Source organism: Phasianus colchicus, chromosome 4 (genome assembly GCF_987193195.1).
Source record: "Phasianus colchicus chromosome 4, bPhaCol1.hap1.1, whole genome shotgun sequence".
NCBI lineage: Eukaryota > Metazoa > Chordata > Aves > Galliformes > Phasianidae > Phasianus > Phasianus colchicus.
The window spans coordinates 14,547,422-14,619,510 of NC_143439.1; the positions used below are offsets into that span (position 1 = coordinate 14,547,422).

Below are 72,089 nucleotides of genomic sequence, written 5' to 3' on the forward strand. Positions count from 1 at the left end.
CACCAGAATGATGACATGCCATAACACTCAACTGAGAACCTCTGGTAATTTGAACTATTTCAGTAACAAGATAATTAGGAATCAGGCTCCATCAAATAGTAAGGTCAAGTTTTGTTACAAGTTGAATTCAGGTTTTGTCATAGGATGAATGCATTCTTCAAATCATATTTTAATTTTAATGTACATTGAACGGTGTATATTTTTTTCAGTCATCAGACATCAGACAGATACAAAGAGATAAGCAAACAGGTTAGGCAACACTGGATTATGTTATGTAAATAATTAATTACTAAAATTGGTAGTTGATCAACTCAAAAGCTTCATTTAATCTTCTCAGGGAACTGAACAACAGTAAAGTAATTTCAACATTAAGTTGTCTTAAATATTGTTGCAATGTTCTCTACCACTTGAAATATTTCAGAATATTTGAACCTTCAGGAGAGAAAAACACACAGAATTTTCATATGAACCTGAAAATCAAACACCCTTTTAACTCAAAAATTTTATTTTCTTGAATTATTCACAAAACTAAGTTTTGGAAATGTAAAAAAATCAGCAGCAGGCTACAAATTCATAAGTTTAAACATAAGAGCTAAGAGAACATGGGATATGAAGAATTCCAAAATCAAACTGCTGCTTAGGTCAGAAGATATTTCTACAACACCAATTATCTTTTTCAACTGCTTTATTTATGGATTTAATTCATACTAACACTGCAAATCAAATATGAAAAGTTCATTCAAAACGTCTTTGCAAAGAGCAAGTTATGTTTGGACACCATACAAACTACTATTATCTATTTATATAACCATATTCAAAATATTACATCCCTTATGATAGCAATACTTAAAAAAAAGTTCTGAAGCTCATTAATTCACATGAATGTTTTCCAAGTTCACTTACTGAATCTTCTCACCTTGAAAGCATATAATAATAAACTATAAATAACTTGCTTTAAGTACTGTGTTTCATAGTACACGGGGTAAAGCAGATGTTCTAAATCGAGCACATTTTAATACAGTTAACTTCATAGATTTAGAGAAAAAAAAAAGACTACAGCCTATACTTTAAAAAATGCTCATATAAAAGCAAAGAAGTAGAAAGGTAGTTATATCTCTAAATGCACTATCACTGTAATAAATACTGTAATACTAGATCCCCTTCTGATGTTCACTGTTTCAAAAGAAAGTTGTAAAATTGAAGGTGTATTTAAAACAAATAAAACACACACACACACAAAGAAAACAAAAAACAAAAAACAAACAACAACAACAACAACAACAAAAAACACCAAGAATAAAGAAGCCTCAAAAATTGCTCAGTGATTGGACAGAACATCTTGCAGTAAGAAACTGAAATAGCTTAATCTCCTCAAAAAGAAAACTGAGCAGTAACTCTATTCCAGTGTGCAAGCACATCCACAAGTGCTCTTCAAATCTGGAAGAGAAAAGCAAAACATTAAGAAAGGGCTTGACATTAAATGCAGACAAATTCAAATTAAGTACAAGTCATAAATATTTAACAGTGATGGTGATTAACCACTGGCAGTACTGAAACCATTGTTCTTCTCTAAGTAATTTAAAGTTAAATCTGAGGGCCTTTTTGAAAATATGCTTTAAAGAGACAAGTCACTGGTCTCTAAGTGAGGCTACATGGAGTGAAATTTTACAGACTATGGAATAATGGGGACAAACTAGATGTCCCTGCCTTGTGTTCTATAAAACAGGCTAGCCTTGATCCTACCCTAAGAGCTCACTATAGGTGTTAACTTAGTGGACTCAGTAGTTGCTTTTGTGGATGCATAATGAAGTAAGATGTTTTCCTCCAATGGAACATGCTCTGTTCTCAAAAAAAAAAAGAAAAAAAAATTGATTTCCTGTTTCTGCCACAAGACTATGCACACTTTCAAACAAAACATAAAATACACATTACCCTTATAAAAAGCCAGGTTGAACGATCAACATTAGGACAGTCATCTGAATTAACACAGGGTTAAATAAGAAAGGGAAAAAAACAAAATGAGGAGAATTTATTCCCTGAACCATCTTAGAAAAATACATTTCCGCATTTTTTAACTAACAACTCACTTCTGATGTATCTTCAAATAGACATCAGTGACATCAAGAACCAGAACATTAAACGCAAAGCAAACTTTTACCAGTGCCAGTCTTTTTTTTTTTTTTTTTAACTTTAATAGGAATTCGTAGCAGCAAAGCAGATTCTTCTATTATTATTTCATTTATTTCCATTCCATGTGACCTCTCAAAAAGAAACATTAGCAGTTAAAAAAAAAAATCACTTGTGAGTGCTTGGTCACTCTCATTGCATAAGAAAAGAGAAATCTCTTGTGAAAGATTTACAAGATTGCCAGTAAAGGATAGCAAATAAAAGATAGAGTAGCAATATATTACAGCCAAAATCTATGAAAATTGAACTTCCACAAGAGTTTCAACCATCACTAGATTTAACAGTATAAATATGAACACACAGTAACAAAATGAGTGACCCAGATGACAATACCAGATGACACTTAGGTAAATCTGCAAAATCTGAATTGCCAAGATTACCATTTCTACTTTAAATGAAAAGAATATATCATGAGAACTTCTCATTTCCAATCATTTACTTTTTTTGTTGGATGAGAAGTTGAGAAAGCAGGACAGAAAACAACTTGTATTTCCTGATATCCTCCAAAATAAAGACAGGCACACTTAAGGCTTGGGCTCGACATCATTAGGAAAACTAGCACTGGAAGTGTGCCTGAAATCTCTCCCTTTGTACCTGCTTATTTTGATTATGATAGTTCACCATTTATGACAAATTTGCTTACGTACATTATCTGCTAGTGCCTTGGGACAAGAAATGACAGGAAAGCTTGTAAATCTCACACCTGTCATTTACTGTCATCTGTGCTAGCTACTTGGAACTTCACAGCTATCTTCACACCGAGCAGCAGGTTCATGCTTCTGTGCTTCTCAGTCATGGATCAATTATTGTCCAGATTAGATAACTTCCTGTAGAATTCCTTAACTCCCTTCTTACCCGCATACCTAAGGTTGTTTTTTCATGAAGGACTAAGCTTACAGGTCTTGTCCTAATACTGCAATCAGGCAGCAGCTGGAGTCTGACTCACTTGTCCAAAATATATCTAAGACTAGCATTCCAATTTCAGTTTTATAAAATAATCACATTTTATGGGTTGACTGCAGGCAGCAGCTAAGCACTGCACATATGCTCACTTGCTCGCTCTCTCCCACCCCCCAGCAGGACAGAGAAAAAAATAAATAGGAAGAGCAAAACCAAGAAAATGCATGGGTTGCGATAAACGTAGTTTAATAAGCAAAGAAGAAGAAAAAAGTGATGTAAAGGCAATCATTCACAGCTTTCTATCATATTCCAATGGCTTGTGACAGTTTCTGAGCAACGGTCAGCTTCCTAAAAAAACCCTGCCTCCATTTTTATTGTCGACCATGATGTTATATGGCATAGAGCATCCATTAAGTCAGACTGGGTCAGCTGCCCATGGTTATGGCCCCTCTTAGCTTCTTGCCCATCCCCATTTTACGTGCTGAAAGAGGTGGGCAGAACAAAAAAACTAATTAGGAAGCCTTGATGCTGAGGACTACTTCTCAGCAGCAGCCAAAACACTGGTGTGTTATCAACACGTTTGGACACAAAGATTAAATTTAGCAAAATAGATGTTGCTATGAAATAAAGAATTCCATTTCAGTTAGACTCAGTACACAAGTACATATAGACTTAAGCAGTTAGGAGCTGGAATGACTACATCAGCTCTTCAAGTCTCACCAAGAGATTCAGTTGAACTTAAGTGAAAACAAGAAATAGGCCATAATAATAATAATAAGAGTTAAGAAACAAAATAGCAGGAATTATTTATATATATAAGAGAAAATATTTTTCTTGACCTTCCCAGTAATAAATCATTCACCACTCTTGTTCTATAATAGCTTTGAGATGAAAGAAGGTACAGAAAGGAAGAAGAAAGTAACAGAAATTCCACATGTTTTTCATCTCTGCCACCTCTACAAGCAGCCACTCTATCAGCAACTCCTTGTTTTTGCCCATACAAACAGACTGCACAGTTCTACTTTACTTCAAACTCCTGCATGGCTTCACACAGCAGGTTATGACACAAAGACACATGGTCAAAATGAAGTCTTCATCAGATCTGATACCATTAACATTATTCTATCATGAATAACAATAAAGAGACTCTAGAAAGGACAGGATCACCCTTCTTACCTTCTATTGCAGATGGAAGAAGGACTTCACTTCCACTGGCTGTCAATCTAGTTCCTTTCAGAAACATTAAAATTCACTTTAAAGTCTGAATAATAAGAATTGCTGACCCTTCTGCACTGATAAAAAATAAATAAATGCCAGTCAGGCACCGGCTTATTCACAAAGGTACAAGTAAACTCTTTTTCTAACCACACTGCACAGATTTATTCTTTAAGCTAATCAGAATTCAAACAGAACGCAAATCAAATGTCACCCTGCTACACTAACATCCGTCAACCACAATGATTACATCTACATCAATCATTTGATATAATAGGCATAAAGTCATTATAATAGAACGTTGTCAAAAGATCTGAAACTGTCTTCTATTTAGTATTCCATCACATAGTACCAACAAGATTATTTCAAAGGCAGCAGTGCCTCCTTTGAAACTAAGAGAGCTTGCTTCAGCATTTTCCTGGCAGGAGATTCAATGACAGCATTCTCTATGAAGAAGTCACATCACCAATCTGAGTTTTATAAAACGGGGTGTTACATTTTTTGTTCCATCAGTTTTAAAACTAGAATTGAAAAATTTAACTATTACATCATTTTGGATATACGTTCTGCAACAAATCTGAAAAGAGCCTTATCTTTCAGCAGAAACATTGGTTCTATGACATATGCAGAGAGAATTCAGTAAACTCCTTCCAGTGCCTCCTTCATATTGGATGTCCCAATGAGTTTGTTTCCTCCTGCATCTAATTCTGTGTGAAACATCTCACCACTTCATTTTCAAGTACCAGTTCCCTGAAAAGTAGAGCTATCAGAGGGTTATGCACATGAAAAAAGAGTGCATGTGTCAAAATGTGAAGTTCACCTGTTGAGTCAGAACATGACTTCTTACAAACCAGGCCAGAAGTTATCTGTTCCACTAAAAGACATCTAAAAATTCTGCATACAGACTCTGTATGTTGCACTCAGTGCTGTGGATTACCAGCCTGAAGCAAAAAGAAGAGAGAGCACAAGCGGTGCAGAAAACATTCCCTTTCTGGACAAAGCGGATAGTGTCAAACAGGCAGTACGTTTCTGTCACTTTAATCAAAACAGATGATTTAACTCAGAGTGACCTTTCTGTGCTTTAGTCAGCTTAGTGAGCGTGAAGATCTTTAACCACAGCTAAGGATCTAAAATTATGCTTGCTTTCCACAGCAAGTATCATGCAAAGAAAAAATGAAGACAATTAGTAAAATAAACCAAATGGTAAAAAATTAAGTTTTAAATCCACCACTACGAGGAGGAAAATCCTGGATATTTTATACTGTTTGGCTTAGAAAGCAGCCATATAAAGAAAACTTTTTAATGTTAAAACAAAACTAACACTTCAGTTAAGCCTTTACCAGTTTAATGGATTTTTATTTTCTTAAAATACTACAGGTAGTAGTAATTACTATCCTCAGATACAGCAGTTCTTAGAATCAATACATATACTCATCAGAGTTTAATGGAGCATAAGCCATGACCCATCTTCCTCATCAACAATTCGTACCTTTACCGTTACTGTCCACTGCCCATTTATTTATGACAAAAGTCATTCATAATTGACTCCCAAAACAACTGATATAACATAATCTTATACCATCAATATGTAAATGCCAGGAGTTTCAAACCAGTCTTCATTAATAGATCAAATCTGTTAGTATCTTCACAAAGATGGGTTGGAGGAATATAATCTTCACTTATATCATTTGCTGTTTTTACTGCCAGATAGAGATCCCTGTCCTGTCAACTGCTCAACCTGGATCTCAGTGAACTCTTAGCTCCATTTCATTTAGTAACTAACCAGAATACAGCAATAAACTTGCCTGAAACCCTTTTTCCTAACAAATAATTACTTTGATCAAGCTCATAGATCACACTCTTATGAATACATACATTTTAATAAAAGCTTTCTTTCAGGCACAATACTTTAAAAGCACATAAATCATGTTTACCAAGTCCATGTTTAGATTTAAGCTGGCTTACAAATCAATGACCATTTTTTTATTTGTATAAGTTCATTTTTGCAGGAAGTACATAACAAACATTACTCTCTTGGGAATAAGAATTTATCACAGCAAAATTCTCACTATCTTTGAATTCAAATTAAATATTTTTAACCAAAGGCCGTGATAATATTAAATAATGGAATGTAATAGTAAAATTATCAAATCATATTTTCATAGCTATGTTGCCATCAGTGAACAATCTACATCTTTGAAAATTCTTTTTACATCTTTATCAAGACAGTAACATTTTACTTGTAAATAGCAACAGCAGCACTGTACATATATCCACACAATGATCAAGATGTAAATGGTGAACACTGTATATTTACTTTGCATTACAGTGAACATTAAGGTTTATAGTTCTCTGAGGTAAATATTGACTTTGACTTTACTTCAGTCAATATTTATTTCTCCTTTCAATAAACATTGATGTTTGCCTCAAGTGAAGTCAATATCCTGTTAATGTACATTACTTGAATAACATTTGGGAATTCCTAAACAAATGAGTCAAATTCAGTGAATCAAAGGTAGTGGGACCAAGAGACCTTATAGGTCATTTTTAAAACTTTCATTACTAGCAGAACTACCAAAACACGGCATGGAACACTCCTAAACAATCCCCTCATTAGTCTTCAGCATGCTGGTACTGCAGCCAATTCTTTATGTGCTACAATTCACTTCCAAAATGTTTATGCACAAGGACTTTATACTATGCCCTTGTTAAATGTTTCTCAAGCTACTAAAGTTCCTAAAGGAACTATGCTTACAGTACTCAGATTTTTTACTCTAACTCCAAGCTACAGGACTTTCTCACCATATGATGGTATTTTAATGGCATTGAAGTTTAAGCTGATTCATTTCTGGAGATCTGATTGAGAAATAAATAGCACAGGCTTTAGCGACTATATTATAGTTGCAGATAGCATGAATATAAGCCACAAGAAGTACTACTGAAAGGTCATATTATTAAGATATATATCATATATTAGTGTTGTAAGATTTATTTATTCATTTATTGTGAAAAGGAACACTCTATAGGAAACATACTTGTGAATAAGAGGTACAGACTTGATCAATTACCTTCCAGTTTTTTGTGTCTCTTTTTTTTTTGTTTGTTTTTTTGCTTCCTCAGGTATTCTCAAGCAATTCACATAAATCATATAAAGAGGTGATGGGCTGGATACCTAACATTTCAATTGCAATGTGTCTGTTCTTACTATTTTTGAATGAACTTTACTGAAGGTTGAACTGGGATGCTTCCCATCACATCTCTAGCAAGTTTTGCCACTTCAGAGAAGAATAACCAGTTTAGTAAAGATTTAATGCTTCCAGCCCTCACCTCACCAGATGTCTCAGAAAAAGTACTGGCTGAATTATGATGCCTCACATGGCCTCTCATGCCAATTTTCAGAAGGTTGAGATTTAGAACAGAATCATTACTATCATTGCAATCAGCTTACTTGTGAATAAATTTAGCAAAAAAAGTCAGGATTTGAAGGCATGCACCTTAGAGATACACACGAATTCTAGATAAAAGCATCGTGGGCAATGTAAGAAGATGGCAGAGGAACTGTCTCTGCTTTTTGGTTCTTTCTCTAATGATCGTCAGACTCCCAAAGCTGTCAATCCAGAAGTGCTAAACCTTTCACAAGTCAACCTTAAATCTAATCTTTCACCTACCAACCTTTCTCAAATACTAAATTCATATTAGGTACATTAAGAATGAAAATAACCTTCTACTCTAATAACCAGAATCTGCCAATTAAATACATGATGTATGGACATTTTCCCCTTCCCTGCCCTTTTTATGCAAAATAAGATTGTGGGAGGTTGCATGCAATACCAACATGTTGATCATTTTTATTATTTCTGAGTATTTGTTCAGTCTGTAGTAGATTAATCCATTCTGAAAACTGTTTTTTTTCACTCGCTTATAAATTGCATCCTAATGCATTCACAATGTTAGCATACATAAACAAAAAATCTAAATTAGAGTTCTTCTGCAGTAAAATTGATGTAGCTTATGTTCAGAAATTGTGAAGAAACAGTTAAATGCATTTAAAAATAATTATTCCATATTTCCATGTGTACATTCTGTGAGATTTTTGAATGTGAGTAAAAACTGTCTCAAATCTACAGCAATAGATATTCTTCCCTTCTCTAAATACCTGCAGTCCTATGACAGTATTTCACTGTTTGCACTAAGTTGATCTTTATAACATGCTTGTGATAAGGACAACATCATTCTAAGGTGAAGGTTTGTGGTTTATTTCTAACAACCTACAGGAGTCCTGGAATTCTGGTCTGTCTCTCTGGTGGCAATATATAAAATATAAATGCAATACTAAGCATATTTTATAAGAAAAATCCTAATGATTTAACTATAAGCAAATTTATAAAGTATTTAAGACTAATTTTATCTGAATTTCTACATATTCTGCCCACCTGTAAAATGTATACCTACAGAAAAAAAAAAAAAAAAACATTGCATTTATCTCACATTCAAGAAACTGGAAAAAAAAAAGGTAAATTTTGGGAAAACAACAACAACAACAATCCCAAACTAACAAAAAAAACCAAACAAACAAGCAATAAAAACCAAACAGTGAGACATCCACTGGTAAGAATCAACCTGACACCTTTGGAAGCGCTTATGATCTGTGTTTTGGCTCTTGCACCAATTAAGCACTAATGCTGCTGAATATAATCACAGTTTACAGAAAGAGGGGAAAAAAGCAAACAACACCCCTACCTTCTCAACCAAAGACATTTTAACAGAAGCTTTTTTAACATTTTAAACAGAAGCTACATCAGAAATAAAAACATATTTCTAGGTCCATGATATCATAGAATCATAGAATTGCTCAGATTGGAAAAGACTTTAAAGGTCATCAAGTCCAACCACAACCTAACCATACTACTCTAATTCTCACAACCCACTGCTAAATCATGTTCCTGAGCACCACATCCAAATGGTTTTTAAACATATTCAGGGATGGTGACTCAACTACCCCCATGGGGATCCTATTCTGGAGCTTAACCACTCTTTCTGTAAAGAGATTTTTCTGATATCCAACCTAAACTTACCCTGGCATATATATTATGATTGAAACCATGTGTTGCCTTACTTTGCTATTAATGAACTAATAAGCAGAGGATTCAGGTAAAAATTATTAACAGCCAGTATAGAGAAAAATGCTGAAAAATTAAACACTGAACTTCCACACTACAGTTTTACTTGTACGAAGGAGATATTTGAGTTCCAATCACAGTGTGAATTACATAGGAGAGTGTGGCTACAAAGACCACAAAAAATAGTAAATATATCAAAACCTAGAGCCTATTTCTAAAGGGAAAGTGAATTAATCTGTTTACTCAAAAAAGTGCATCTCTACATGACACAGCTCTCTTTTCTTTTTATCTTTTACAATAATGCTAAACACTGTACAACTAAATTCAAATGAATTGCAACATGTTACTCCCTTACAAGTGACTGCTAAAGTAAGAACAGTGGTATTTCTGCCTTGTCAATTCAGTGTTCCATTCATTCTAATAAAGTTTACATGTTTTGAAGGTTCTACATTTAGAAGGTGCTATCACTAATTATAGTAGAAGTTTATTAGCTGCTCAAACAGCAAAGCAAAGAAATTTGAAAAAAAGCAAGGTATTTCTGCTAAATCACAACTTTGTATAAGATACCCTTATAGATTTGTATTGTGTATGTTCATCACCACCATGTTTCTTTCAATATCTGATAATTCCTATTCAAGACAAGACCAGCTTCTCCAAATGCCAGACAACACCAGACTTGTTCAGCAAGATTCAGTCACATTGAATACAATCACTACAGTAAAACTCCTGCTTGTGTCCTACTGCGTAGATAACCTTTTGAAAGAAAATATCTGACCTTCAAGTAAGTCAGTCAAAAGCCAAAGTCAGCTGTAGCAATTCCTCTACTGGTGGTTCCAAGAATGGATGACAGTGAGGTGATACAAATCTGTTTACTGTTAGCAAACACTTACTAAATGAATCATTTCTCCTAGTTGAGCACTGTTTAATTCAAGTGAGGATTTAAAGGAGACCAGTATCATAACCACTAGAATTAGAGCTGGACTTTATTTTACTTCTTTTGTATCTGCTAAATATCTATTCTTTTGCCTTTTCCTCGTTTCCACAGAATAGCATTGACACGAAAGATGCAATAAAGTCTAAGTCCAGAGAAATATTTGTAGTAGTTTAACTTTGCTGTATTACCTCTTTTAAACATTAGTATATTAAATATTATATTGTTTAACTTCATATTTGATAAAAATAATTTGCCTTTCCCTTGCAGTTTAATTTTAACAGTGTTTACTGTGACAGAAATATACTTTGTTCACTCAATATACTTTCCCTTGTGTTTTAATATCCTAATTTTAACTACAGCATATTTTTACATTTTCTTGCAATTCAATACTCCAAACATCCATTTTGCACGAAGCGTTTCACCAGGTAATCACATTAGGCTGCTCCTTGACTACTGGCTCTACAAAATCAAATTTTCAAGATTAGCGTTTTATTTATTATAGCACAAAATGATTCATAGTTACATTTTAGTCAATTTCTAGTCTTTCATGACATTATTTTTTTAAAAAAGAAAAGCTACCTTTGTACTACTGATTGATTTTTATTTACATCTAAGCAAACACATTTCTTACAATATTAAGTGTTGTTATTATTCCAGGAGGCAATGGCCACACACACTCAATATTCCACAACAAAGGAAACACAGCAGGAAACATGAACATTTCCAGATCTGGAAACAAAGTCATGCCTTACTCGTAATCCACATTTGTACTTCCAGATCAGAAAAAAAAAAAAAAAACCTGAATATTTGATATGTTCTCTAAGAGTCATATATGTTACATAATGGATGTGTGGGTCATCTTTTTGTATAACCATTTACAATCAAATGCATCCACTGCTGACTGAATACGAGACCAAGCTTGAGTTCTAATAATAGCATTTGAGCTAAAATAATACGTACATTAATATCAACATTTTCTGTTATCCTTAATAACATATCAAAACCTTTATATTTGTTTGGAGGTGCATATACAAACAAGCATATATACAAGTTAGAAACAGATGTCTCACTCTGATTTATAGAAGGAACAGGAAGTTCTTTTGGTATATGTACACCAACAGCAAAATTAAGACACAAAGGGTCAAACGTTAGCCTGACGAGTTTATTACAAATCCTAGTTGCTGAGGAAGATGTGGAAAGGAAGACAGAAAAGAGATAGGAAATAAAAGCAAGTAGCCTTTGTAGAAAGCAAGAGAGAGAGTCACCACCATGGGTCCAGCAAGGTTCGTAGTACATCCGCTGATCTCAGGAACTTGTTCAATCACTGCAGGATGGGAGAAAGTCAGGAAGGTTCACAGCAAGAAGGACCTGGGGGGTGGGGGTTGTTTCCGAAGAGGTATCTTCCCTCAGGGAATTCCTCCATGCTCAGAATTTCTGGCCGAACTTTTTGTGAGAAAGCCAGGACACAAAATTATCAATATCAAAAATTCCAATACCAAAAATATCGCTCATTTCATCACAGCAGAAATTTTCCAGGTGCAATGTTGTAGTGAATATCATGTTTAAGCAAATATCCAGGATACGGTAAGTATTTAGAACAGTGGCAGTCAGATTCCTGGAAGTGCCCTATTCCAGTCATCCCTGTTCCAGAACAACAGGCAGAGCTCCTAACGAAAGCAGTCTCCAGTTAAATAACTCTCAGGTCAAGTTTAATGACTATTTAAAGTTCATCAGAAATTGCTGCCCAACTCCTGTGAAATTCCCCCAAACAGTTTGACTCATCTCCCATCTTCTAAGAATGACTGTATCGCTTTAAAGTTTCAAATTTCTCTGCTCAATCGCTCTTTAATAAATTATTCCAGGCAAAACTGCATTTATAAAAAGAACTATTTTCATGCTTGAGCTAATTACTATAAATGATCAATTATTTTAAATGTACATTAACAAAAAAAACTCATTTTCTTCTTTTTAATTAAATGTAAATGCATATGGATCACAAAAAGGACACTTTTTAAAAGGACATCTTTTTGCATGGATAAGGTTTTAGTCATAGTATTTAAGACCGTGCCTCTCACAAAATAACCTGAATTGAATTAATGAACAGACAAAGACTTAACTATTTCCAAATTTAAATGGTAAAAAGTTAGATCTCCCTTTTAAGGGAGACATTTTTCTTCATCTTCGTGCTGAAGTGAAACTGTAGAGGAAAACTTGTAGGTATTACTCTGTCCTTCTCATTTCAGTGTATGTCCCCCAAAGTACTGGTAACAAAGTTTTCTTCCATATGGTGGGAAGTGAATGACAGTACATCCTTTTATAGAAGAATTATTGGCTTGTTATGGCTTTTTGTTTCTACCAAAGGCAGAAATCCTCTGCACTTCAGGTAGGAACTAGTATGCCTAAGAATATCTGTACTGAAGTGGAACAGCTAGATGTAGCTAAAGTTTTTGTGGTAAAGTGGTGACCTGTCTGTCTTCAATATAACTGAAAAAAAAAAAATAAATCCTTGCCTTCCATGGGAAAAAAAAAAGAAGGCTCCAGCTATTTCTGTGCTTGGGACTTACAGTTATTCATACTTACTCCCTTGCTGCTGACCCTATCTTATTTATCTCAGGGGACAGGAAAGGGGGGAAAAATACCCCCTTTTGCAACACTCTGTAAAAAATTCAAACGCAAGACTTAATAACAAATATTTTCATAACTTCTCTACTTCAAAACTACGAAGCATCACACTTGCTTTACTCACCAAATGAAACGGCAGAGTGCGTTTCTGGTGTTTGTATCATTGCAGCTGAATTTCTCCATGGTAGTATTTCTTGATTTCGATAGAGATTCCCGAGCTTGAAGGCAGGCGCGTTATCCCAAGAGCAGAGCAGCATCAATTGTCTCACAAAAAATTTCCATTTTTTAGGGTTAATTCACTGAGAATTACATCTGATTCTGCGCTAGCTAACTCAAAATAGTTCTTCTCAGTGAAACCCTCCATATCAAATCTCAGCAAGTTAGTTCCCCTGAACCTTCATCCCAAACTGAGACTGAACTGTAATGTGAACAACAGAAATACATCATATTCTGCATTTATACATTTAACAGAAGAAATGGAATTGCGTTTGGGTTCTGCCTTTGCACTAAATGTTTGCATATATTATAACACTGTGCAGTGGTATGTTTAATGGTACCAATTCACAGTAAAAAATAGAAAAGGTTGTCATATTATTTGACATACAGAATTTCTTTGCAACTTTCAATTTATTGCAAGTATAGTTAGATCACAAATTTTAAACAGGCTGAAATATTTCTGTAAGCCGCAGGTAGAAATGGCATCCTTCCAGTAAGTAAGTGGCTCTTTCACACTGTGGAGTGCAGCCTGTCTGAAGCAAATAAGTAGCCTTCATAATCATGTAATGAACATTAGTGTTTTCCCCTTGCCCTTTTTGTAATGACCGCTATTTAGATTAAATACAGGAAAATACAGTCACATACCTTATTAAACCATCATGGATGGACTTACTTACATTTACAAGTCATCTGACCGACTTCTGGTCTCTGTAGACCTTTGTCTGCCTGAATTTCTCCGTGATTTGCATATTAGTAATCATTACACTCGGCACCGGGGTTTTCTTTGTAATTAGTTCTTCTAAGTAAGTGCATCAAAGCTTTAGAAGACATATATTCATTTGACAGCCCTCTAATTGCTTTTTACGTTGTCATCTTTATGGCAAAGGAGCTTAAACCTCTGAAAGATTTTAATTTTTCCCAGAACTTGTTATTAAAGGGCTAAGAACTGCAGTCAGATTTAAGAAGTCTAACTAACAACTGTGAAGTTACGTCAAGTCTTACCTATGCATCAATTCAGTTAAGGCCAAACATTTTTAACTAAACTAACTATGTAACGGTCAGACTATGCAGATATATGGCAATCAAAACCTTGCTTAATATTTATTAGGGTCTAAACCAAACTGTAATGCTTACCAGTAGATATTCCTCTCAGAATTTATAACACATACTAGTAAAATCCAATGCCAAGGAGATTTGTTACATTTATAGCTATAATAAATAGCCTTTTCTTTCTTGCCCATTCTTTTTACTCACCAAGATGTTTTCTTCCCCCTTTTGCATTGTTTGTCTTGGTTATGAGTACACTCTGCCCTCTGTTAGTACTCAGTGGGGTCATGTTATTCAGCCTTAATAAAAGGCCTCACAAGCCTTTCACTCCAGCAGCACTAATCACTTTTATCATTTTACTTTCAACCTTTTTATTAACAAAGGCTGTGCTGACATTAGCAATTCAGCAGAACAGCAGATCAGTAGATCAAAGTAGATCAAAGTAGTTGGTGCTGAGCACACTACATTGCCATCCTTGCTTTGAAAGTTTCGGAGTTTCACTTTAGATCACACAAATGCAAGCGTTGTGCACTGAGCAGCACAAATGAATATTTGGTTCAAGGCTGACTAAAGGGGCAAAGGGTTTGGACCTTCATGCTCCTGCAATGAACTGGAGAGCATTTGGTGAACTCCGCCATCCTTCAAGAGCATCCTTTAAGAGAGATCTAGTTCACGTGCTCTGATGAATCAAAACCTACCTTTCAGACTAAACAATGAAAGCTAAACTGGGCCAGGCAAAGTATAATACTTCAAAATGCTTTTTCCAAGCTGAAGAATAGCAAATATGCAAATACGTAACAGCAGTAAAAGGGAACAAAAGAAAAGCTCCCACAGTATAAACGTCACTTCTGTAGCAAAGAGATGGATATGATATTACTATCAAAAGCCTTCTGTTTTCAAAGTTGATTTTCCATTTTCTAAGTTTAACTCGAGGCAATGAACCCTTATTATTTTTGATCTTCATGTATGATTCTTTTCTATTCAATCAAACTTATCCTAAGTAGCAGAAAATCCCATTTTTTGCTGGCCATGTTATAATTTTTGTAATGACTGTATTACATAAGTAGTAAGGGCATTATTATCCTTTCCGCATCCATTTTCTGAAGAACAGGGCAAAACTATTTAAGGAAAAAACAATTTTTATTTATTTATTTTTTTTTTGGTAGCTACAGAAAAACAGAATTGCATATATTTTTTTTCCTTCCCCAAACTTTGGATTCACCCACCTGTGTGAATCTCTGATTTTCAGCTTAAAGGAAAAAAAAAACCAATAACAACAAAGCAGTATAGACTGCTAAGTGTTGTTATTTAATTAAACACTGCAGCTGAAACTAATTGTTATGAGAGGTAGTTAGCCAATACCCAAGAGTAAGTTAAACTTTCTCCTCTTTGGTTTGGAGGAAGCTCCAGAACTTCAAACTGTAAAATGAGGTTGCTTCAGGTTCATCTAGAAAGTCTATCCCAACTTGTTAGTTCAAGTATGCTGTGAAGTATTTTGGATGAACTTACTTAAGGAAGAGTGTCCAACATTTTTGTAGACGGTGGCAGATGAACCATCAAAGTGGGTTGTATTCAGATGGTAACTGTGAATCCACAATTAAATATATCTCATTAGTTCTAGTGACAATGTTTGCTAGATAAAGCATCTCTGAATGAATAAAAAAGCTTTGCAACTTAACACAACAGCTCACCAGAGATCTGTATGGTGTCATAAATAACCTTATCATGGCATTGGTACTATTAAAGTATCATAGTTTTGCACAAGAATCGTAAGTACGATACGATTATTTCTTGGTTCAGACCAGCTAAATTCTGATGTTGATGGATACAAAAATTTAGCCCTATTGTGCTCAAGCACTTTTTGCTCATTTCAGAAATTTTTACAGAGTTATCTTTTAATTTCACCGGTATTTTCTTAGCAAATCTCAAAACGTGTGTGGTTTATCGCATGACTGATGGAGATAATCGATGCTTTCGTTTTCCTTTTTTAACTTTCAGGACTATACAATACAGATTACAGAAATTATCTGTTCACAAAACTGTATTTCATTTCGTGTCTCAGGCATAAGAGAAATATTTTTAAAATGTACCTGTAAATAACTGCTTTAATTGAGCAAAAACATTCATTTTAACATCCTCTGTAAGAACAATGAATACTCTCCCTACAGAAGAGAGTTGATTATTTACACATGAAAACTAGTATTGTTTTAAATGACACCCATTTTTTAATCCAGATGTTCTCTGAATTCTGCATTGATAACAACTGCTGAAGAGATTCTCAAAAGTATTTTGGGTCCCCTGAAAGCAATTTTCAAGAGATTAACCAGTCATAGACATCTTGTGTTTAACTTGTGAATCCTTACAATATGAGAAAACATAAACACTTATTCCCTAGATTTTGAAAATTGACTATTCCAATTTTCATAATGAAATTCTAATGAATTAGAATTAGGAAGTACTAATACTTTTCTAAGGAAAAAGTAAAGGAAAAATAAGGTCTAAACAACTGTTTGATAAATTTACATTCACAAATGGTGATTGGAGTGTGACAGTGTAACAAACAGCTGTAGGTCCATTTACATTAGTTGTTTTCAGTAAGGTCAAGAGTAACCAGGAGCAGATCCACTTGAAGCTAAACATTTACCTTTTTTTCTTTTCCTGACTCATATTTGGAAAGACAGGCCATTTGCATATCTACAAAAGTGGACAAAGTAAATTGGCTCAGTCATAAAAGACCCCAGGATCAAAAACCTGTGATTTACTAAAATGTAGCAACAACAACAAAATCTGTACGTACAACTCTTATACTAGCTAAGATTCCATCCTTAGATGTAATATTCTTATTGGTAATGAAGCAAGATGACAAGTATACAAAATCAATAGTGAGGAAACCGAGGAGAAAATATATATATATATTCTGGCAGCAATCCAACATTTGTAACTGAGCTAATGTTCTACTACTGTGAAATGCTTTATAGAAATAAATGTTAGTTCTACATGAATCCCAGATGAGTTTATTACAATTGGTGTCATTAAAATGATTAAAATGAAGTGTTGCTAATATGCCAAACAACTGTGATTGTGGTTTCATAAAACTAGTGTTTAATATCCATCAGATATAAAATACTCTTTTTCTACAATTACTAAACATTATTATGTCTCTAAAGCATTTGAAATTATGACATGTATGATAGTGTTCTTTAGCCTATAGGAATTAACTTGCTACAATGTGTAAAATACATTAGAATAACTAAAGGTTACTTAAGTAACACAAACCTTCTCTTAGTATCTCCTTTCGATCAACAGACAACAAAAAATCATCATAAAATCAGTCTCTTTTGTTTTGTTTTTTGTTTTTTTTTTTCCCAAAATACAAAGTGTTTCTAATTATATTCTTTATGCTTAGTATTGTACTCAAAACACTGAATTCAATCAGTGAAATGTTTCAGAAACCTACATGACAACTTAAATAAAATGATATACTTACACAAATATGTATTATTAATAAATGATAGTATATGCACAGAATATCCAACTTAGCTGCTTTTTTTTCACCAAGATCTGCCTTCCTCACAAAACTTAGAGTACTAAACATTTAGTTTCCACCCTAATTCTGAACCTTTTAAATACCTTTCTTTTTAGCGTTCAGAGTTAACAGTGACCATTTAAGACCTACATGGATATCTGAAGAATACTTTTTCTAGCATCCTTGATGGTGCTGAATGGCTACTGCTGATAGCCAACTACTTCATTTAGCGCCTTTCTTGTTCCTTTGTTTCAGCTTTACTCTGTATAAATACTCCAAGCGGTCCTGCATATAAATACACGAATTTCCACTCTTCACTAGATGCCTGACAGCTGCATTACCATTTATGGCAACATCTGGGTAAATCTTTTTTAGTTCTATCCTCTAATAGTTGAGCTGTTGTTTACAAGATTTGTTTTTTGGCTGCTTTTATTTCCACAGTTATTTTAACAAGTACAGTTACTGCTTGTTTTCTGTCTTGGGATATTTGTTTTTTATTCTGCTGTGGCTTCTTCAAAAGCAGTCTTTAAAATTTACCACATAAGTAATCATGAACTCTTTTCTCCTCTGCTGAATGGAGGCTACTTCTGAATCCTGTGAAACTCAGGCAAAAAAGTGACTGACATGAGACCTGTACCATTTTTAGACAAGTGATCTGAAAGGACAGATGTCTTGTATGTGCAAGCTAAAGTCATAAAAACAAAAGTGACATTAGACAAATGCTCTTCTTTCATCAAAATTCACTTCCTGCTCAATAAAGGGATCGAGCATTCAGTTAAGCCACTGTAGCATCCCACAGAAGAATTAGATGAGGATAACAGATGGTTGAATATTTCCACAATTCTTGCATGCCAAGAAAGTCATGTCTAACTTCATTCCACAGTCAAAGACCATTAAGAGAGTCTAGAAATAACTAAGGGATGAGGCAAGAGAATTTGTTACAGATGCACAACTAGGACCTCCGTATCCACAGTACTGATGAGCAAATCAGTAACCTCCGGTTGTTTCACCATGTAGATGAAGCAGAGATATGGGTCTTCCTGTAGGTGTTGGCATCAGTTGTGAAAGATAGATCTCAAGTCTGTTACTAACCAAGTAATACAAACTCATCTAAGTCAGGAAACTGGGGTTTTTCCTCAACAAGCTTTTTTATCCCACAAGAGCAGAGCAGAGCAGTTCAGGCATTAGACTGTGCTGTTCCACAGCTACCTATAGAGATCCAAGGGTGTCTTTGTCAAAAACATTTCCTGGCCTCTGGCTGTGCTTCATTCAGGAACAAAAGAGAATTGTGACTACCGCAGACTTAAAAATTAAATAGAAAAAAAATCCTGATACCTAATGGAAACAAATCAACTTCTGTTTTTGTTAAAGGATTGAAGGAACAAGAGATCCATAACAGAGCATAGCAAGATCTTTGGCAGGGCTGATTCCTGTGTGAAAGCTTTTCTTGCAAGAGTGGAAGTATTCTTGTAAGCGACTGATGGCACTTTTAATTGGCCACAGAAGCAAAGAATGGTTTGGTTTTTTTTAAATCTTAATTGCTTAAATTGGTGATAAGTTCTGTATCAAGTGCTATTAAGTAAGTGTAGGAGTTGATTTACTTACATGCTTGTTTACATCCCTAGATTTTGTCCTGTTACTAGCTCTTATATATTGTTTTTTGTAGTAACAGAATATGTAACAATTCTGAAATTTACCTAACCAGAACACAGTACACCTGAGCACTGTTAGCAGTGCCTATGCGTGTTGGAGTTAAATAACTCTGCTTGCAGACAACATTTATATCTAACTAGTGCAATGTATTTCTTAATACAGAACACATCCTTTATTTTTATTTTTTTCTCAATTGTCATGGTTTTATGATTTTTGGTTATCGGTATTCCACATCATAATATCACGTAGTGCACTGGGAGTTAAAGAGTTTATGCTCCAGTTCTGGGCACCTGTCCAGAGGAGAAGAACTACATTTTTCTCTATGCATTCAGAGAGGAGATGTAACCCATGGCAAGGTCACAAGACCTTCTCTTTTCCTTGACTCTCCTCCCTGGTCAAGCAGCACATCTCACCTCAGCATTACAGTGAGGCCTTTCCACCTTTTGGACAGTCTCTCTCATTATATTTGATTTATTAGCTTCAATTCTAATTATATTGTATTATAGTATGTTATCTTGCATTCCAATACCATATTTAATAAGTTAGATTGTTTCTCCCCAGATCGTCGCCACTGTTTTAAATAATTCGGGGTCCCTGTTTCCCTTTCCAGAGGCGCGGATCTGCAGATCCCCCTGCCCCACTAGTCATGGAACCAGGCCAAACCAGTTCATAAGCCACTGACAGTACTCTTTGAATCTAAAATTGCCTAATATGACAAATGCATGTCATATGTAAGTGCACTGAAAGCGATTGCAAATTGTTCAAGCAGAAAATTCCAAGTATAACTTAAGAGCTGTTCAGGCATCCCAAAGCTTTGAAAACTACTTCTTATATCTGTATTTATACTTTTTTTCTTCAAATTATATTCTAGAATAATTTGTTCTCTGAGAAATGTACAGTATATATTTTCCAGTTAAATATACAATTAGCACTGCATGACGCCAAAAACAGTTTTGCAAAGAACTCTGGTAAAGTGGTCTTTCAAACTTAAAAAGAGTTTTCATTATTCAAAATATCCACTATAATGAATCCACAAGGTACAACTGAAACACGTCTTTTCAGCACAGTCATTTCATAATAAAAACAGGCAACAAATGAATTATTTAAATGAACAGTCCTTAGGATAAGTACTCAGAGCTACACAGTTTGGCCTGAACGTAAAAAAATTGAACATTCTGAAGTTTCCTTTTTCCTTTCCACTAGTATTTTTGTTCAAAGTGATACTTAGGAAAAGTGCTCTACTATATACGTATTTTTCCTTCCAATTCCAATAGTCAATGCCAATGCCATTTTTGGAGCTGTGATTTTGAAGGGGTTTTAATCTCAACCCTGTAACTGGGACAGTGCATATGCAAAATATTAACATCAGCCAAGAAAAAATTGCCATTCTTAATATACAATTAAAAACAAAAAACAAACAGTGTAACTCATTCCCCATTAAAATAGAATGAACAGTACACATTCATAAAGAATACTGAGAATGCAGAGCACTTATAACATGGAACAAAATTGAGAGCTAGAGTCTCCAGTGAGATCTCACATCTCAAGAAATTGTTCCAAGCACCTCACTCAAATGTAGCCCGGTAAGCACAGTTTTGACATTGCTAATAAAAGGGCATAGACTTTGTGCAGACCCAACAGGATCACATCTCAGAGCCAGCATAGTTTTCCCCTGGCTTTATGTGCGATAGCTGCTAAATGGACAGTGAACATTGCCTACTGTATGGGCACTGGTCCAGCCATCAGGGGCACAGGGTAGTCCTCCTCAGCCCCTCCAAACTGTCCTCAGGGAATCAATCCCTGGATGGCCGGGAAGATGCCACTGCAGCTGGCAGACCTCACCTGGGAACCAGGGAGAAAGACATCTGCCAAGACAAAAAAATACAAGGGAGGAAAGGAGGAAGGAAGAGATTGCAGTGTGAGGTTGCAAAGAAATTTGTTATAAAGAGTAAAGATTGATATAAAATAATAAATCCATGGGAAACACTCTAAAAAGACTTCTAAAATGGTCACATTTTGAGTTGCTATATAGCATTAGTAAAATTACAATCCAGAAATTGATGAAAAATAACAAAATTCATAACTGAAGTGCATGTGTATGGAAAAAAAATAATATTCTGGGCTTTTGGAATCATTGAATATTTTAAAGAAAAAAATTATGGGTACAGAATAATCGTATACAACTGTAATAAGGTTTTCTACTGTGGAAACAATGCTACTCTCAGCAGTAACTGGAAGTAAAAAATAATTACTTCTTGCCGAAATAAATTCAACTTTACATTTTATCATTCCAACAGTTTTATTAACAAGATAATAGCATTGTGTTCTTACAACTTTGAAAGCAGAACCCTGTGAATTAATACCTAATTCAGATTTAGAATTAATGAGCTTTACTATGTTGATTTTTTCCAATTTTCTTGAATAGCATTTCCTTTAAATAGTATTTCGCATAATGCACAATCTTATAAGTCCCAACTGAGTAACAATGAAGTCTCGTTAGTCTTTGTCACCTCATAATCATTCATGCTGCATTTTAAACAAGCATCATAAATTGCTGCTTTGGGAAATTATTTTGGAGTTATGGAAGAAATCTATGTCAGCTTAAGTTGTAGTTTGTTCTTGTAAAGCATTTTATACTAAAGAAGTTTTACTGCCTGTACACAAGCGTTATCTCATTAAGTTACATATTTTTTTCTGCTAAGATTGGGTTACTTCTCCCATATGTTAAAACCTAACTGCCTATCTACATCATAACAGCTCTATTTAAAATGAATATGTCAGATATATATATTCCATTTTTTTTCCTTTTTTTTTAAAGTAACATCTTCTGCAGTATGAAACTGTTCAGAGAAAATCAAAAGAAGAAACAAAACATAAGGATAAAATTCTTCATAAAGAAGGAACTTCACAAAACAAGAGTTTATTTGAAGAGCTTCCTTTAATTTTTCCCATACTGCACTGTGAAATTATGTGTTTCTGGCATTTTGACAGCAAACATAATGGAATCAGACCCATATTTGTTGACCTACTGCCACTGTTTTATGATTTTTGATTATTGGTATTCCACATCATATCATCTAGTGCAGTGGGAGTTAAAGAGTTAATGCTCCAGTTCTGGGCACCTGCCCGGAAGAGAAGAAGAACTACGTTCCCCAGAGGACGATGCATTCAGAGAGGAGATGTAAATCACAGCAAGGTCACAAAGAGCTTCTCTTTTCTTTGGCTCTCCTCTCTGCTGCTCGACCCAAGTGCACATCTCACCTTAGCATTATGATGACGCCTTTCTACCTTTCGGACACTCTCCCTCATTATATTTGATTTATTAACTTCAGTTTCTAATTATATTGTGATATAGTGTGTTATCTTGCATTTCAATACCATATGTAATAAATTAGTTTGTTTCTCCCCAGATAGTTGCCACTGTTTTTAATTATTCAGGGTCCTCTGTTTGCCTTTCTCTCCCCCACTAGTCATGGAACCAGGCCAAACCAGCCCATAAACCACTGACACCTACCAAATAAACAAAGTTGACAATGAAATGTAAATCTACTTTGGGGAAGCAAAAACCTTACATATCACTCCATCTATGACTTAATCGAAGACTAGAAGTTATGTATGTCCCACACTGCATTGATTAACTCATAACGGGTGCTTTCATTTTACATGAAGATTCATGTTTTATCCTTCAGCAACTTAGATTTAGTAATATCTTGTTTCATATAGCTCAGAATTTCAACATTAGTTTTAATGCTACAGGATCAGAACATCTTTTTCCAAATCTGAGAAATCTCCATCACTGAATTTGGAAAGAGATTGATCACCATATATAACACAAGCTCACTATTGATCACGAAAGTGCTTACTTCAGAGTTAGGGCAGGAATAGATAGTAACCATTCTTCCCAGAGACAAAACTAGAATAGTAATAATTCTTTCGTTTAACACAGAAACCATACTATCAAGAAAGAGGAGAAAATGAAATGTTGCAAATTCATAAAACTTAAGCAAAAGAAGCATTTGTTTAATGCTTTTGCAATCTTCCAGATCATCTAAGACATGTTTGTGTCTTAGTAAGTGTAACTTGAGGTCTATCTAATGTAAAGGCAAAAAAATCTTTTTTTTTTTTTCCTGTTTATTTTTTCCATTTAACCTAACATGCTGGTTGTGCTGGGTTGGTTTTGTTTGTTTTGTTTTGATTCAGACAGAGGCCTGAGAAGCAGAATGAATGCTATCTCCCAGTGGTTGCTCAGAAATGTAGTTGATGCTTTCACCTTTAACCACACAGCATCAGGACAAGCTCCAGCTACAGGAGAGCAACAACAAGATAGGTGAAAACTGACTGGGGCGAGCTCTCAGAAAAAAAAAAACCAAAAACACTGATATTCTAGTTCATCCCTTCATCTTGTAGAAAATGAATGTAACATCTTTTCCATGTGAAATCTTGAAAAAATGATAACAGAAATATTTTTCTTCATAAGAGGCTTGAAATTCAAGGAATTTCTCAATTACTTATAAAGTTTTTCTTTCTCCTTTGCAAGAACTATAGGTCCTTAGCTCCTTTTCAGTCTGTAAGTCTTAAACATAGAAGTAAAAGCTCTAAGATAAGAACTCTTAATTCTGCATCAGGTGATTGGGAAATGCAGAGACTTCAAGATCCCTACAGAATGGCTGTGAAATACGACTAATTATTGATATCCAAGATTAACAGTTCTATGACATGGATTTGAGAGTCTCAGTGATCCTTCCCGTTGGCTCAACTGAACAGCATTAACTATAGCAGGCAAGCTTTAGCTGACTCTCGCTAGCCTTCTTTTGTGAAGGCTTTAAAAAGCAATAGCTTTAAAAGCCTACATTCCCCTGGAAAACAAAAATGAGAACTGATTAGAAAACCATGAAAAATTACAATAATCCTAAATAAATTTATTGAAAGAGTTAAGGTCTTGCAAGCATTTACACAAAAAATAAAAGCTATTTCAGTAAAAATTTGGTTTGCTGGACAATTCTCTTACTAGTTCTAGTCTAAATGTTATGTTCCTTGCCAGGGTGTCATTCCTTGTCATTCCTATATTCTTAAACATTTGCAGAAGAAAATTTTCAAAGAGCTAAGCTCCTCCTGAAACACTTTGTGAAAGAGAAGTATCTTTATACAAGAGTTTGCAATTATTAATGGGCTTCACTTTTAATTAGTTAATGATCCAGTTCAGCTGTGATCAAAGCACAACAGCTAGATAATTCAGGATAGAAAATGGAGTTAATTTACTTAGATATGATACTACTTTCCTAATGACTTTACTTCAACAGAGTTTCAATTAGTTATTAGGTTATTTTACTCATTAGTTCAAGAAGATGTCTGCAGGCGATTAATGTGTCACTCCTCATGATAAGCAAAACATACATTTTTTTTTCCAGAGGGATGTCTAAATTGTATATTACTGAGATTTGAGGAAAATTTTATTAAAAAAAAAATACAAATACAAACTCAAGGAAATGTCCATTTATTTTTGTTTATAGAATCATAAAGCATCTTGACATGGAAGGGACTTACAGTTCCTAGCTCCACATGAGACCACCCAAAATTAAAATGCTATGTCTGAGAGCATTGGTCAAATGCTTCTTGAACTCCATCAGCCTGGGGCTGCAACTACTGCCCTGGGGAGCCCATCATTACTAGGTTTTCTGCCATTAATATCCAGAATGGCTGAGCGGGAAGTACAGTTTGCATCTATAAGTCTAAACTACCCCCCAAAAAACCCTTCATTGAGTAATAACATATTTCCTAGGTACTCACATGCAGAAGAGAGCTTCTAACACATCAGTCCTTATAACATATCTTTCCTTATAAACAGAAGTATAAACTCTCTTTCCTGTCTCCTTAGCTGGAGGCCCAGGCTGTATAAGAGCATTTCTCCATCAGTGAATAGAAGAAAGGATTTCCTTTCTCACTTTTTTTTTTTTTTTTTTTAATTTTTTTATGATAAATCAGAAGGCTGTGGAGACAGTCAGGCTGACAGGCTTTTTTATTGTTTTGTTTTTTATGGTAGTCTGATAAAATAAGACGATCAAACAGAAAAGCACGTTCATAAAGTCATTGTCTGACTCACTGAACCCTCTTCTCAATTATTTATGGTGACATGGGAGGTCAAATCTGGGTTTTACTTAGAAAAGCTGCAGGAAGAATTTGCTTGATTCCATGACAGGGCAATTATCTACCTCTTAAGAGAAATTTAATTGTCATATCCTTAGGAACTAACTGGTTTCCAACAAATCTATTTTCCAGATGTAAGTTTGCAATGGCAGTTTTTTTTTTTCCCTCCAACTCAGAGGGAAGTTAACCCTTATTTTTCACTTATTTTTCTAAAAAAATAGATAGGAAAAATCCTTTTTTGACAGTCCAAGTCATTATCACCACCATACATTCTCTGCTTGGAGAAGTCTTAGTTTTATTTACCCCACAGAAGATTAATGCCATTAAGAAGGCCCACCTGCACAAACAGTTGATAATTTCAGGAGTATTCAGAAAGGTGAATTCACTTTCAAGACTCTTCAGGGATCACAAGACTCAGCTTTTTTCCCTTTCAGATGGATTTGCTTGGAGTTGAACTGACCTTCTCCCATGAAACTATGAATTACTGTGTGCTCAGATAAGTATTTAGCAACATCACCATGCTATCATCACCCTATAAGAGTTCTCTGCTAAGCAACTACCACATTTTTCAGGCAGTGTTTATTGCCTTACAGGAACAAAGTGAAATTTTAGCTTGTAGGATGAGAAGAATTTGAGTAGAAATGATCATTTGCAAGAAGAAAGAAACAAAATGTAGTCAAAAAGAAAATCTAAAGTCTAGCAGCTAAGGGATTAATCACCATGGAGAAGTTCCAACTCCTTACTCTCCCAAGCACTTCCATAGGATGTCTGAGCTCTTAAATTTTTTGATTTGGTAACCTTCTATTTAAGTGCTTAGGTTCTCTGTGCAGTGCAAAATAGCCACTGGATCACCACTGTTTTTCTTCCTCCTCAGACCACTGTAATTGTGATTCCACGAGTATATTCTACCTGGTTAGGCCTCTCAACAGGCCCCAGATAACTTCATGAATGGGCAAGTGGCCAACTCAAGAATGATGGGAGTTAAAAATTAAATCTGCTGAGAAAAAAAGAAAAAAAGAAAAAAAAAGGAAATAAAGCTGTTTCAGTGGTGTGCTCAAAAAAATGTACTCTCACTCTCTTTGTTTCAGGAGCAAATCCTCTGTGTCTGTCCTCCAGTTTTGCAAAAGATAGGGAAACTGAAGTGAGTGCTTTGAACTTGGCCTTCCAAATAATGAATCACTGTATTAACCAGTTTCTCTCTCAAACTGAAGGGAGTCAGATCTAAATTTGCTCTGTCTAGGAGAATACCTCATCCACTTTGCTAGTAACTTTGAGGAATTTCAGCCAAGTGGCAAGAGTATTCACCTTTGGAGAACAATTCTTATGCTTTGAAATGTCTTTAATCCTAAAGAGGCACTGAAGTACGCACGGAGTCCCTGTAAAATGCAAAGTATGCTGGAAGGCTGTCTCCACAGAGGGATCAGGTAACAACACACTCCTCTGTCAGGACTTGACAGTGAATGAAACAGGTTCTCTTTAAGGTGCTTAACTCTGAGCAATTATATCTGAACAGTATATCATGAATACAATAAACAACAACAAAAAGCCCTGAAGTAGAAAATGAATTCCAGTATTCAAACCTATATCATTATGAAGTCCACAGAAAGTAAAAAGATGTAACACTCTCCTTGGTTCATTTTTTCCCACACATACACGCACACAAGAAAATATTAAAAAAAAAATTTTAAAAATTACCAGCAGGAGGGAATAAAGCCAGCCAAGTAGCACTATTTTAACAGGTACTATTTCTGCAACATTTGATATGCTTCACAACTTTCAGTTAACTCAAGAAGAGGAGGTTACTTATGAAATTAGTACAGAAAATAGAATACAGCACTCCATGTACAGAAGAAAAGGAAAAAAAAATATATTCTCAAATGCTGAGTTAGAAAGGAGCATAAAAGGAGCTCTTTAAGGATGCCCTTCTGAGCGCACAAGAGTTCTGCAGCCCCCAGCATTAGAAAATGAGCAGAGAAGGCAGGAAACTGGTTCATGACAAAGCAATGATCTGCTGGGGAAAAGAAAACAAACAAACAAACAGGGGAAAAGAAGAAAAACGTAAAGGCAATGGAAACAGGGACATGTAACCTGGGAAAAATACAGGGATGTTTTCCAGGCATGCTGAGATGAGTACACCAGCACACAGATGAAACTGAACTTGGCAGGAGATTTAAAAAATAACAGGAAGGGAAGTCTACAGGTAGAAGAGAAAGGCCAAGGAAAGTGTACTCCCTCTGATAAGTGAGAAGGGAGAAAAGACAACCATAGACATAAGAGAGGCTGAGGTGTTCAGTGAGTTCTTCACCTCAATCTTTGCTGGCACTCAGGCTTACCATATCTCTCCTGTTCCAAGACCTTTGGGCAGGGGCTGGGGGAGCAAAATCCCTCCCACTGTAAGAGAAGAGCAAGTCTGAGACCACCTGATGAGATTGAATGTGTACAAGTCTAAGGGGCCTGACAAAGTGCATCCCAGGGTCCAAGAGGGACTGCCTGATGCGATTGCCATGCCACTCTCCATCATTTTTGATAAGTCATGGCTGTCAGACAAGTCCGCAGTGACCAGAAGAATATTGTATGCCCATTTTTAAGAAAAGGAAAAAGGAAGATCCAGGGAACTATAGGCTAGTGAGCCTCACTTCTGTGCCAGGGAAGATCATGGAGCAGATCCTTCTGGAAGTTATGCTAAGGCACACAAGAGATGAAGAAGTGACCCACAACAGCCAGTGTGGCTTCACTAAGGGCATATTGTACCTGACAAAACTGGTAGCCTTCTACAATAGAGCGAAAGCTACAGTAGACAAAGGAAAAGCAACTGATGTAATCTACCTGGACTTGTGCAAGGCCTTTGATATGCTCCAGCATCACATTTTTATCTCTAAATTGGACAGAGAGAGATTTGAAGGGTGGGTGACAGCCCTGCCCGTGGCAGAGGCATTTGAACGAGGTGATCTTTATGGTCATTTTCAATCCAAGCCATTCTATGATAGAAATGGATCAAGCAAGGCTGAGCCAACTTTTTTTTTTTTTAACACTCACAATATACGATTGCATAGAGATACAACATCATACGCCATTCCTAAGTTAAGAGCAGAGCACTGACATATTTTTGATCAGGTTTGCTTCTGATAAAATTTTGGAAAAGTATTCATTGTGCAATTCTGGACCCAGGGAAATGGCCGCAAGTTGTACCAGGTGAGGTTTAGGTTAGACAGGAGGAAAAACTTTTTCTCTCAGGGAGTGGTCAGGCACTGGAATGGCCTGCCCAAGGAGGTGGTGGAGTTGCAGTCCACCATCATTAGTGATCGCACTGCTGAATTTATCTGAATTCATGTACCATTTGTTAGCTTTTTCTAAGTAATGTTTTAACAAGTAATAAAAATACAGTCACAATTGGTAGAAAGACTGTATAAGTACTAAAAAAAAAAAAAAAAAAAAAAGAAAAAGGCTGCATGAAACAAATGTACAATCATCTTCTGAATTGTTAAGATAAGCCTACATGGTATATGTGATGTCACATAGATTGTGACGTTAATATTAACACTCCCACCCACCAATTCACAACAGAAACTTATCAGTTATTATGGAAGTCATACTCTCTGGCTTCAGCTTGAAATAATTTCTGTGTTAATTGGAAGTGAATAATTCACAGCTACTGAAAACTTACTGTCTTCTTGATGTATTTCCTTATGCAAATTGATTCTCTCAGTGATGGGAAATAATTTCTCATTTTTAGGCTGCATTTTTTGTACAACTTCAGTCAAACTCAAAATATTATTCTAAACTAAGTTAGAAGAACTAAGAGATTGCTACCTATTTCTTACTCCATCAGACATGGACAACGAGAAGTGCAGTTCTGTTTTGTCCAGCAGTACTGACAAATGAACTGGCTTCAATCACAACTAGAGCAAAGATCAAATCTACATTTGATTGCTCTATTTCTTTCAAACTAAGTGGCTGAGTGTCTGCAAATTGGTTTCTGATACTGCGGTGAGTTGGCCACAGCTAACAGACTCTCCCACCCAGCCATTCTCTCAGTGTCTCTCCTCACTGGGAGCTGAAGCTAGAAATCTCTGGGCAACAAAAGAACAAGGAGATCACCTACCAATTCTGTCATGAGAAAAACAAACTTGGCTTGGGAAAATTAATTGACTATCAATTAAAATAAATAATTACCGATTTGGGCAGTAGGTAATAATAATAAATAATAATAATAATATGCTTTGGGAAAACACTTTTGTTTCCCCAGTTTCCTTGGCTTAACTTCTCACTAAGGACCTCACTATTATCGCTGCAGGTTACTCTGAGATCCTTCTGTGAAGGAGTACAAAGTGAAGGATTACATTGTAGTTTCTCTTCTCTGTTCCTTCCCTCTCACTGTTTTCCTCTGCTCTAACATGGGTCTCCCATAGGCTGCTGTCCTTTCAAGGTGTACCTGCTTCAGTGGGGACTCATCCACCAGCAACAGTCCCTTTGGTGAAGTAACTCCTCTTAGGTGAGTTAGCCGTGCATGGGTTGCCTGCTCCACTGTGGAACGCTTCCTACTCCAACCTTCACATTCCCTCCACTCCTTCCCACTCTCTTTGCTTCCCTGTCCAGTTCTTTCTGTCCTTTCTTAAATTTCTTTTCACCAATACCTCCGCTAATGAAATCATCTAGGTCCTGGAATATGTCCAGCGTGGAGTGGGCTGAAACCAATTGTAATCATCACAGGCATCCCCTAATATCTCACAGATATCACTCCTGTTGCTCCGCAAAATCTATTCCCAAATCTTGCTATAGGAACTCAATACAGATACAAATATCTGTTAGAAGGACAAAAAAAAAAAAAAAAAAAAAAAAAATCTATAAAAAAATAATAAAATAGTGCAACTTTGATGCAATACTATAAAAAAAGCACTTTAATCCGCATTTAGAAAATGGATAACAGGGTAGATCACAGGTTTAGATCTCAAAAAACTTGAAAAACGTTCACTAGCTGTGAGAACATTTTCCCTGGGTCACAGACTGTAAATCAATGCGATTACTAATTCATAAATGATGAAATTATATATTTCTTTCCACTCAGAATCAATAGACAACTTTTGTGCTCTCATTGCAGTTGAAGTCTACAAGTATCCAGTGGAAATCCAGATATTAAGATACAATTTGAATTCTGATTCTACTAAATTTTTATGTTTTCAGACTTCAGTTGACAGTTTTTACTCCAGGCATAATTCAGCCTCACTCTGTAAGACTCATGCACAACTACATCTTTTGAGATTCAATTTAATCTTCATTAGAGAAAAACTTCAAGACACCAGTTCTATATGTGCAGTCCTGAATCAAATGAGTCTTTTGGTCGTGTTTCAGCACATTTCCCAAGTTTTCCATAGCATTCAAAAATTTCTATTTTTTCATTTTCTCCTTTTTTACCTCAAAATCAGTTGTTACTGTAATAAGAGAAACATCAGGAGTTTGCCTACAGCAAGAAGAACGGAAGTTGGCAAGGGAAAGGAAAGGGAAAGGAAAGAAACTCTTGCTGTGAACCGGTCACTCATTTCAGTGAGAAATTCTACAAGCAAATCAGTTCCCTCCAATCACTCCAGTTGTGGGATTAGAACCTCATTCTTGTAACCGAAATCTTATGAATAAAAATGAAGCTGAGCCTCTGCCCTTTATCCTCTACAAAGAAGGCTGCAAAACTCTATTATCCCATTCAACTCATCAAAGGTATGCTGAGAACATTTGAATAAATCTGCCAACAAACCCAGTTCAGTAATAAAATATAAATCTGGTTACATTAAAATAACAGATCGCAAGACTTCAAAGGAAAATCATTAGGCTGCCTTATGAAAAATCAAGCGCTTAAGGTGAGAGAAACCAAAATTCGGACCATAACTGAGAACAAAAAACGAGTATTTTCTTTTCAACAACAGCTGCTTTCAAACACATGTTATGGAACAGCATGATTTCAACAGGAACATAAACTACAGCAAAGAATGCAAATGACTCTAAAGTTATACTGAGAATAAAAAAACACAAAGAGTTCTTAAAGTAGATTTAAATGCACGTGCGCAGACAAGAAGAAAGAAGCCACAAAATAAGAAGACACAGGAGACTGCATATTAATCATTTTCAATCTTAAGCACTTTCTACTCTCAACAACCATCTTTTCTTTTGTTGTTTAAGGCTACCTGAAGTTGGTTTCACTCTGAAGAGGTGGCTGTGTTTACTAGGACACTTGGCAGACAGGAGTACTTATTAATTAAGCTCCACCCATAAAATGAATACATTAATTAAAGTGCAGGGCAGAGTAAGGTTTCAGTAAGGTCCAGGTACCTCTAACTGTAACAGTAGATAATTTTAATACATTATCAGGAGAAGACAAAGCAGAACTGAGAGAACATTGGATTCGATTACTCTGATTACTATAGTCATTTTCACATGTGTTCTGTAGATGTGGCCCTGTTCATCTCATTGGTCTCAACAGAAATTTTTATACTGAAAACAAAGAATTTGTTTGGTTTCAGAATAATGCTAGTGCATTAGATGTATCTGTACTTCCCTAAGTCTTGTGATATAAAGACAATGGGAGGTGAGAATTTTTACATCTTAGTCTATCTGGAGAGGTAGAAAAGGTGAAAGAACATTTAAAAGAGGAAGGTTATATGAAAAAAAAAAAAAAATGACTGCATTGTACTTAAAGGCAAAGCGTTGGGCTGAAATGAGGTTAACAGTGAGGTTCTCAAGGCTTAGACTTGTGAACCAATCTGAAGTAAAATTTTTGTTGGTTACTCAAGCACGAACAATAGGAGAATGGCAATGATGTGACTTGATGATTCAAAACTATCAATTGAGAAGAAAGCTGGAGATTGCCAAAGTAAAAGAGGGTAATGGTGCCTGAAGAATGCCAGGTCAGATTCAAAAATGCAAAGTGCAGCATAGAAGAAATGCTACTACAGTGTTGAAGAGTGCTACTAGTATGAATGGGGGCTCTAATTTACAGAATCACAGAATCACAGAATCACTAAGGTTGGAAACGACCTATAAGATCATCCAGTCCAACCATCCACCTGTCACCAATGGTTCTCATTAAACCATATCCCTCAACACAACATCCAAACGTTCTTTGAACACCTCCAGGGTCGGTGACTCCACCACCTCCCTGGGCAGCCCATTCCAGTGCCTGACCACCCTTTCAGAGAAGTAGTATTTCCTAATATCCAGCCTGAATCTTCCCTGGCGAAGCTTGAAACCATTCCCTCTAGTCCTATCACCAGTTACACGAGAGAAGAGGCCGACCCCCAGCTCGCTACAACCTCCCTTCAGGTAGTTATAGAGAGCAATAAGGTCTCCCCTGAGCCTCCTCTTCTCCAGACTGAACAATCCCAGCTCCCTCAGCCGCTCCTCATAAGGCCTGTGCTCCAGACCCCTCACCAGCTTTGTTGCCCTTCTTTGAACACGCTCCAGGGCCTCAATGTCTTTCTTGCAGTGAGGGGCCCAGAACTGGACACAATACTCAAGGTGCGGCCTCACCAGAGCTGAGTACAGGGGAACAATTACTTCCCTACTCCTGCTGGTCACACTGCTTCTGATACAAGCCAGAATGCCATTGGCCTTCTTGGCCACCCGGGCACACTGCTGGCTCATGTTTAGCCGAGCGTCAACCAACACCCCCAGGTCCATTTCCTCTACACAGTCTTCAAGCCATTCCACCCCAAGCCTGTAGCGTTGCTTGGGGTTGCTGTGGCCAAAGTGTAGGACCCGGCATTTGGTCTTATTAAACCTCATCCCATTGGCTTCAGCCCAGCTCTCCAGCCTGTCCAGATCTCTCTGTAGGGCCTCGCTACCCCCAGGCAGATCGACACTTCCAGCCAACTTGGTGTCATCTGCAAACTTACTGAGGGTGCACTCAATGCCCTCATCCAGGTCATCAATAAAAATATTGAAAAGGACAGGCCCCAGCACCGACCGATGAGTGGAGACTGAGAAAGTCTGAAACACTTTGTATCACATACTGAGAAAATTATAAGTAAGGACATATTAGAGAAAAAATGTATTAAACAGACCAATAAGATGAGCAGAAGAATGTGATAGAACTTGGTCTAGAGCTGCGCAACCGCATTTCATCATAGATTTCATTTTAAAGTCTAGATCCACTGATTAGTATTGGTTTGCTCAAATGCTAGAAATTTTCTAAACAGACTTTTTTTGAATAGCTTTTCCCTTTATGTTGTGAAAGTTTGTACGTTGTTTACAATAAACACACATTTTCAGTTTGTGCCTAGCTCTCTCCTGCCACTTTTCCAGAAAAAAAAAAAAAAAAAGCACTTTTATACTGCAGAAATGCCTGATGGTTCTGCATGAAGGCTCTCTCCACCATCCTTTCCAATAAAGAAACATATTAATGTCATATTTTAGCTACTGACAGTCCCTGTTCCACCACAGCTTTTGCCTGCTATATCTGTATAACTCTGTTATATCATTCCCCTCCACCTTCGCTCAGTTCTCTGCTATGGCACAAGACAGAGTATTATCTTTTTGAAAATTACTGTCCAGCTTTAAATTTCAGGACTGTCATAAGCAGTATCTTGAATGTGAGGATTAGGAGCAGTCTCCAGTGAGGTTCAGAGACAATGCCAAACAATCTGTATCAATAAAGATTTAGCACATCATTTGGAAACTTTCTTAAATTTGTTCTCAAGTAAAACCTTACAGAAAATAAATATTCTAGGGTTTTCTCACATACTAGATACAAAATGAGGAGAGGGCATTTTTCAGCATTGGTTTTCAACTCAACATTAAAGTGTAACTGTGCTTTAATGCACAGTGGTATACATATTTGCTTCTAATATTTTTTTCAGAGGTGATTTATTATTCTCTCTAGTGTGGCCCTTAAAGATATTTTGTTCTTCAGCATTTGACAAGAGCAATCACCTATCCAGGCTTTTCCACTCAGGGAGGCTGGCACACAGTCAGAGCTAGTAGGGCTTTACAGACCACAAACTACTCTTCATAACTGCTTGTGAAAATATTGTTAATGCAAAGGAAAGAAATCAAAACACAACCAAACCACCAAAGCAAACAAACAAACAGAACTTTTTTAGAATAGCTGATGAATTTTAAATTTCCACCATACTTGAATGCATAATTAATTTACCAAAGAAATGATTCACTAATGCTTCTAATAAATGAAAAAAAAAAAATAATAATAACAAAACACAACAAACACAGTAGGGTCAGAAAAGGGCTCTTGAATCAAGCAGAGCCCACAACACCACCTTTCGCTTTCCAAATTTACCACCAGGGTTTTCCATACAGATTTGGAAAATGCAGTTGAGCATAAAGATTACTATTTTTTCCCCAGGGTTCTTTTTCATTTTTACCATATTGCTCTCCTGATTTTCCTTATCTCACAAAGAAATCATATCTCTTTTTGAATGTTTTTGCTTTTTTTTCCCTTCCCTTCTAATTTAAAAATTAAATGGTGCAATATGCAGCACAGATTAGAAGAATCAGGACTACTCACTCTTCTTTATTTTTTCTTTAGAGAGCAAACACAGTCCTCAAATTAAAGTTCTTCCAATCTGTGATACAAATGCAACTTCAAGCATTAAGCAGATGGCATAACACACTTCGTGTTTACATGACAGCTGCATCTCCTGAGATAAAGGCATCTTCTTCCCTTCACTACTCTCTAGCCCCTTTTTCCTCCTTGTATAGGAAGCATCTGGATCCCCTTGATGAGCTCCAGTTATCTGTCTAGCTCTAACAATTAACTTTTTTCTACCAGACATCTTAAAATGTTCAAAGGCTCCAGGTTTGGAGAGGAGAGGAGAACTGAGAGTTTTCAAGCAGTTGCTAGAACTGACAATAATAGAAAAGTTTGTGGAAAGAGGTGAGCTCTTTAGAGAGATTACATGTAATGACCTTTATTAACCAAGTCATGATTTTTGGGGAGAGGCTGAACTTCAGGCATGGATATGTGCACTATCTCATCAAATACATGCTCTAAAATGCTACTGTAAGAACATTTCACAGTTTCATACAGAAATCCACTTTGAATGGTGGGATTCATAATGATATCCCTTAAGCAGATCCAAAAATATCTCTCAGAAGAACATATGTTTATCAATGTTTTGTGCTTTTTAACATTCCTATGGCTTTGTATGTATTCTACTATTTTGTTGTCTCTGGATGGTATAAAATTATTACTGCAAACATATGTGAGGAAAGTATCTCAAAAAACGTAGTTGAGAATGACATATAATTTTACTGGAATATATAGCAGCAACTTGGTTATTTATCCTCTAAAATATGATTCTTCTGTATGTCAGTAACAAGAACTGATGAGAAAAACAGAAGAGACTGACTGATATTTATAGTTTAAATTCATGAAACTTAGATTAATTTCAAAGAAAACTACTGCAGTAGCAGTGGTTCACCTTCACATACCTTCAGATGGTTTGAAAGTAAAAACAAATCCCTTGCGAATCTAAGCTGAATTCTTTCCTGGTTTACTGACAGAATAAGAATTGGTTTATCTTATACAAATATAATAATGAAATCACTGGATTGCAAAACAAAAAAATAAATAAATACTCCTTCCTATCCGATGGAGCTTTGCATTCTGATGGAAGATATCCCAGAACCAGTCACTAGAGTAAAGAACATGACCATGGAAAAGATTCTGCTCTTAGGTATGCGATTTAGCAGGATGTCTCAGCCAACATTTAGCTCTAAGCACATTTTTACATCCATCCTTATGCAGCAAAGACCTTAATCATAGCTGTATGTTTAAATATATTTCTGAATCAGATCCATAGCCAGCTAGCAGACAACATCTGTTCTTTGATGCTGCCTTGACCCTGTCTAGATCCCAAATTTTCTGTTTAACATAGGAAATAATTAAGTCTATGCCAGGACTTGTTTCCTAGTTTTTTGCTACCAAGCTGCAGATGGCTAATGCTGTAATTTATAATTCATACAAAAAAATATTTTACCCACTGCATTTTTTAAACAATATGCTCTTTGAATCAAGAATATGTGATTGTTACCTAGGCCAAGAGAGTGCTGGCACTGACTAAGGCTGGAGAAAATGTCTATGGACTGAGAAGCAGTTAGTAATAGGAAAAAAACATTTGTATTACTAGCATGCTATTGTGATGTGTGTTGGAAGCTCAACAAATTTGGGATTTTCAGGTACATAAATAATTTCAAATAATTTAAACTGTTTATTTTGCACCTAATTTTAAGAAGAAATCAAAGATGACATAAAAATCTGTGAGGCAAATTTCTGAGATTGTAATGATGGACTGAAGATACCAGGTCAGATTGGCAGATTTTATAAATTGTTGAAGTCAATGGAGCAATAAAAATTTCTTTTGCTGAAAATTTTTCCCATACATTATGAGTTCCTGATTTAAAAATCAAAAGAAATAGAAGATCTGTTAGATTTAGTTTTAAATCAAAGCAGAAAATGATATGATATTCTTGGTGTGGATCTAGTAGCTGTCCTCCATACAGACCTTTACATATCTTAAACATTTCATGCATTATATGCAGATAAGTATGGCCAGAAGCAATTTCTATTACCAGATACTTCTATAATAAAATCTAGGGATAGAATTTGGAAGGTGACATATTTGACATATTTCTTTCTTGAATTAGTTAATAAAAATTATTTTAATGTAGCACTGAATATCAAGAGAACTAAGCTTTTTCATTAGTAGTATTGGTACTTCATATCAGGACCTATTTAAGAAAAGATTATTTCTCTTCATAATTTTTTTTCTTATTAATATTGCTTATATAACAGTATGATATTTTAACAGAACTCTTCTTGATCAATTTTAAAAGCAGGCATTAAACAGAAGTCTGAAATTGTTCTTTATAGCTAGCTTTCATTTGAATTAGAAATGAGGGATTTTTGCTGACCTCATTCTCTTTGTTCTTGCAGTGGTGAATAGTCACTTCTGGGGTGTGCCTGAAATACAGTCATTGCTCCAGTAATGCTAGCTCTACATTCATAGCATTCATTTCCACAATTAATTATACTGAAGTGCTTGGATTCCTAACAGAAATAAGGTGCCAATGAAAGGCTAGGAGCTGAGCTTTCAAGTAGCAAAAGCTCTAAGTCCCTGAGCTTACTCAGGAAAGCCTAGTTTAGATCTTCTGAACACACTTAAGCCCCATCAAAGTAAGTTGATTCAGCCATAGTCTTTACATATAGCTAACACTATTAAACTTTTTAGGGCTATCCAACTCATAGTCTGGAGAAATAAGCCAGAATAGCAATCCTGTACTTTCCTATTAATTATTCTCTCTTTACTAATAGGTTTTTTGTTTGTTTGTTTTTTGTTTGTTTGTTTTTTGTTTTTTTAATAAGGTAGCTTCAGTCTCATCTACTTCTAGTCAGATTAATTTTTTCTGTATCTCTATATTTTTGATGTCATAAACAAGGCTGAAAACATAGCTGGTCCAGATTGTATGCATTATGCTTTAACAGGTCTATGAAGTTCTGGGATAAAACTGCAGTTGACCTATTTACTTGAACAAGAAACAAATTACTCAGGAAAATCTCCTAATTGGTAGGACTGTTGCCTAAATAATGAATTTTGTTTCAAATTTAAACTTAAATTTGCCCTTGGAGCTGCTCTTACACATATTTCTGGCAACAGAGTTACTTCCAGTCCTCTATGTTATCCTTATTTTCCAGTGTGGAGTATTGTAGCAGTGGCTGAAGATAAGTGTTAGCCACTGAGTCTGAGTCAGTCAACTGTTCTCTACACATCATGTCTAATCAAAATTTCTTACTGTCTAGCACACTGCTTATTATCAAATCCAAATGAGTATCAGGGGGAACGTTTGTGATGCTATATTAATATATCAATGAGAAAAAAATGATCAAATTGCCATACATTACTTCTAAAATATATTTAAGCCATTATAGGCTGTCAAAAGCTTATCAAGTTTATTTTGTTCCATAAATGTTGGTTGTTTCCTGTGATCAATGGTACAAAACTAAAAGCATCATTATAAGTTCCTATCATTTCTTTGTATTACAAAATTATACACATTGTCATATTACTGATGATAGCTCACTAATACGTAATTTACAATCAAAGATAAGGGAGAAAGTAACCCCGTATTTTCAATGTTTTAAGCATAAAATTTAAATAGAGAAGGAAGCATTAAACAGATGGCTATTTATTTTACTTTTTCATAGTAATGAAAAACTACATTAAGATAATTTTGAAAAACTGCAGCTCATATTTGGGAAATACCATCAATAAATCTGTCTACATAATTTTAGTTTGGAGCTCAGATCAGCAGGCTTTATGATAAAGTTTTTAATTCTATGATCTTAACCTGAATTTTTCTGTCAATGAATTTTGATTTCAGACTATGAACAAGATGGCTGGTGCCAAGAAAATATTTGTGAATCTCAACTTAGTCGTTTAATCTTTATGATCTTCACCTTAATTTTTCAGATATCGGAAGATATAATCTTAATCAGTGAGGAATTGGAGGGAGCTAAAAGGACATTAATTTGCAGAAGAAGTCAAAATTGTTGGGTAGAATTGCTTTGCACAAAAAAAAATGTTTATTTGGCAAAATCAAAATGTTTCTTAGAAGGTCATTAACTTTACAGACGACTTGGATAATAAATTCAGAGTAATTCTTCTTTCCGATGTAGCTGAAATCTTTTGTTCTGGGCTGCTTAGGAATTCATCATGCAAGTTTATGATTTCAATTTTATATTGAGGCTGAAAAGGCAATGTTTTCCAATGGGCTTTATTCCTACAGTTAAGGCAAGGTAATGCTATCCTAGAAAATGCATTTTATATAATCATCTCTGCCACGATTACTATATGATTCAAAGCAAGTCACATAAACGAGACTTTTGAGAAGAAAGATGCTCCTCATTGTTGACTGTGTGTCTTCTGACAGCCAAGTTTTGAATTGCAAAAAAGTGGGATATTTCCAGCTTCAACTGAGACTAATAAAAGTTGGGCTATGAAAAAAATAAAGCAAGTCTGTGAAAATATGCACATAGGTCAGTAAAGGCAGGCAAAGAAAATCTTAGTTCTGGCATTTTCAAAAGTTCGTTTTCTTCTAATTGCAGCTATAATTAACAAACTGGTTTCATTTAATAAAAAATAAAAATAGAAAATGAAATATCCTTATTTTGAACCACTGGGAGAGGAAGACAAAAAAAGCATTGAAACCCCAGCAATCAAAAGACAGTTACATCAAATGACGATTCACATCCGAATGGTTTATATCTAATTCCTAGCAGAAAAATCAGTTGTTCACTCCAGATTTAAAGGGAGTGCATATGACTGCATTCAGAACTTTGTGACCATTTCATGTACTAAGATCTTTTCTGCTGTGGCATCACCAGAACATAGAGGAGCATGAATGTTTGTGAAATGTGAAACAGGCGTGCACAAGACTATTACTGGAAGAAACAGAGAAGCTTTAACCTGAGACATTGTCAAAAACAGTTAATTGGACAGAGGAACCATTTTAGTACTATATAAATTTTGTTCATATTTAAAAGAATAAATTGTGTATGCTTGGATGCCCGTATGAAGAATGAAAGAAAGTCTCTCATGCTGATACACTGAAATCTTACTTTCTTTTACCAGTTTCTCTTGGAAATGATTCAGTTCAATACTGGATTGTTTGGTGTGCTGACTCAGAGGCTCAGCTGTGCAATCCAGCCAGTTTAAGGGAAGCAGAGAGAATGATAAATGCAAAAGCAGGGGAGGTAGAAGGAGACAATAGCATATTCCCTTTTACTGGAAGTGTTCTGTGAGATCAGATCAGCTCTCTCGTCAGACTAAAATCAAGAAAATTTATTACCTGAAGAATTCACCTTGAAGCCAAATGAAAGATAACTACAATATGTTTCACAGATTCATTTGTCAATCTCTATCTGTAGAGACAATAGCTATTTTCCTTAAGCTTTGCATTTCTTTGTTCAAGACATTTGTTGCCTTTGCTATAAGAGTTGGAGTTAAGAGACTCCTTAACAGAGACTTCAAGGAAGGCTTTTATGTTGCTCAAACCGATGGTACTGCAGTTGGCAGAATTAGGCCTTAAGCCCTTGAGAATGTTCCCAATTGAGCTTAATGAAGCTGTAGAGGCAAGGCTAGAGATCAGCAACATGGTGTACTGGCTAAAGAAGGAGTTAGCTTCAGCACAAGGGTAAGTTGGTTAGTGACCATCAGGGCAAAGATGGAAAGACCTGAGACTCACATTAACCCTTCAGAATTGTCCATAATAGTAGTAAGGCTATCCATGGACATCCAAGGAGAGCTACGTTGGAGAAACTTCATGCAAGAGGACAAGAGGTCAACAAATCTGAAGGAAATGGGTCAAGGACTTTCAATAAAATGGATGTAAATGTTCACTGGTGCATATGATACATAAACTGAAAATGGAGATAGACCTTTGAGGCACAGTAATTTTATCACACGCAGTCTCCTTTCAGAAGGAGATGTAAGGATATTTAAATCATGTCATTTACTTGAAAACACATAAGGAAAGTCAAAGCAAAACCATCATCCACCTCTTCCAGTATGAATGCTTTGTCAGCGATTTGAACCATAATTTTTGTGCACTCAGAGAGGCAAATTTAATCCAGTGTTCTCAGGCTGCTTGTTTTTTAACACTGTGCTCATAGGGAAAGCAAGTGATTATTAAGAAAACTGATTAATCAATTGGTACATGTTTATGGAAAGACTCATTACACTTGACACTCTGGGGATCCTTTGCTGCAGGTTTCAGAGCTCAAGGGGCAATAGATTAACAAAACAGGGAAGTGAAGCGGTTTGTTTGCATATGCCCACAATAAAATAACATTAATAGGAATAATTAAAAGCACTTCACAAATAATAATTTTACAGTAACAGTTTCCAACCATAGAAGTCATAATTTTGTAAGTAAGGAGCATGTGTGGCAAAAATCTGACATTATTACATTCCCCTAGCTCTGTGGTTTTCATCATTTCTTTGAAACCCATACCTTTCATGTACAGTTCATTAACACTGATCAAAGCACATATCTTTCTAATAAAGTCATATTTTCCTTGTAATCTTTTGTAGATATTTTACTTCATGTAATATTTTGGATGTTCTTTCCTGAAGTCTCATTTTTAATTTGTGGCTATGGACAGAAATGTCACAGTATATAAATGACATGTTGGTGTACTATATATATCTTCTCCCAACGACATCCATAGCAAGTTTCTCACTTTACAAGTCAAAACAAAATCTTTATAACTGCCAATACTGTACTTTCAAACTGGTGCCTCCAAAGTCAGCTGTTTGTCTCAGTGCACTGCCTGTGCTAAAATACAGCATTTACTTGTGCTATATAAGACTAACTTTCAAAAGTATTTTCTAAGCTTACAATAAAGATATTGAATGTACAAATCTCAGTAATGACCAGTGAGTTGCACCTCCATAAGTAGCTAGGAATATCTTCTTTACACGTCAGAAAGACTGAAATCTGCCTGTTTAACCCCTACATCACATAGTGCTTCCTGATGAGGATGATAGTGAAAAACATCCATATCTTATAGAGTGAGATTTCAGCAGCTTTTAGGAACATGATAAATGTTGTGAAGCGGCATCTTCAGTAACAGAAAGTTTTTTTGTATACATATTTGAACTTGGTAAGATGAGGTCAAAGGTGACAGCAGAATCAGAGTGCAACATTCTGGACTGGATGACAATAAAAAAAAGTGCACTAGGAAAGAATAAAGAGATTGAAAAACATGCTGTGAGATGAGTACACCTGTCACTAATTTCTTCTCTAAGACTAAATCTGTTGCCATTTCTGATTAGGGAAGGATTTTCAACTCCTAATTCCATAAATTTTCTGCTGATTTCAGTGGCACTGCTGATCCGTATAACACTGCAGCTCTGCGTTAGAAAACATAAGCACAGGCTTAATTTGTTCTCATTTCTATTATTCAAAGCTACTTAAAGTTTCATTATTAAGAAAGAGGAAAAAACAGCCTTCCAGGCATAGACTAAAGCTAAAATTCTGTGAGTCCAAATAACTCATTAATTATTTATTGGAGGTAGAAGAATAATTTGTTTTTAAATGGAAAAATTTACTTACATGGGAAATGGAAATATTTAGTTATATATTTAGCAAATATTTTTGGTGCTTCCTGAACAATGTTTCTATTTTTTCAGAAGGGCTTTTTTTTTTTTTTTTTTTGTTACATTTTACATACATTAAGAGCAGCCTTAGAAAAATGAGGAATCAAAAGCTTTATGTCCAATAATAAACTTCCCAGTTCTAGACTATTGTTGTTAAAATATATACTGTATCATCCAAAGGCATTAGAGAGGTTTCTCTGCTACTTCTCTTTAATGTTATTGTAAATAACATTATATATATATAATATTATATGTCAGTTTAGGGTGAAGCTTAAATCCTCTCCTTTGTCAATGGCAAGAACAGATCAACATTTCTTGAGAGGTTGCTTAGCATTAATATTTCCACCTATTTTTCCTTTAAAAAAATGTGCACTTGCAAAAAAAAGTGTGATAAAAACTGTTATTTTGACATGCAGTGAAGTATATTAACCTACAGAAGAGAAGGTAATATTTAAAATGCAGTTTCTGCAGAATGTATATTTACATTATATTTACATATTTATATATCTAAAGAATTGTTATGTCTTATAAGCCTGTGGGTATGAAAAAATACAAAGACAGATACAGTAGCAGGATATATTCAATAGCACTAATTACAGCTATGACTGAAAATATTTCAGTGATAATCCCATTTTACCATGCTAATAACTTCCTAAATATATCTCAAAGATTTTCCATGCATGTTTTCTGCCTCAAGAACTGTTATTAATTGTTATTGTGGAGTTTGAAACAAACAAACAAAAAAATTGGTCTACTGTTAAGAAGAGGTTAAGAAGAATGAAGATAGCCTCCATCCTTTAAAGAAAATATTAATTATATTCTCAAAACAAGTTAAAAAGAAAAAAAAAAAAGTTAGTTTTAGACTTCAGAAGTGAGCTGAGCATAATCTTATTTGAAGAAGTTAGGGATGGAAAAGAGGTCACCTAGATCACCATGATGTTTTCAGATGCACACGTATGCTGGCATATCATACTACTACACTTTTGAAGCATGACCAAGAGGTATTCAACCAGCCATCATCTCAGTGTTATAGGATACTGCTAGCCCTGGTGCCTTTAGAGAAGGGCACCTTAGGCGCTAAACTTTGCCTCCTTCATACAGAAAGCTGTATGCATCACTTGAGGAATTTCCTTCTCTTGTGCTGTTCCCCTTAATTTCAATGGGACAGCGACATAGAATGGCCCAGACTTCAAAATGAGAGTCACTGTGATATATCTGTATCCAGATATTTGATTTATGTCTCCAGAAACTGATGGAGTTTTTCTTAAGTTGTATCATGCTGTTTTTAATTTGTTGACTGACCAATCTCTTACAGCAGATAGTGGGAACACCTTGGAGGACTGTGAGGCTTTCCCTTCTCAGTGACTCCCTGCACAACTGAGCAAGAGCAGTATCATGCTTTGCTGGAAGTCCAGTGGTTTCCTACACTAGAGCAAGGTTCACACATGCTGATCTTATTCTGGGAGTAGAAAAAACAGACTGTTCAGCTCTCCAGGACTGAAGAGACTGCAGTAAAGCCACAAAATTATGAAAAGTTGATTATATTTTTAACTGTGCTTCTATTTTCTTTTTCTGTTTTTGGTGCTATCCCGTATAAAGTTCTTGACAGCATATTAATGCAGCGAGAAGCTTTCCTTTCTAAGTTTTGATCTTCTGAATTTGTATGTTACTGGTCCAGCACAAGGGAAATCAGCATCAGAAGATGATTATTGCAGGTGAGAGAGCAAACTCCCAATGTCAGAAATAATAAAATAATAAAACAACAAAAAAAATAATAATAACGTAAAAATACCAGTCTTGCTGAGAACTCAGAATGGGCCCCAACAATGCAACAGCTAGCTCTGCCTTCCAGATTTCCTTGCAGATAGCAGCCTGTCCCTCCTGATCTATGACACAGGCATGGAAATTTCAGTACTTCTTACCTGATATGCAAGTGACAGATGTGAGTTTTAATCTCAAGATAATAAAACTAAGAGCTACATGCAGAATCTCATTCACAGATCCTGCCTTGTGAACAGAGACGTGAAGAAGAGTTGCAACCATATCAGCAGTGTCTCAACTGGTAGGCCACATTATCAGAGCTGATAAAAAGCAAAACAGAAATAACTCTGCTCTTGGGCATCTGCTGGGCCTTCCAATTGCTATAGTGAATATCTTTCCATAGATTCAGAACACCCAATCAGAGCACTGAAACCCAACGCACCTCAGTGAAGGGACATAAACACATCATTTCATGCTGTTTGTAGTAACACTTGGGGAAAAAAGCAGACCAGATATTTTCACTAGTCCATCTGGCTTGTAGAGAAATATATACAATTTGACATCCAATTTTGATAATATTCAAAGTCTGTAAATATATGCTGAAAAGTTAAATAAAAGTATCAGGATTTATTTCCAGCCTTTCTGTTTGCTGTATTAAATGCCATCACACATTATATTTTATTATACACATACGTCTCTTTAGAACATTGTCTCTGTATTTCTTGTAAATGGGAAACAGCTCCTTCCAAGTTATTATTTCATTGACATAGTGCTGTAGGTGTATGCAGCAAATATCAATAGTTTTGTTTCAGTAGATCTATTTACTGTGATGTTTTTTCTTTTTTTTCCCCCTCAAGTGATTTCCTCAAGTCATGCTTACCTAATCATATTTTCTCTGATCACACACCTTATCATTGAGATGTTAAATACCTTGTGTCTTTTGTTCTTGAAGAATACCACTTTCAAGATGCTTTTCAAAAGGATCATTGTTCATTTTTCCACTGCACTACTGACCCACTGAATTTATTCAGGTCTGTGCACAGCCTTATCAAGAAATGCAAGGAGGACCCTTTAGGACAGAAGAGTTGCTTTTGGCAGAATCATTGATGCTTTTCAATATTTTATGATGGAAAATAAATAGGCTCATAAGGAGGACAATTTGTTTTGCCTTTCCACATATTACAAACCAGTCAGAGTAAATATAATCTATGTGTAATGTCATTATACAATAGGATTTCGTAATCATGATGATCTAAATAATTCACCTGTCAGACAATAACAGGAGTCCCTTGCAGTGACCAGACTATTTAAGCAGCACTATGACATAAGCAAAAGGAATGGCAATTACCTGAACTACCAAGTATGGTTCAAGAACCTAAATCCTTCAGGCTGCTGACAAAGAACAGATGGCAAGTAAGAATAGATCTATAAATAATTTAAGTAAGCGAACAACAAAAGAAAGCACATGATGATTACATTAGAAAGAAGTCATTATGCAGATTTCATATTAACTGGATAAGTCGAAAATAAGAATAATGAGAACAAGAATAAAGTTCTTAAACATGCTAATTGATGGAAAATTAAAAGTGGTCGGTGGATTTGTATTGTCTTTGGCAAATCCATAGCAGGTGAAACTAACTCTGTCTTTATTTCCTCCAGAAACAAGGCTTATCATATTGTCAATACATTTTTATTCCTGTGTACATACATATTATCTCATAATTTGATATAAAGGTTAAAGTAATAAAGATAATTAAGCTCCTATAAAACTCAAGGAAACAGCCTGCAAAATAAAAATTTGATAAGCTCCCCAACACAGGCTTCATCTTCTGTTTGCACCTCATTAACCACAAGAGATCCCTTCAGGGCAGAGCACATATAAGTAATGCAACTACATAAAAAAATTTCAACTAGAGATCACAAAGCTTGAGACACCAAGGCCAGCCAACAAACTAGCAGCAAACCAGGATTTGTAGTACTTCACAGGAGTTTAGCCTACTCCTCTATAACATTTACCTTTTCAATTTGAAACTCATCCTTCAACTTCTTAGAATGATGAACCATAAAAAATGATAGATGTTACATTTTCTGAAACAGTTTTCTGTAAGTAGCAACATGCAGAAAATATTCCTTGTCAATTTGCCTATTTGCTGTCTCTCTTGTAGATTTTTCTGTTCCCCACGTGGCCTCCACTCCAGGGTCTGCAGCGATAGGATGAGGGCAAATGGTTTCAAGCTCAAAGAGTAGATTCAGGTCAGATATAATGAAAACATCTTTTACAATGAGGGTGGTGAGGCACTGGAACAGTTTGACCAGAGACATGATGGATACCCTGTCCCTGGAGACTTTCAAGGTGAGGTGCATCAGGCCCTGGACAACTTGATCTAGCTGTGCATATCCCTGTTCATTGCAGGCCAGTTGGATTAGATGAGCTTTAGATGTCTCTTCCAACTCTAAGGATTCTGATTCTACAAGATCTTCCTTTCCTAGAGAAATAGCTAGCAGTTTCCATTCAACTGATACCTTAGAGGCTTCCTTCACAGTTTACTTGGAGAAAAAACAAAATGAAAGAACAACAAAACAAAAGAATAACAGAAGTCCAGACTCCGAGTTCCTGAAAAACAACATCTATTAAAATCAGTTCTGTAGCTCCTGCTATTCTACTATCTGTAACTTGCTGTACTCCTTTTCATTACTGACTATCCTCTTTCAAATACATTCCTTGAGTCAGCATTTTTTATTACAGCCTGCATGAGAAAAGAGAGTAGAATGTCTCAAAGAGTGATGTGGGAGCAGAGAAACTTACTCAAAACATGGTTCACATTTCACATGGTGTCTATGATAACCATCTTTCACACATAGGATGGTGACACAATGGAACAGGTTGCCCAGAGAGGTTGTGGATGCTTTATCCCTGGATGCATTTAAGGCCAGGCTGGATGTGGCTTTGGGTGGCCTGGTCTAGCGATTGGCAACCCTGTAAATAGCAGGGGGGTTAAAACTAAATGATCATTATGGTCCTTTTCAACTCAGACCATTTTATGATCCAAATTTATTGGGCTGTATAAGTGTAACAGAAAACTGCACCACATTTCAGTTATAGTGAGAAGCTGGAACTCTGATGCTGTTTTTCTCAAAAGAACATTGCATTTTGTTTTGTTTCAACTCAATGCATTTATCGTTGCTCATACTTTGTGCAGCACGTGGCAAAGAGGGCTACTATATTCCTTATCTAAGAAGGAGACAATTCATATAGAATTAGAACATAAATTCACATCCTCTAAAACATAAAATTAAATCTAAGCTGAAAAATAAAAACAGAACTCATCCACAGATTAAATAAATACACACCCTGTTTTCACTAGTCACGAGTTTTCTACCACTACAGGGTACACTATATATTATTACATAATACCCATTAATAACAAAGGTAAACCACGAGAACAGATGCCTCCCAATCACTCAAGATGCCTTTTCTTTATTTCTTTGGAAGGAGATGTTCTTCATACAGCAGGTTTGTCTCTAGCAGGTGGGGAAGGAGGTATCAGGAATGGACCCAGTGGGTTCTTGGCAAAGTACTGCTGCAGCCAGCAGACTGCCAGTGACTGAGGCGCCACCTATCTGGTGGCATCCAATTGAGTATAATACCACTGTACTTCTTTCAAAATCAGCCCTGCCTATCCAGTTCAGAAATTAAAAGCTAAGGATGTGCCTTCTCGCTTCTTTTCATCTCCTGGGATTTATTCCTCAACAGAATTGGCAGAAAAAAAACAGAGAGAATTATCTGATATAGTGGCAGATTGAGCTACTGTGACTCCAGTATACCGTTTGTAACATTTGTCTAAGCTAAATGCTTTCAATCTAGGAGCAGTGTAATGAGGATTTTAATTAAACTTTCCAGATAAGCAGTCCCTATTATTTCATCCTCACCTATCTGAGAAGTCATCTACCTCACTGTGATACTTCCATGGATCTCAGTAAAAGCAGCATACGTTTCCCCAAGACTCTGCAATACCTTTGTGTTTTGTATTAGCTTCAGCTCATAGTCAGAAAGTTCTTGCTGGTTAGTATTGCCATTAAACTCCTCCTTCTACTGTGTTTTGGTGTGAATGGCATGGATGAGCTACATAGATACATAGATATTCAAAGAAAACATGTGAATTCCTGGTGAGACAGAGGTCAAGATGAACAAAGTTGTTTTTCACCTATTCCTTTTTTTTTTTTCCCCCCCTCCTGCTGTTAATCACCATTCTTCAGTGCCACTGAAGAATAATCTTTCCAGTATCTCTCAATTGCTGAAAATGGCTGCTGTGAACTCTCTAAGAAGTCTTACTAAGTATTTCATAGTGCGTTTGTTGCTTTTCCCACAACTCTTAGCTTTAATGCCTTATAACTAAATAATGTCATCAGGTATATGGACATAGCTCCCACTGGCTTCAAAAGCAAATAAAGAAGGAAAATTTATTTCATCTACGTAAATGAATAGTTATCATGCTATGCAGTACTGCAGATACCAAGGAAGTTATGCTAGCAAAGCTCTTTATAGAAGGCAATTCTGCTTAATGCAAAAAAGAAAAATGACAGAAATTGTGAGGAAGGGAATAGGAGTGCACATTTACTCCTTTAAAAGGTTGCAGCCATAAAACCAACGCTTAATTCAAGAAGCTAGATACTAAGTGCAATAAGCTGAATATTAAAATAAAGTTTATTTGGTAGTAAAATGATGAACTTTAAGAGTGCAGTGAACCGTGTGCCTTGTATACACACATTAAACCAAACACCTTTCAGTTAAACTAATGCTGGAGGTATGATTCACAGACAGAAAAGCAAGAAAATGCCCAAGATAGACTAGAATTAATGATCCGGGGATACTAAAACCCAGGTTTTATGACACAGCCTATTGTTTCTAGACCAATTCTGTATCAAGATTGTCAGCTAAGGATTCTCTGAGGAAAATAGCATGACTGGGGAAAGAGACTTTCTATTAAAGACATTATATTATAGAAGACACTTTCTATAAAATTTGTATTTTGAATTGTTCCAGCTTTTCTAATCTTCAAAATGCATGCTTATGTGAAGATCCTGATTTCAGATCATCATCTGTCTGAGCAGTTTGAAAATAGGATGTTTGTTGCAATCATCATGTTTACTTCTTTTTAGTTAATCAAAAACCGAGAGATTACAATTATTGCACATTAACTTTCTTTTCTTCCCCCTCCCCCCCCCCCCCCCCCCCCTTAAGGATAGTTTTTTAATCTTTTTGCTCAAAGCAGCTTCTCCCTGCAGACAAAGTACAGCATTCATTAGAGCATTTCATTAGGGACTGGTATTGCTCTAGATGACCTCATTCTCTATTACTGCACCTACAGAGGCTCTTTTTCTCCCTCTCTTGCTTGTGTCCAACCTTCTCAACCAGCACTCTTATTCATACTTTCAATTCTCACCACAGACTCACTGATTTACCAGAGTGGGGTACCTCACTTGGGAGGGTTTTGTTGCCACATTAACAAAGCAGCCTAGAAGTTACTGTTCCTACGCGTACAGAATATGCAGAAGTAATTCAGTGTGATGTGTTCTGTACTCTTCCCTAGGCATTTGCCTGTGATTTCCATCAGAGAAAGGCTAGCAGAGTAGATGGCTCTTCTCTTTTTACCAATTTGGTCTTTCATATATTCTTATGAGCATGTGAACACTGAATGAAGGCTCTAATACCACATACTTACATTTCCTGATCCTGTTGTGCAATGAGCCTTGCTTCTGGGAAGAAGGAGAAAGTGACAGTGCTGAGATATCTGAGAGACAACGCAAAGTTGTCTCTTGTTCTTCCATCTTTCTTCCACAATAATGTTCTGTCTCATTTAGACAAACAATTAGGTATGTTTTCTTCTGATGGACAGGAAGCCTGCCATTGCCTCTTTAAGATGCTAAAAGACATTTATTCTTAGAGACACCTTTGTGCACAAGTGTCCTTAACTGGTAGTTGTAACAGAATAACTTGTGGGTGTTCAGGAGCAGTGATGCATGTGGATGAGCATTTGTCTCAAAGATCACATCATGTAATACAAAAATATCTTCAACAGAAACAATTTGTCTGAAAGCATTTTACTATTAATTGCTTCTTCCTGATACTCGTTGCACTTTTCAGACAAGTCTCTAGATTAGATGTCTACTAATTGAGCATTCAGGGTGAGTTTTAATGTGGCATCAAAATTACTGACACGTTGGACAGTAATTTAAGCACCAGTAAATTTGGGAATAGTTAGGAGTTAATAAATACATGCCAAATTATACAGTGGTTAAGAAGCAGTATGAAGTTCTGAATTGTTTCCTTGTTATTCTTTTGTTATTCTCTTGCTTATTTTTTTAATCTTCTGTGCCTACAACAGGAATTGTTTAACTTAATCTCCAGTTTTCAAGATTCAGTCCTAATATCATCTCCAGGGCTCTTCAAAAAAAAATTATCAAAATTACCTTATTTCTGACATTTCTTCAAGAAGGGAGTATTTTTGAAGAGGAAGGATAAGAAGACTGTGTATAATTTTCAGCATTAGGTATTTCCAATCACGTGGGTAAAACTAGCACACTTCCTAAACATATGGCATATTTCAGTTGTTATGCCTCAGTCTCTGCCATAAACAGACATATTGTTCAATATTTCTAATAATGAACTGTTGTTAGGGCATCACAACACATACTGTCAAAGAAAAAAGTATTACAGAGAAAAATAGCTTAGCTAGCAAAGCATACTCTGGAGAGAATGGCAGGACACACCTGAACCAGCAATCCCAAAGGAAACCACTGTAATACTTCCATACATAAAAATAGGCTATCAATGTCAAATAAAAAAAAAAAAAATCAACAGTTATAATTTACTTTCACTGCAAAGTTGTGTCTCCTATAAGTAAACCATCTTTTACAATAAACTTTGGATGTCACCCAGATAACAGGTTCCAAAGAAGTGATTGTTTTTCAGTGCAGACACTCCCAGGTTTTATTGGGTCCTGACATTTTCAAGTATGCCTTAACTCCAAATCTCATTATTTGTATCATGTCCCTATTAAAATGTTGACAGTCGTGACTTTCCTTCACATTTTTAGTGCCCTCCATCTAAGCAATCATAGATCCTCATAAACTGAGATGACAGGATCCTAAAACCACCTCTAATTAGATTTATCTTGTCCTTCTAATTTAAAAGTCCAAACAGCAGTCTATCATCTTACGCAAGTTACATCAAATATGAAAAAACATCTGTATTATTACCTATTATTATTAAACTACCACAAATGAACAGCATTTTCAACCAGATAATTGCACAAAAGTTCCAGTATAAAATTAAAAATTATAAACAAGCCCACAGTACTCAGATTTGCATCTGCTTTAGCAGTCATCCATCTAGTCACTATGAAATGCAAAAATATTAATGAAATGAAATCAAATTGAAGAAAATATAGTTTAATTTGAAACGGCTCCACAACCACTCTGTACAAAGGAAAATCTCTTTTATCCTTGGCTTTGATGAATCTGGCCTGTGATCTTCTGAGTATCTAAAGATGATCAAATTGAGCAGAGAACCCCATGAATCCTCATACAGCCCTATAACTGACGTCCTTAATGAACACAGTATGAGGTATTTAAACCATCTCGAGGACAACTGCTTCCATCTAGCCCCTGATACCTTCAAAGAGCTTTTTAGTCAGGATGCACTTCGGTCAGCTATTGAAGCATTCATTTAGTAACATCCCCTTCTATGAAACACCACATTTGCATATTCGACCGTATCTAAGACTATTTCTATCAGTGGAAAGGGTTTGGCTTATGTTTTTCCCTATTTTTTCCTTAATTTTATTTACTACTGCTGTTATGACAGTTTTACAGATGAGAGCTAAAGGGAAGAAAAGAAGCAACAAAGTAATAATTAAGTGTTGCATGAAAACAGTAGTTTTAGTACTTCTGCCTGTATTTCTATTACCAGCAATAAAATTACACATTTTACCTGAGCATTAATTTTTAACTGAACAAAATGAGTAGATTTAACAGAAAGAAGCAGAACACAGACAAGCTGAGAGACCCTGGGCAACGTATCCACTACTGTGAAGCATTCTCAACTTTCACAGCACGCTGCCTTTACAAGAAGATGCAGTAGGGTTTGAGCACTGCTTTCAGGGCCCAACAGGTTTGGTTCCGTTCACTGCCAGCTCTAACGAGCTCTTGCAGAGTAGGGAGCTACTGCCCTATTAGGCTCTTTCTGCACACGCCCTACAGTGCAGCTCTCGAAAGCTACATGTACTGCTCACCTAAACTACATGCCCAATAGCAGGAGCTTTCAACTGGGCTAGGGTCACATGCCATGTTTTAGGCTTATCATTGACTGCTCTGTGAAAGACCCTGGGGTCCATTTGATGCAGTAACTCTACTTGTTTCATCACTTCTTTCTCAAGTTCTACTCTCTCCATTTAAAACCTGTCTCATACCAACCCTGGGCTGATCTTAATCAAATAAGTATTCCCCAAAGATGAAGTGTTATGATCTGTGATTACACAGATGGCACTTCCCAAATTTCTGCAGCGAAAATAATGCTTTGACATCAATTTTGGTTTTAAGTAAAACATAAAAATAGCATCTCAGAGGCAGCAGAACCATTAGAAAATCTGTGATAGAATTTCCTCTGAAGTAATCGCAGAAGTTTCCTTGGCTCAGTAACATTCTTACTTCAGCAAGGTATCACAGTGAAACAAAGATCCCAATCATCTTAGAGAAAGTTTTGTGCTGACTTGGAGTTTTGCATATACAACTATTTTCCTTTCTCATAAATCCACCATGGTACATTGTGAGTAATCAGTATTTACTATAACACATTCAATCAAGTATCCTATATATCATTTTCTTCATGACATCTTCTTTTTCATAATGTTACCTTTTTGTTCTTTTTCCACCAGAGGAAAAGATACTCAGTACTGCTTTTAATGAGTGCAGAGAGTGTTTTCCATTTATCCAATACAGATCTACATAAAACCTTTGCAGAATCTATGCAAAAATGGCATTGTCATTTACAATGAAAGATCTGTTCATTAAACTACAAAAGAAGTGTAACAGGGCATATGTTCTCAGGAATATCATTTCCTACCAAAGCAGACATCTACCTTTAGACTGGTAGAGCTGTGAACAGTCACTGCTTCTCGAACTGTGAAAGAGTAAGACAGGAAACACAGCCAGTGAGGGCAGGAACCCCAAAACTATCACTGATACAAAGAGAGGGCAGGAGCTGCTGGCTTAACTCAATTGGCAGATTTGCTAATCCCCAAACCTGAAACCTCTACTGACCTTTTCTGTGAAGAGAAATATAAACATATAATTACAATGCATGCTGTGTTATTTGCTTAGAAGTAATGCTAGCAATCAATAAATAAAATATGGCACTGTTCATACCTTTTCAAACTTCCAAAATAAATGAATTCTACTGATGGTTCCTTACAGACTTTATTTATCAGGCATTGTACAACCTTTGTAAGGTCCTTGCTTTTGGGGAAAGAGGAGATATTATAGAAAGCTTTGTTGGATTCAACTGAAGTTCACCCTAGGATTACTTTTCATATAGCCTCACAGTTCTAAATAGCTATGAAGACATATTTCAGGATGGAATATAATGCTTTTTAGCAAGAATTTCATCTAGAACTGTCACCTGCTGCTACAGAATTTCCTTTTAGAAGAAAAGGAAGATATAGGAAATATAAACAGCATTCTGGTGCGTTTCACTTTTGGTAGTGGAATTCAAGAGTGTAATGCTTATTCGGGCCATTTATTTTCCAAAATAAGTTTTGATCTTTCAACAGAACAGTTACATACATATAGTCTCTGCACTGGCTTCAGTGGTGTCACTTGCAGGGCTCAGTAGAGAGTGTCACTAAAGAAGGAATACTACTGAAGAACGTCAGTCTTAATAATTACTTTCTAACTAACTGCTGATTAAGTAATAGTTATCAGTGTACGCTACTTGAAAAAACTTAAGGAGCAATCAATCCACACATGCCTGTTCACTCCCTTCAGACCTTCCTGATTGAATATGGCAGCCACACTAAATTCTATACTCTGAAGCATTCTTGGCATCCACGCTTCTAGGTAGAAGAGAAGAGACTAACATCATGCATCTGTATAAATCCTATACAGAATTAAGATTAAAGATTAGCAATCTAACAACAACTTTATTTTAAGGTGATATTAAAGGGCAGCACAAGGACTCCTCCAAAACCAGTAGTCTGCTTGAGGGCTGTGAGGTGCTGCAGCTGGGTGAGGGAAGGCACACTGTGAGGGTTGCTATGCTCAGTTCTGCCAGGCAGCCAATCCAGCGCTGCCAGCATCTTCATATTGAATTAACATCACAGACTCCAGGTGAGATTGAAAGGCAGCTATTTCTCCATGTCCATGTCACACACTGGATGAGAGGCAGCAATCAGGTGGTGGAGGAAAGTGATAAGGAAACATACAGAGGAAAGAAAAAAAAAAAAAAAAAAAAAAAAAAAAAAGCGTGATTAACTTCCACAATCACTTTTCTTCTGGAAGAAAACCAATAGAGAAGTTCATGAGAACATAGGCAAACAGCCACTGCTTCTTGTGCAGACAGCATCACAGTGATTCTGAGATGGTGTTATTTGACCTTCATCTCTGCTGCCTCCTTGATTGCCATTCCACAGTCTCTGGTACTTGTTTTTTTTGTTTTGTTTTGTTTTTTTTTGCAGTAAGTTTCCTACAGCACACTTGGGCCATTTCATTCATGCCAATATTGTGCAAAAACAATGCTCCTTTTGTCAAATTTAATGCAGTAAAGAAATATCAGAACAGACCCTCCACAGTCCACATTACTTACACAAAAACCTATTTACATTCAAAAAGGAATAAGATGAATGTGCCTAAAACATTCCTCTTATTCTAAAGCCTCATGAATGAGGCCACTAATCTATTTTCTGGTTTAAAAAAAAAAAAAAAAAAAAAAAAACATTTACAAAACTGAAGCTTTCCTCAATAATAATCTGATGTATTTACTATGGACAATCCTTCAAAATAATTCTTACTGAGAGGGCTATTTCTCACTTTCAGGCTGAGAAACCAAAGAATTACCATGTACAAATTGACATCTGTATATCCACCTGCATTCTCTTTTCTTCATGGAAATACCAAAGTTCTTCACTTCCTTTAAATACATATACAAAATTCTTCCTCCACATGCTTGTTTAAAAAATTTGTGATTAACTTCATTTAACCTCTATGTTAAGTCAGTCAGTCTATACCTTTCTCAGTTGTCCTCTGTTCTACAAAACAGGGACTCATATATGAGCTTAGGGTATGTCTACTGATTTTCCAGCTCATCTGTTCAGAAACAGCAAAAATGTTTTGTATTCAATATTGTAAATTAAAGAAAAAAGAAAAGTCATGACATCAGTGCTGGAAATGACTGTTGAGATCTAGGGAAGTGCTAAAATCTATGAATGAGAAAATATACAATGAAAACTAAAACAAAATATGTGCTAGGGAATTTACTATTGGTAGAAACATATAAATTTGATGATACTTTTGTGGAAGCAGCATTCTACATTAAAAAATAACTTCGCTGTTTTCTTCTGTAATACTTTTCTACTTTACCTCTGCTCAACACTGTGAAGGATTAAGAAAACAGGCTTTAATTTCTTGCAAGAAAGAGAGGAAGATGATGAAACAGGAGAACCAGAAGGGGCTGGGAGTAACCTTGTGTTCTTAACGATAAGAAAAAATAAGGGTGTGTTTGTCTGTATCATTTGATCTTGCAGTAATACCTTTTACTTCATCTAGGGCTGCTGGGACATGTTTCATTGGAAGACAGAATTAAAGCAGAGCTAAGAAATATGATTTAAAATTTGTTTCAGCTTCTGTAGGCAGTTTTATTCAAGTTTGAATTATGAATATGGCTACCTTTTCTTAACACACTACTGAGGACACGTTTCCATATTTCTCTGAAGGACCAAGTATTACAGTCCAGTCTGAAAATAGGTCTGGAGTACACATGCCCAGCTAATATTAGTTGGAAAAACATATATATATGGAAAATGGACTAAATCTCCTTATTCAACCATTCACTGCCCAAGCCCTAGCCAAAGACAATAGTGCCCAGATACTGGGGATAGTTTCTAAGACACATACCTCAAGCAGAGTAGACTAGATCAAGAGTCATTATCATCAAATTTCTATTGTACATCATGATGCGAAGATATTTGAGTCAATACTGGAAGAGTTAATGTGAGCATTAGAAGTATTCTTGTTCTTAACCTCCTACTGAAGCCTCATAATCCTTAACGTCTCATGCTGATGTCTCTGCATCATCTGTTTACGAGCTGGTTCAGCTCGGTTTCACAACTAGCAGGGCAGAGGGACCAATAGGGCTGCACCCTGAAAAAGGGAAACAGGGAAAAGAGCAGAGAGGTGGGCCCAAAAACAAAACAGTGGCAACAATCTGAGGAGAAACAAACTATTCTGCTAAATAAGATATTGGAATGCAAGATAACACACTATAATACAATTGTACAATTAACAAATGTATACTTAAAGAGCAGCGTGGTAAGGATGATAATTTACAGGCATATAGTTAAAAAGATTATCATGATAGAAAGAGACAATCAAAAACAAAACTCACCCATGTTCTAGGCTCACAGCAGAAAACCCCAAAAGGAGGGATCTCCAGAAAGAGACCAAGAGACCAGTGGCATCAGGGCATTCAGCCCTTAAATGGGGTATAGGAGAGGTGCAGCAGGGTTCCACCCCTTCCGGTCACACAGCTGAATTGCCTTCACCTGTACTCCCAGGGCTGACTTGGTCCTCACCTCAGGTGATCAATCAGTGATTCAGGCCATGACAGTTCCCATACAACAATATACTACAATATAATTAGAAATGAAGATAATAAATCAAATATAATGAAAAAACGAAGGTCTTAACTCCAATGCTGAAGTGAGATGTGCAGTGAGGGTGAGCAGAAGGGAAGAGAGCGAGGTCTTGTGATGTTGCCAGGTGTTTTATCTCCTCTCTGAATGCAAAGTCCTCTAGGTTACGTAGTTCTCTTCTGGGACAGGTACCTGGAACTGAAGCATTAACTCTAACTGCCAGTGCACTACATGATGTAATGATGTGGAATACTGATAACCAAACATCATAAAACCATGACGCTATGATACACTACTCACTAGTACCCTCCTTGACTGAGTCAGACTTTCCTGAAACATGGAAGCTCTAAAACATGCCCACAGGTGGGTCCTAAGGCAGCTTTCCACTGCTTATTTCTAAGAAAACTATTTGTGGCTTGCTTTATCTTTGCAAGAGAGAAAATTCATGAAGAATTCAGCATGTTGGTCAAAAGCTGCTGAAGAATCAAGGCAAGTACAAATGGAATAGCTTGCTCCCATGGGCCAACGTGACTTTTCCTAAGGAAAAATGTGCCAGACAGAAATTAACAAATTGCTTAACAAATAGCTTTGAAAATCTGAGAATTGCTCAGAATGATTCATAATATCTATAAAAGTCCCTAGCAACTGCTCATGGCCACAGAAATTTAAACATCTGCTATTTGTGGAACTTGCATCAAGGTTAAATCAGTGACAGACATTTGACAGTAATTTTCAATTGTTATTCTAAAGAACGTCTAAGGCCTTTCCTATGTATGACTGAGTTATAATTAATAAATGTTAAAACACTTGTTTCGCTCGATATTATGAATGTAATAAAAGAAACAGAAGGAACTATTTTTATTTTTTTTTTATTCCTCTTAGATTTGCTATAATTTTGTTATGAAACTTAACTATGTCATCAACAGAGATTTGACTGTCAATATCAGGAATTCATTGACTGCAGTCAATAAAATCAAAGTCAAAGAAAATATATTTGGTTTTGCAATTAGGTGGATATTTTTATACCTATGTAGACTGAACAGACAGAAGGCTTTGCAGGCATAATAGAACATTTGAGTGTATTCACAACTTCATGCTCACTTGAGAGAAAACAAAGTAGGGAAAAATACAATGGACTTCCACTTTGAAAGTGGGATCTACTGGCTTTCCAAAGAGCTCTAGCTAGTTTAGCTGGTTATTCCTCCCACCCCCAAAAAACGTAAACACATTTTTGCTGATAGACTGATAGATTGAAACTTCACTAACGTATAATGTAGTGCCTCTTTCCATGTGAATTAATGAAGATAATACAAAACAATCACAAAATGTATAGATGGCTAAATTCTTCAGTCTGTGCATGTATTTCATATGTATATTTGTATGTACCTGTATATGTATAGGTAGACATAAATAGACGTGTTGCTGAGATGAACAGATGAATGTAATTTTTATTTGTGTTCAATATAACTTTCAGTTATTTAGACAACCCACTGTCTTAACCAAAATATGAAGGAAAATAAATAGAGGGGAAAAAAGGCATATTTTATGATGAATAAATATACTGAACCTTTCAGATATATACATATGCCATGTAAATAATGAATCTACATATAAGATGTTAAATTTCTAGCTCTAGGCTCTTTCTTCCTCATGAACATCCTTTTGGTTTACATACACATTAGGGTGTATGTGACTATGTATATATGCACATATGCTGCCCATCCTTATTGCATTATATAAATGAATTATGTGGCTTTTATGTTATGCAAGAGCTTGTTCTCCCAAGAGCTCTATATGCATATTTTGTATGTGCAATGAATTACCCAGACTATTTTGCCATTGTTGAACCGCTGAGGGGGAAAATGATAAATGTTAATGAAAAATTCAATAATCTAAATAGACACTACTAAATTCAATGGGACTTCTGTCATGCTCTTCACAGGGACCAAGACTTCAGCCTTACTCTTTACTAAGGCCAGATACAAGAATGAGAAAAGATTCATTGTTATTCTCCAGTTCAATTTTTCTGTCTCTAAATTCTTCTTTTCCTTCTGTACCGCATGAATACTGGAACCCAGAGTTTAAAGAAATTAATCCTTGTAACTTGCAAATACATCTCTCAGGTCAAACTAGATTGCAACATTCTGAGTTGAAAAAAAAAAAAAAAGAAAAAAAAAAAACAAAACACAACACACACACACACACACAAAGGAAAAAAAAAAAAAAAACAAAAAACCCAACTGAGAAATAGATTACGATAAATAAGGGGAGAAATTTTCTGAAAAAAAAAAAAAAAAAAGGCAGTGGCATGCATTACAGTGCATGCCACATTATTTCCCTTATATCTGCAGTGTGTTTAAATAACTTGAAGGGAAATTATTTCCAGAGAAACTATAGGAAGATATATTTGTTCCTGGAAGGAATTTACTGAGTAGACTGTATCTCTTAAGCCTTGTCCTTTTTAAACTTCATGCATCTAGATATTTCAGATTTTTCACATATGTAAATATTTTAATCCTTTTAGTGTTTTTTGTTGCCTATCTTCAGAGATTTCATAAGAAGTGAAAAAAACAGCAAGTAAATTTCTGGTTCTACCAGAGTCTAGCAGAGTCCCCACTTGTTTACCTAACTATATACAAAATCCTGATCCACTTAAGGTCTAATACAAAACTTCTCCAGCCAGCTGGAGGAGTTCCATTTGCTGCCATAGTTTACCCACCAAACTCTTGTAAGCCTTCAGCACACAGATCATACTAGATTTCTTTTTATTCTGACAGTATCTAATTGCAGCCTCCTTCCTGGAAGCCTTGTGCTTGATGTTCCTACAACACACATTCCCTCATTTATTCATTAGTGCTAATTTCTTAGTCTGTTTCCTTTAAAAATCAATCATAATGCTTAAATTTCAAGACTTTATCATCTGCTGAGATGGAGTGTTGACATACTGAAAAGAACTCAGAATAGTCTATGTTTTTTCATGGTGCTAGGGTCTTATAATGCATTACAACAAACATCATGCACTAAAAGAGATGTCTTCTATTTCAAGTAGAATGGACATGAACTAAGGAAAAGCTTAATTCAGTTTGCATGGATACTCATTTCAGTTAACATTACTCAGATTTCCATAGAATAATATTTTAGGGAGTTATTCTGTATAATGCTCTCAGAGTAATGTACTTGCATTACACTTTATAACTCCATGTGTCATCCTTATACTATCTGGCACTTCCTTTTTTCCATTTTGTTAAGTAGCCAGGGGCCTACTTGCAATATAAGGATCATTTTATGTGAAAAAGAAGGCAGAGAATAGGGTCCTTTTGTGTAAGTTAAGCTAAATTCTGACCCATGCTTCTAATAGTTTTCTGTCTTCCTACAAAATATTCTTCACTTTCATCGTCTTCCTTTATATTGAAATCTAAGAAAAAGTAGCTTTTCAACACTTTTCATCCATCCTGAAGTCTTCTCTTATACGATCCCCTTTGCTACTGTCCAACAGTCTCTTTCTATTCTCTCTAGATATTTCTAGAATACTTTTATATTTCTTTTACTTGCTTAGGCAGTGTTGTTATATTTGATTTTACTTTCTTTGCTTCCCTTACTTTATGCTTGCTAGATTCCATGTAGTCCTTTCAATCTATTCATGCGTTGGTTTGGGGGAGTTTGGTGGTTTTGTTGTTTTTGTTGTGTTTGTTTTTCTGAGGGTGAAATGAATAATGCAAATGACTTTCCTGCTACCTAACAGAAAGAACTATGTAGCATTCTGTCTGTTCTTTTATTGCTTTACTTACCTCCCTGCAGTGAGTGGTGTCTTTTGATCAACTTTCCTCAGTCTTTGCTTTTGCTAAACAGCTGAATTTAATTAACTGCTGTATTTTATTAAAACATATCTTGACTTCATAGCTTAAATAGCAAAATAGCAAGCTACAGTTTGTAGCAATCAAGTCTCTGTTTTCTTAAGAAAATGGCTTATTTGTTTTATAGTAAGAAAAGAAATGGCATGTTAAGGCAAACATAGATAATATTTGTTCAAATTCATATAGCATTTGGTATTTCCATTTTCTTTCAAATAATGTAGCTTTAGCAAAGAAAATAGATATGAAAAAATATATGAAAGCAAAGACAGCACTGTATGTAGAGTAAATGCTAAATTGTCATACAACACACCTGGCATGAATGCCAGATTTGTAAGCAGTACCTCTTGTGATTAAAACATCTTGATACATTCCATAGCTAATATCCTATTCCACAGCAGTGTCTTTCAACTAAAAGACTCAGAGTGTTTATGAATATAAAAGTAAAATATAACCTGGCACTAAATAGTGTTGTTATTCAGAATTTAAATAACTGACATAGTAGATGGTGAAGTATCTTACTCAAGATACAAGAATATTTTCCTCTTATGTACATTCTGCCAATCTCTGCCAAAACTTACCTTTGAAGTTCATTCTTAGGAACTCACATTTGGCTCATTTCACTTAGAGTGCATTCACAAACTCCTCTGTCCTTTACTCATTATGTCTGACCATGTCCACATCACGAGTCTCTTAGCATACTGAAAAACATTCAGATATAACAATTTGATATTGGTGCATTATTCTGGAATTTTCTATATAAGGGATGTAAGATCCCTTATACAGGAATATTTACATAGGTTTTGGAGTAATGCCCTGCAAAAATCTAGCCAGGCTATAACAAGGAAATCCTTGTTAAGGAGAAAAAGAAAACTGTATCATTTCCAATATCGAAGAATAAATAGTAGTTCTCTAAAATTACTGTTAGGTGAATATATTACAAATGTAAATAGGTCAATGCATTCCAATGCAATTTGTTCAGGAATTTCTGTTTGTTTGGGTTTCTATTTTTTTGTTGTTGTTGTTGTTTCTTCATTTGTTTTTAATGAAGCCAGCTAGTGCATACTCTGTAACATTTTAATTCAATTTAGAAATGATTCACAGCAAGCTTTAGGTTGTTATACACAGAAATGTATGCTGGTTTATTCCTTTAACAAATCTGTAGTTCAGCAGCATACAGCTGTGGATTATTTGTGACCACATATCACGTACTGGCTTGAGTATTAATATCAGAATGAGATCATTTGCAAGTAATGGGGTTTTCAGTTCTGAACTGTGATCACCTTCTTCACTAAGAGAATCCTTCATAGGCTTGACACTGTTTGGTGTCACACTCAGGAATGAATACAAAGTACATAATCTGCCCATACAAGCTCAAGCATTACAGGAGTCTGGATTATTAACATAGTTGAATTTTAAATTTTTATCTTAAAAAAAAAAAAAAAAAAAAAAAAAAAAACACATAGAAAAGAAGAAAAAAAAAAGGAGTAGAGTAATAGCAAAGTGTTGTATTTATACAGGTTATACAGGTATGGTGTCAGTAAAAGACAAATAAGCTAACAGAGAATAAAACAGACATCTTATAGACAGATATATCAGCCAAGTCAAAAGCTTCTTGGTTCAGTGAAAGCTCCTGGCAACACCATTTAACACAAATTTTAAAAACATTATAGAAAAGTGTCTCAGTGTACTTTATAGAGGCTGCTGCTTAGTAATGTATTAGATCTTATTTGATTGATTTCTGTTAAGATTAGGATCATACTGGATTGCAAAAGAAAAACTGAAATACATACTAAAATAATTTATACAGGCTGTATTTTGAGAGCAGTTTTACTCATTGTACAAATAAATCTACTTCTCTGTCTGAAGCTATCAATTAAAATGGGAGCCATTATTCAGGAAAATAAATATATAGTGTGTTATTCATGACAGGAGAATGTATCATGTATAAGTGGTCAATAAATCATTCTAGGGAAAAGTGATACTGAAAATGGTGGCACTTAAGCTTTCAATTTTCATTAAAACTGTAACTGCAGGATAGTGTTCACCAGAGATTCAGTCTCTTCCACACAGTCCCTTGTGAGGACTCCTTGTTGCATGATGTTGGTCTATTGTTGATGGAAAACTGTAGCCTTTTGTCTTGTACCTGACTCCATCGAGTTCCAAAACACGTCAGACACTCTGGAATGGTGCAGGGAGGGCCAGACACTCCAGAATGATGTACATGTTTCCTGCTATATTTTGAAACCTATGCTTTGAGCATCTATCCATTATGGGTTCCATGTTTGCCAGGAAGACTGTGTGAAAATTTACCTGTGGACTCAATGCTATTATTAACACAGGACAACAGGAGGACTTCTGCTTTACAGCATATTTTCTACATTTTATTATTTTCCTCATCTACTTTTCTTCTTGCTTTGTCAAAACGTCCTTAATCTGCCACCACAGCACCTGACTGATCTCCTGTTTAAATCAATAGGCCAACAACTCTTATGTGATTCTAGTCTCATTTTCAAAACGTTTAATCCAGGTGCTATGTTTTGACAAGATTTTCAACAGAGGTTAAATTTAGTGGCAGTGAACATACTGGTAACTCAGATCCTGCTAAGCCACCATCTCAGGCATATGCTGTGTTTCATATGCAGTAGTATAGGCAATACTATGAACAAAATAATTACAACTATAAAATGAACCCAATGACTAGGAGGCCTTGTTATACAATCAGCACTGCAATGTAATTACATATCAACTGATCTTTTGAATTGTCCTCTAAACTTTCCCTTTCCCTGAGCAGGGAGATGGTAGGAATGTCAAAGCCAGACTGTTTGGCAGTTCTCAGGTCCCTGAACCATCTTATTGACAGAATAGTTCAATCAGGAAACTCAAAAGCTGCATTAAGTTGTATCAGTCCCAGAGTCTTCCCCCTTCCACCTCCACTGTGGGAGGCGCATGTGAGTAGCATAGTTTCCATTTTCTCTACTGATAAAATTGCTGAAGGTATTTCTTAAAAGGATGTGAAAATCAGCTGAATGGGTAAAGAAAAAAAAAAGGCAGGAGGACTTCTAGGTTGCAAACTGATATGAAAGAGTTGATTTAGTCTGTGAGAGTTTCCTTAATGTCTTCAACAGAGTTGGGCCCTGAAAGTATGACTTAAATGGTTTATGGCAGTAAAAGCCACGTATTACCATTCAAGTCCAGGCTGGATGTGGCTCTGTGCAGCCTGGTCTGGTGGTTGGTGACCCTGCCCTTGGCAGGGGGGTTGAAACTAGATGAGCATTGCGGTCCTTTTCAACCCAGGTCATTTTATGATTCTACGATTCTTTTTGGCTAGTTAGCAAGATCTTTCAGCTTATTTTTCTCATTATCTTAATCTTTTATTCAGGCATAATTTTTATACCTAACATTAATATTTCCTTAGATTTCCATATCCAGAGGCTTTATTTAAGAGTAGAGAGGTTTTTTTTTGTCTGTGGATTTTTCCCCTTTTACAGAGACAATTAAACTGCTGCTGCTAAGTACAGTGGTGTCAGATTTTACACGTTGTACTGGCAGCAGATTATCACAAAACCGTCCACTCCAGTTTATCTATCTCAAAAGCTATTGGCTTTTATTTACAGCACACTCATAGCACACTGTCATAAGCCTGTTCAGCACTGACCTTCCGGCTCAATGAAAATAGTTTGTTGGAAAAAATTAGACCACAAGTTCAATCTGTCTAATATTTGCTCAGCTGGTACAAAGGCACATAAAACTGCAAGATAATTTGATTTGTGCAGGCTGTATGCTGATGTCTAACTGACCAACAACGTAGCACTGCTCTAGAGCCACTTGCATGATCCATCAACTGTTTCCAAAATACTGCAACAAGTTACTTCTTCCCAAGAAGAAAGTAAGCATTTAGGAAAATACAAGTTTCCCAGTCGTTTTCAATCCATAAACCTCCTGGAGAGGCTTATGATCATCTTTTCACCAATTCTAAATTCCAGATTGCTGTGGGGTCAGCAAAAAATACAAAAGACTATCCAGAAGCAGAGACGATAGGAATGAAAGAACAGTAAATACTTCATATAGATATGAATGCCCTCTCTGAAACTCCCCCTCTCCCTCTTAGGTTGGAGAAATAATGCTCAGAAGGAAATCAGTCTCAGCTGCCTTTGGGAGTAGAAGATTCGGCTGCAACCTGTAAAATCTTTTCCAACCATTTTATGTAGTTTGAATGTCTTAACTCCTCTACTTAGCGAAAGTACATTTCTGGACACTGGATCTGGCTCTTCCAAACACTGCCTCTTGTTGAGAAGGAAGGGCTGGCAGAAGTATGCAAATTGAGTTTAAACATTCCTTTTGCTTTAATTTATAAATATTCAAAAGATTCACATGCACCCAAGAAAAAAAAAACTTACATTTCATATTGAGTATTCTGCACACCTCAGGCCTTTCATAATTATAAACAAACATGTAAACATGGATATACTTTTTTCTATAGTTGGATATTATCCAGAAATTATTCAAACTTAACTTCATTTACTTCTAGTGTGGTACGATGAACACAAATGATATTATAATTACATACTAGTTATCTTTAAAACAACATGCAAAAACTCTTGCAATTCAGAATCATTGTAATTAGCGATATGTCAATGAATCTAGGCAAGCTTAAGTCCAATTATCACTATTTCCCAGCAGATTCCTGCATTACCACATTTTTACTCAACAATAGTTCTTGGAGTTTCACATTCTGAAAGGCTCGACTCTCAGTCATTGATTCTTCTTAGTGATCTCATTTTTTTTTCAAATGTCTAGGTTACATTTATGAACACATGGTAAAATGGCACAAATGGCTTGCAAAGTAACAGCGTGCCATTGCGAGCTAAAGCCAATATAGCATGCAGGGAGTGACTGGACTGATAATGGCATTTGAGATGATGCAAAAAGAATGAGCATATTGGTGCAAAAGAAAATCTCATAAGATAAGGGTGTGGAACGTCTTCTGCCACCTGGCTAAGGCTGAAAGGGCCTCAGGTGATTATTACTGAGCAGTCTCTATTTATTTGTTCTAGTTTTGGAAATAAAGCAAGCACTGAGGAAGGGAATGCAAATAGATGAGGTATGCTTGGGGACTTCTTTTTTTGTTGTATGGATGATGAATCTGTACAGTGACTTACAGTTAGCAATAAAATCCAGACAGTACTTTACAAATTGTGAGTTAGGTGAGTCATTTACCATTGGAAGAACTGAAAACCTTGAAAGAAAAAAAACAGTGAATGCCTGCTGAAATTCCAATCTTAATTCATTTCAGAGCTGCTTGGGCCCCTTTTAATTTCTGCGAACATTCAAACAAGAAATCAGTGCCTGTAGAAACCAGAGTTTAATAGCTCAGGTTCTGTATTCATATGAGAAGAAGTATATCTTGATATGGAATGGGAAATTAATAGAAACATCATCAGAGCCCTGCAACAAGAGCAACTGAGCACACAACAAAAAAAAAGAAAATGTCATTCATATAAAGAGAAGCATGTGTAAACATCCTATATAAAGAGAAGCATCCTATCTGTAAACATCCTATTGAACATGGAAGAAACCAAAGAAAGTACAATAGATATATATACAGATATTTCCTATGTATATCACAAATATCTATACTTATACAAATCTGTATAAACTATATTCATTCTGCAACTGTGATTGTTATTTTAAAGGTGACTTATAAATATCTCATCGTTTATGTCTTGGAGTATGTTCTCTTCATAATGAGAAGTTCAAGATGATCATAGATTCTCCAAGGCCCACTGCAAATAAATGCCAGTTAACAGCCAAATGTATACATACATGAGCAAGACTGACAAGGTGATTGGAGAGGTCTGTAAAAAAGAATTTTAAAATAGTTTCACATACAATGCACATGGTGAATTAAGACAGCTTCTCAAACCAGCTAACCAAGTGGTGTCTCATTTGCATGTTCAAAATGTCAGAGAAGACATAACTGCTCAAGCCTTATTCAGTGAGAGAGAGCTATACAACTGCTTGCTACAATGGAATGGGATGCTGGTTGGGCATTCTATTACCATCTGAGGATGCACTTCTGAAATCAAGATATCCTTATCTCATACATACACACACATGTGTGCACATCAGGCTTCAATGATCAGGCTAGGGAGATCCATTTCACCCTCACTGCTTTCATACAGGAGGTGTCATACAGCCAAAAATAGCTGTAATACTTAACATAGAACACATCAATTCTCTCATTACTTCCCCTCAGACTTGATACTGGGTAAAGAAGTAGGATTGTGCTGGCACTGCACATTCCTTCTTTCAATCAAAAGAGATTGCAGCTGCGTTTTCCAGTATCATGCAGAAAGAAGAATTAGAGGACTACGATTTAATATTTTGGATCTTGAATTTGTGAGTTCAGGAACACTTTCACATGCAGCTAATTTCAGTGAAAGTAGGAAATACTTAGCACTCAACAGGAAGCTGAGTCCTTACACTAATGTCAGGTTTTACATTTTAACATAGTATTTATGCCCATGCAAACACAAATGAGATTTTCAAACCTGGAAGTTTTTGACTGCAGATGAATTACTGTAATTACACCTCAGTAAAGCAATGACAAAATACTACTATCTTAGCTATGAAGAAAAAGGCTGTAAAGGAGAATGTTTTTTCCATGGCTGAAAATGAATGTATTCTCTGGACTCAGTTAAATTCTGAAACATCATTTACAGTCCATATTCATGACTAGGAGAAAGACAATCAACAGTGTAGATATCCATTCAGTTCTTCCTTTAACCAAATAAATTCCTAATCTGAGAACTTATTTCTCTTTTAACAGAGATAACTGATGAACACAATCATTAAGACTCAAGATTAATTCCCATATATGCTGCAGTTTGCTACTGTATTGGCTTTTTTATTTAAACTGTAAAACTAAAATAACTTGTATACTTTAATACCAGTTAAAAGAAATACCTACAAGGTGGTGATGCTAAGAGGAAAATCATTCTTCCTATTTATTGAATTTTCATATTCAGAAAAACAGCTATTGGATTTGAAAGCAGATTTATTGAGGAAAAGAATTTGCTGAAGATAGAAAACATGGTGGGGCTTTTCTCCAAATTCCCTTGCTGATAAATGAACGCTAAGGCTTAAGCCCTTCTAATGAAGACAAGTTTACCATGGAATAAAGTCGTCAATGATGAGCAGAAAACAGAGCATTTGTAAATACAATGTAGCACAGAATGATAAAGCACATCCAATTTATGCAAAGATGTGCTTGCAGCAGTATGATAAATAATATCCGCATAATCAATTACTGGAAAAAAGACAGGCTGAATAAATTGTTTTCTGGCAATTTATAGAAAACAAGCCTAGCACAAAAAGGACAATTTGGCTTTAGTCTTTTAACAAGATTGCCTGACAAGCACTAAAACCAAACTTACTAGTGATTCAAAGGACACAATATTTACAACCGTCTATTTTCATTAGCAATAAAATATTCTACTCTGGGCATATGCAAAATTCATATTTTTTTTTTTACATAGAAAGCAGAATACACAATGTAATAACAGAAATATATATTTACATTTGATATTTACTGTACCTGAGATTCTTTGGTTTAAAACACATGCCGGTTGAGAGAAGTGGGAAACAAAGCAAGAAAAACATATTTGATAGGCTCATCAATAAATAACAATAATGGGACACTACAGTAATTTTAATTTGGTACAGTCAATGTATATTTAATAGTCTATATCCACTCGTCTCAGTCAGAAAGTTTTTATTGATCTGGGTAGCACTGATGTGAGCCTTTAGAGAAATTTCAGAATAATTTTAAAACTGAATTAGAGAAGCTGCAAATAACACTGTACCTTTACAGAGCAATTTACTTTATGATCCAAAATATCTCTGAGATGCACGTAGTGTTTCTAGAAAGCATCAGTAACTGTTTAGTATACTGAGAATATTAGAATGAGTGAAAACAGCCATTTAGTATCCTGAGATTAGGTTTGGAAGACAATGTTACTGAACAGAAGAAATTCTCCAACTCACCCTTACACCAACCAAAAGAAAACAAAATTTAAAAGAAAATATCTAGGAGTTGACAGCACATGTAACGCTTGCCTGTAAGGGTATTCAAATTTTTGTTAGAATCTGCATAATGCAACTAGATAACTAACAGGAAAAAAAAAAACATTTAGCAGTTTATGACCTTCAGTCTATGCATAACATTAGAATTCACATAACCTCCAGATTCAGTTTCCTCGTAAAACATTCAGTGATGCCTGCAGCACTACTTATTCTATTAGTAAATAAAATACTGGTTTTATTTTGGTGCCATTCCAGTATAACAAAAATCTGTCTCTTCATCTATCCATGGAAAAGGTGCAGCCAACCTTCAGCAGGCTACTGTTTGTCATTTGTTCTACATAAGTAACACAGCCCTAATTTCATCAGCTAAGCAGATTAAAAGAGAAAAATCAATATCAAGCTGATGCAATGCTTGATACACACTTGATTGTGTTTGAGAAGAGAGAACATGAAATTTGGCTCCTTAAAATTTGTTGTTGACGTTGGGATTCAGACAAGAATTTGAATCTATGTACCTGATGCTAACCTCCTTTTTGGGACTCTATCAAGTTTTGACCTTTTGGCTGAACAATTTGCATATTTCAAGGTAATCATACCTTGATTAGCCATGATCTGAGTAATGGAAATACTTGGTTGTTCAGAGGTCTAACATATCCCCAGAGGTTTCACTTCAGCCCCTAAATCTTCAGGCACTGGTCAGGCTTCACTGCCTCCATGCATACAGAGTTACTTCCCGAAGTCTTTATGCCCAATTCAGGACATTAAGGCTTCACTGAACAAAGATTTATATGCTGAAGCATCCTCACATCAAGATTTTCCTACTAAAAATATGAAGAGCCATTGCTGCTCTCTTCCTGACCCAAGAAGCTGTTATCCATAGAGATAGGTGCTGTAAAGATCCTGAGAGCAAGCACCAAAGCAAGTCTCCAGGGAGCCTTCATAAAGATGTCTGTTGAAACACTTGTGGCTTTTGTGTTGAGGAAGCTATACCATACACAGAGCATGCATCTGTGTGAAGGTTAAAGAATTTCTGCAGGTTGGAAATAGCCACAATGATAATTCAAAGTGTATTTATCCTGTACTGCAAAAAAAGCAGATCTCTGAAATGTTAGAACTTCACCCGTCACTGAGAAAAATATAAGACTAAAATATATTAGCAATAGACTGTAAAAATTCATATTCTGAGCATAATAGACTGAAGTGTAACACCATATAAATTACCTTCTGAAACAAAATAGCAACAGTTCAGTGTTTCACAACGCTGATTCAGTGTTCAGGATTTTACTCTGTAATATTAATAGGAAAAACAATTCCAGTTTAAATGGAAGTATTACTGGACTCTCCCAAGTGCTACACTTCTAGTGAAAACTAGAAGATATAGCTCTGAACTTTGGAAAGTCAAACAGCTTACACACAACACTGCATTTCCAGTGGAAGTACATATTTGCATCATTGTAAGGATAGCACATATAGTGATGTAGCCTACTTCAGTGCTGTGAATTCTCAACTAGAGGCACAAAGGTGCATTGTGTCTGCTCTATGGAGTGACTTCTTTAGAACAATCTCAATTTCTAAATGCAACAGAATCTCATTTTTCTAATTGTCAGAAGAAATTCTGCATCCTATTTTCTCTTCTAGTCAACCACGTAGTGCCAACAAAAGACTTTCCTAGCACATGAGCTACAGGAAACACATGTATTTTCAATTTTGGTGAGTTACATTTTTGGCAGTCATAAATAATTAAAACCCTTATTGCAAATTTCCTCATACTGAGGGGCAAAATGAGTATAACCAGAAAGTACTTCATGAATAGATTCATACTGGCACATCAGAAGTGTGTTAAACATCCTTGAGAGAGTAAACTGTTCGTTTTGATTTCATGTTGAAGTACTATGGACAGGTCTCCCTTTTCAAACAGGGAAATTTCATATGCCAAGACCATACCAAGCATGGGTCAGCCTTTTTTGATGCAAACTCCTCAGAGTTTAGATCTACATTGGAGTCTTCTCTGGGATCAAGAATCTGTGAGGATTAAGCAGAGATGATGGGCCAGTACCACTACCAAAACAGTGCCATTCGATATTCCTAGAAAAGTGTAGTTTGAGGCTTCAGTAGTTGTATCTATTCTGACTTCTGACTAGAATTAGGACTACAGAACTTCTTTCAGAGGGTACATACATTACTCACAGAGAAAGAAGTTTGAACTTCATTCTCCACTTAGCTCAAGTGTATGGGTGGTTGTGAAAAGCATCATCAAAAACATGGGAGTCAAGATAGGCAACAGATTTCCATGATAGAGTTACAAAATCCAATCAGGTTTCAGACAGCTTAATGCTAAGTGCTTGGTTCAGGGAAGAACTGGGTTCAAATCTCTGACTTCAGTGAAGCAGTCTAAAGACAATGCTAAAATAAGAAAAGATTTCCAGCCCTCTGAACGTATCCGTTGTTTTTTAAATCCCAGAATGAAAGCTACTGTTGCAAAACGCTAAAAGAAATGGTTCATTTTGAGGGTTTAACAGAGACATACAGTACCCTGGATTTATTAATGGGAGGAGCAGCTTGTTAATAAATGCTACAAGACATCCATGAATACCCTTCACCCAAGATGCCTTGTATGCTCTTTACCAGCAGCCTGGGATTTGAGCCATTAAGTTCAAAGGATATAACCTACTCAAACTTTAACATTCCATTTAATGTTAATTTATAATTAAAATCTTTACTATCTTTGTAATAAATTACTTGGTTTTAATAATCTCAA

At 35.8% G+C, this 72,089-nt stretch overlaps 1 long non-coding RNA gene across 2 annotated transcripts; it reads right to left on the reverse strand.

The window, feature by feature from the left end:
• Positions 1-53,469: 53,469 nt before the first annotated feature.
• LOC116226159 (uncharacterized) lies at positions 53,470-57,225 on the reverse strand. 2 transcript variants are annotated; one of them, XR_016466362.1, is made up of 3 exons: positions 57,146-57,225; positions 56,656-56,901; positions 53,470-54,916 (listed from the first exon to the last, which is right to left on the reverse strand). It is a non-coding gene; the product is annotated as an uncharacterized LOC116226159 (long non-coding RNA). The 2 variants fall into 2 exon arrangements; XR_016466363.1 differs by having other exon boundaries at positions 56,656-56,737; positions 57,146-57,210.
• Between the last annotated feature and the right edge of the window lie 14,864 nt (positions 57,226-72,089).